We start from the raw sequence: 72,089 nt of genomic DNA, 5'->3' as shown, positions 1-72,089 counted from the left end.
GACCATTCAGTACGCTTCAGAACTATATAATTTGGAGCTTAAAAATAAGATGCAGATACATTAACAAATTACCATATTACATACCATATTATGAGAGCTCGATGGATATTTTTTCAAATAGTTTAAACAGGCAATCTGTTTAATTCATTAATTTATGAAGTTCCTGTTTAATTGGCACATGCAGTTAATTTTTCCAACAATATATATTATTTATTTATTAAATCATCATAACCATTAACCATTACATTGATATAATATAATATATAATATATTATATGATGTTATAATAAAATAGGATGATGTAGTCAAAAAATGCATAGTATCATAAGTACCTACAACAATTGTATATTTATATTATTATTTATTAATAACCAAAAGGGTTTTATATTCATTTTAATTGTATCTTAAATAGGTATAAATAAATTCTTATTGATAGGTATTGCATTAAATAAAAACAATCCAGTTTAGTTATTTTGATGGTTCAAAAAATAGTAGAAAATTGTAATATATTTTAAAATATTAAACATGTATAATAGCTAACTATGTATTATTAGCTTGGGACTTTAAATTTTTAAAGCCTTAATGGCTAATACTTAGGTACATATTATTATTATTATAACGTCTTATCATGTTAATATTCGTATAATAACAATTAATACATTATATTTTAATTTTCCACTATTCCTAAATACCTAATTAACAGGACAACAACGCGCGTTTTTTAACGAAACGTATAGTTCCGGAAAGTATATGCCCGATAATAACTGATCGAAAATACTGATTGCAACACAGACATGTCATATTATTATTGTGTACTGCAACTTGAATAAAAATATGAAAAAAAATAATATTATAGGTGATAAACTATTCTTAATTGAAGGGGTCAATGGACAAAGGTGTTAACTAACATTTTTCCAAAAATGCATTTTATTGCACGAATAAAGGTGTTATAATGTTATAAACATTTTATAACAATTTGATAAGGTTTTATTTAGTGGTTACCATGACGAAATAATACTTCGTCATGGATGCTAGTGATAACTGAACAACGATCAAAAATTCAAAAATTCAAATCAACGACGAACTTTTTATATTCACTATTATTTCTAAATAAATGAATGCGTATTACTAGTTACTATGTTGCTATCAATTTTAAAAGTTTTTTTTTTTTGCGTGATTTCTAACTTTGCTTTTGATTAGATATACGTGAGTATTGTCTCATTCTCATGGTAATATAATAAGTAATTATAAATAAAAAAATGTCATTTTTGTGATCAGCACATGGAAATGCTAGAAGATGTTGGCTGTTTTCCAAGAAAAAATCAACAGTTTCTTGAAATACTTCATAGCTATCACAACATTTTTCAATTAATTTGTATGTCATATTGTGTAGTTTTGTTTGATGAACAATTAAATATTTTAAAACTAATAGAAAAGTTTAATTTAAGAAAATTCTTTGAAAAGTGACTTCTTCCATTCGACATAATGGGCATCTTGTTGGTGCTGGAAGGGATGTAATGCAATTGTTGCAAACCCATGCATGACCACAAGGAATAACAATATGCTGTTGAATATTTGCTGCTCTTGCATTCAAACATACTATGCACGTTGACACTTGTGGAGCTATTGGCAGTTGTGGTTCCTGAATTGGCTGTACAACAGCAGCAGCTTCCACTTCTGGCTCAGAATTTGGATCTACCTCATTGATCCAATTTATATGTCGAGATATATATCTTGATGTGGTATACGAAGTCAATTGCATGAACTGCCACATACTTATGATCCCAGCATCGTATTGGCTTGTGGCATTTTTAAGTCTTTTGGATTGTAATAAATATTTTGCCTTCAGACTCCTAGTAGGTTGAAGATTATTTTCAAGCTGCCTCATTATAACATGGTAATTATTAAATAAATTACTCAAATTACCTATAAGAAAAATGTTATAAGTAAATTTCAGAAACATAAATTATCAGAAGATGCATACTTATTTGTTTGGTAATACATTAGATAATATAAATTATATTATAAAATATTTATCACAATCCATACATATATATAATTAGTATTTTCAGTTTACAAACGTTAAAAATAACTTTTAAAACAAGTAGTATTTAATTAATCATATTGATTAACATACTTAAAAATATCCATAGATTGGGATGAGTCACTGAAAATTTTAATCTTAATTTATTGTGGAAACTTTCAATATTATTGTTTGTACGCCTAGGAAGTCCATGAACTGAAATTATCTGAGTTCCCACACGGCGCAACCAATACCTATAGTTAACACAGGTATAAATATATAATAAATAAGTATTATTTATGGTATTCAAATATTCAACTGTACAATACAAACATTACAAACCAAGTATTTACTTAATAAGCTACTATAAGTAATTAGGTTTAGGGTATAGTGTACAGATATTCACCTTTAAATGAATCTAAATATAAGTTATAAAAGTCACTGTGATAGTAAAATACAAAATATACATAACAGTTTCAAGTTACTACTAAAAATTTCTTTTGAATTATTAAAAAAAAAAAAAAAAATACAGTTGATATACTTTGTTTAAATATCGAATTTCGTTAAAATTTGAACTTCAAATGTGTATAAAAAAAATGTATTTTCCTATACATATTTATTAGATTTTTGAATTTCAATCAGAACTACTTATTACTGTACTTTTTAACCAAAAACTAAATTTATACTACCTAAACAAAAAAAAAAAATGCTAATAAAAAAAAAATTTTAATATCTACAAATAGCAAAAAAAACCTTTTAAATATTTATAAAAAAATACTATGCATTTTTACTTTTAACGACCTAATTCCCAAAGTACCAATTAGATCCAATTTTCTTCTAGAAAACACCTTTAAATACTGAGTTAAAGTAGAACATCAAAATATTTTACTGCTCCAAAAAATTATGACAAAGAAAAAAAACATAAAACCATTGTACATTAATAGTTTTACAACAATCCAATATGTATTGATTTTTAAATATTAACAACTAATTACCTCTCATAATAGTCAAATAAATTATGCATCGCTACTCCATGGTTGATTGCATACATTTTAATTAATTGAAATGCTCTTTCTATATCCTGATATGGAAGCAGTGGAAGGCCAAATAAAAGGTTTAAGCTTTGCAGTGCAAATTGATTAGTATTTACAAGCCTATAGTATCCTTTACTTTTCATATTTTTAAAAACTGCCTAAAAAGATTTAAATATAAATAACTTAAGTATACTAATCATTAAGCAAAATTATAATAAAAATAAAAATTTGTATTTTTTAGGTAGGTACTTGATTATGGTGGAACCAACAACCAGATGTTCGAGCTTCAGGGAAATATGATTGTAGAACATCTCTAAGTGTAGATTCATAATCACTTATGATAATCCTTGGAGAAATGTTTGCTAAAAGATTATCTTTAACATATCGAAATACACTGTCATATGAATTCCTAGACTTTGATTCCATTAGTGCGAATATAATTGGTATTGACTATAGATAAATAAATAAATGAATGAACATCAATATAATAAAAACAATTGTAAGTTAAATTTTTGTTTTAGGTATAATATACTTACATAATTTTGTATCATAGCATGTACGCTCAATAATTGATAGCCCATGTTTACTGGAACCACTTTAAAAGTAGCGTCTACATGAAGCTCCTCAATTCCAGTACCACAAAAACTTTGTGACAAAACTGGACATGCAAATATCAGGCTAGTTTTACCATCAAGGTCACGAATACAGCTCCTAAATATCGTAATGTCACAACAATTGAATCTTTGAAGATGCCCATTATCAAATAAGGATGCTAGTTCCTGAAGGTTCCCAGGCAATCTAGGCATTACTGACCTACGGGCCAAACGCATTAAAGATTCAGCTGTAGGCTATGGATATAAGCTAGCTGCTATTGGATGCCTAAATCAATAAATAAGTATAAGCAATTATAATTAATTTTTCAATAATAAAACTTCTAAAATTTACCTTAAGCACTCTTCGTCGTAAATTTCTTTTAATAAAATATTTTCAGCAGCAGCTCTTCTTTTTAGTACTGCTTTTAAAGCATCTATTAACTGAGGGGTATCATCTTCACGCTCATGATTAGAGTGAGACCTCATCACTATAATTGTTCCGTCGGCCATCTTTTTCATGGTTCCAGGACTAAAGTGCATGGTACTTTTGCTACATTTGTAATAACTATTGAATAACAATATACAATATTTATGAACTACAAGAATTCATATAAGCTATATTTTCTAATAATTAAAAATTTAAAGCAAAAAAAAAATTTGTAAAATATAATATAGTATTAGGTACCTATTATGTATTTCAAAATAATAAAAAGGATCGAGAGTTAAAAAATAAAAGTATTAACAGTCAATCCACACACATTTAAGCACACCAAAGGATAATTTAATTTAAAATATCAATTTTATAATATCATATTATACACAATATATTTTGTTATATTTAAAATTATTTAATTATATAATAATTAGATTTTAGATTCTAAGCGGAACAATGAATGTATTGATTTTACAATGGAGTGATATTTATTTAATTTTTTTGTGTTTGTTTGGATAATCTGTAGTAGAAAAATAGATTCGATTAGGGGCGGCGCTTACGTTATTCATGAAAAAGTGCGGCATTTTTAAAGGAAATTTATATTAAATTCAGAATCACGCTAGCCGTCGTCGTCGCATCGGCCGGTTCCCCCACTCAATTTCGTGTATGCAGCTCGAGGCCTAGGTGGGAGCAAATGACGACGAGTGTCTGCGGTCGGCGGGTCATAACCATCTATATTGTATAAATCACAACAAAAACCCTTCGTAAACTTCGTGCAAAAATGACTAAGTAAAAAAAAAATATTAGATCATTAAGCACTATAAAGATGTGATATCAATTAATGCTAAGTATATTGAATTTAAGTAAACGTATTTTGTTTCAATAATTTATTTACTTGGCGAGGAATTATTTCTGAAAAAAAAATTTTGATTAATATAAATATTAATAATAATATTATTAAAATAATCATAAATATCTAACGCAGCAATGCTATTATAAGGTGATAAACTCTACAAATTTGAAATTAAAAATCACCTTACAATAAAAATTACCACAATCTCGTTGCTCTAAAAACATTTTATAATTAGTTGCATTGCTTTCAGTTCTAGTAACATATAATAATAAAAATGTAATATTAAAAATAATTTACCGCCCAAAGCACTAGCTTAAAGTGTTTACTGGGAAATACGGCACTGGCCATTTAATTATTTTGTTCATCACACTTTGTTAATTCCTCGCCAAGTAAATAAATTATTGAAACAAAATACGTTTACTTAAATTCAATATACTTAGCATTAATTCATTATATCACATCTTTATAGTGCTTAATGATCTAATATTTTTTTTCTTAGCCATTTTTACAAGAAGTTTACGAAGGGTTTTTTTTTTGATTTATACAATATAGATTCACTCTAGTGTAAAACTTTCAAAGTTGGAAAACGAAGCATTATTTCAACTACCTACTTATCGTGTACACGGAAACAAATTTTATAAAAAAAACACATCCGCTCAGAATCTAATATAAAATAATATATAATGTATACATAAAATTATTTATAAAAAAATGTAATAGTTATAATGTGTATTAGCTTAATGAACTATGGTTAAAAAAAAATCGGTATATATTATATATATAGTATATTTTTATTATAATATGATGTGTGATTAGGTACTTACGTGATTCCATTTTTTTTTACCATTATTGTCATATCGGTATCCATCATGGTTCATTGTAAAAGTGTGTATATATTTGAGCAGATATAATAAATATAATATTATAAATTTTGAATATTATAATTTATAATATTCAAAATTTTAAACTACCAACATTAATCCTCCTTGAAGTCTTGATGAAGAATGACAAATTTCAAAACTCAAAAATAAGAAATATAATAAATAACTATATACCCGTATTGATATATATAAATTAATTATATATATAAGAGGTATAAGTAAATATTATAACTGATTTAAAATTGTTATAAAAACAAAACAAAAGAGTCTAGACATTATGCTTACTTACCTTTATAGACCTACAATTGTACGGGTTACGTGGAATTAAATATTATATTATTATTTCCAAGGATCCGCTATTTCAAATTAATAAATGATACCCATTCTAGGTAACTGTTACATTAAATGTGTCTAGACTAATTAATAATAATAAATAAAATAAAATAATATAACTTAACACAAATTATTAGTTTTAATTTTTACCTTGTCTAAAGGTACCTAATACGTTTTGCCTTGCGCTATCACGATCTTGTCTTCTTGGTTTATTTCGACAACACTACGTTGCGATCGACAAATTTATAATTTATGCTACATATTTGCATTGTTCTAAATTATAGTTTTTAATAAAAATAAACGACCATGGTACCTACAGTATAAAAGTTTTTTTTTTACCAATGTAACTGGTATCGTCAAGTATTAAATAGAACCTAAAAATAATTATCTGTTTTAATTTGTTTAATTTTTAAACACATTTACTTTACTATATGTACTTCTTGTTATTTTTTTAGTTGACATAATATATGTATTTTAACTAAATAAAATAAATTTAAGAATGAAGATCATAAAACATTTATATAATAATATATAACAAAAAGTTACGTTACTTTGGGATCTTAGGGTGTTATTAGACCTGAAACAAGACAATTTTTTTTCTTATAGGCAATAAGTACTTGCATCTCATTTTTAGTTCAAATTCATCTCAAATTTAATTCTAAGTGCTCTTTTAACAAAATCGCGTTTTGGGAAAACAATATTTTTTGAAATTTTTCGCCGTTAACTTACAAGCGAAGGCTGTAAACTAGAATATTGTTCCAACGTTAACACGTCCTGAGCAGGTCTGTGTACCTACATACAATGGTATATCATGATTCATGCATGATTTATGTATGATTATATGTACATTCATAAAAAAACAGGAGTTTGTAGGGTACACGCCATGTGCCATTACATTTTGCAGAAAACATTGCATTATACAATTTCATTGTGTGTATAAAATATAATATTATAGGTAAAAGTTATAATAGTCACCAAAAATAATGTTTTTGAGTTATAATGAAATAAAAAATATCATTAATATTCATTTAAACATCTAATTTTCTCCAAGTTTCAACTTAAAATAACTATAAAAAAATCTGTGCTTATATATTTTTTTAGATTTTTTAGTTACAATATTACCCACTTATGAGATATCTCGTTTTAAATTTCCAAGCATTAAAAATTAAACATCTTATACATTTTGAACCGAAAAATGATTTGCAAATGTTCGTGATATTGAGATTGACTAATTTTGTAGAAATCTGAACTTAAAATCTTCATTGTTTATCTTCATAACAACTATTATGAAGAACCTTGTATTAATTGTTCAAGATTTTAGATTTCATTGATCAATAATAAGAAAAAAAAGTTTTCAACATTTAAATTGCCTATTATGAACATTTTATCATGTAGGTAGTAGGTATAGACAGCCTCTCCCGGCCCGTTATCAGTTTGGTACCGAAAATGGTTGAAAAATACCGAGTTTTTTTTTTAAATCAAATATTTTGTAGTTTTGTACATTGCCAGGGCGATTTTTTTCAACCTTAAAAAGTTAAAAGTTGAAAAGTTATCTAAGATCAACAATGAATGAAGTAATGTATTTTAGGAAATATTTTTATAAAAGTTATAAGTTATAACATAACTATATCAAATTCTCTGAGCGGAGCTATGAAGCTAGTGGTTTTACAATGATGTTTATTTATTTTATTTTTTTTATCCTGTATACAAAATTTCTACTAGAAGGAGTGCTTTGATTTCAATATGTAGTATCTTATCTTTTAGCAAATTGGATCAAGGCGGTACTTTAGGGACGTCATTTTTTGATTTTCTCAATAGTTATTTAATGACACGGAAAAACCACCGACAAATTACAAAAAACCGCTAAAATTGGGATTTTAATTTCTAACGCTTTGTTTATCACCATAAAAACGAATAAAAAAATAAATATATTTCAATATAAAATATCCAGACTGACAAATCATCTCCGCTCAGAATCGTTTTTCTTATACAATGATAATATTATATCATTGAATTCAAGTTGTATGTGTTCTTTATTAATATTTACCTATTTGATTAGCATTACTTATAAAAGTGTCTAAACCATATACAATTTTACAATACTAGTTATATTATTATATAGTATTTTTGAAAATATAAGTTGCTTTAGTTCGATCAAAATTAAACCGATTTTAAAATTGTGTTTTATCCATATTTAAATCTACATAACAGATTTTAAACGTTTTAAAAATATATTTTTTTTAGACATTGGGAAAAGGAGGCTATTATTCATACGATACACATACAAAAAAAACTGTACTAGAATATCTATATATTATCGAATTAGAGTAACTGACTTTCCAATTATTAAATATACCGTAGATGTATAATAATTGTATACCTAACTATTTTTATTTTTATTTTGTATCTATTTAAACATAAAAAGTACCAATATATTTTTTACCAAAACCATTGTCAAACCATTTATTTATTTATTTATTTATTTATCTCATAATTATAACACCATGTTCATAAGTTTGGACTTTGGATTCTAGTATTGTTATAGTTATGAATTAATTTTATTCGCACTTACACGAAAAGTAAAACTACATATTATGTAAAAAACATTTTTTAATTTTTTTTTTTTTTGTGTAAAGGGGCCTATTGAAAATTACTGTCGTGGGAGTCCAATATTAGCCAGCCGACACTGGGTACAGACGATTATAAATTATAATATTTTATTTTAATTATTTGGTGACAATTTTAAGTACCTATCTATGTTCAGTTGGTTTTCTTGTTGTGTTAATGCACATATTATATCATATAAAAATGTTGTTAAAATTAAAAGTTTCTACGGTGGAGCGGTTATTCATTTTTGAGTACGACAGAAAAATGATTTTGTCGATAACTGGTTTTGTGTAGAAACTACCTTTTTTTCTTAATTTTTTTTCGTTTTCATGGCGCTTTGAAACTACTGGGAATTTTTTACTTTTGAGTTTTGAGCCAACAAAGTAATGACTAGATTCACTTTCCTATTAGAAAAAATGCTGAAGTATACAATCACATAATTTTTGCTGTCCTAATAGGTGATGGTAGACACAAAATAAAAATAAAATATAAAAGCACAAATCGTTGTAAAATCAATACATTGGGCCGCGGTGTGTGTGACGGTAAATGGACATTTCCCTCCCCCCCCCCCCCGACTGTTTTCGGTTTAGTAGGACATCCCCCCCTATATTTTTGATGCGGACATTTTTCTCCAATTTTTTTTAATTAATTATTGACTAATAATATTGAATTTAACAATATAATATTATTTATTATTTAATATGAAATTTTTTTTTTAAATAAAATATAAAATATATAAAATAGTTTTTATTTTCATAAATGTAATAGATTATAAATGTATATGTTTGATTAACTGAACTACTTACTTGAAACAATAAAAATTTAAAAAATAATAAGTAATTTATTAATTAATAATTTATTATATTTATGAAAATATTTGAAATTAGGCATAAATATATTTATACTAAATAATAATATTATATTTTTAAATAGTAAACTTTTAAAAAAAGGGGGGAATGTCCTACTACACCGAAACAGTACCGGGGGGGGGGGGGGGGGGGGGGAGAATGTCCGCGATTCGTGTGTGACATGGTGTGAGTTTAATTATTATGTACGTCGAAAGCAATCGGAGTATACGACAATACTTAATTACGTAATTACAAATATGTTTACAAAACAAGTTTTAAACAACTTGTTTTAAACATGTTTAAAACATAAATTCAAAACATTTATTTTGAATATTTCGTTAATTGTTTAAAACGAATAAAACGTAATATGTTTAAAACAGTGTAACTCCAAGTAATATTGAGTTTTTTTTGTTTTGAACCGTTTAAAAATATATACTGTTTGAACTGCTTGAAACTCAAACAATTTTTTTTGTTTAAAAACCATTTTGAACAGAAAAAAACAGTTCAAAACAAACAATTTTTTTAACATAAAAATACACCAACTGATTATTAATTGTAATCTGGTGTTATGCAAGGGGTTTAATATAGGCAATTTACAACACTTTCCGGACAAATACGTTCCGGGCAAATACGGTCCGGATGAATACGGTTTTTACCTTTTAAGAGTCCGGGCAAATACGTTCCGGTCATATACGTTCCGGAAGAATACGGTTTATACTTTTTGGATTCCGTCGAAATACGGTCCGGATAAATACGTTCCGGAATTATACGGTCCGGACATATACTTTCCGGAACTATACGTTCCGTTAAAATACGGTTTATATTTTTTGGATTCCGTCGAAATACGGTCCGGATAAATACATTCCGGAATTATACGGTCCGGACATATACTTTCCGGATTATTATAGCCCCCCGTTATAATTATTTATCCTTTATTTTACTATTATAATATTATAGGTAATATACACAAATGTTATAATGTTCAATGCATATTGATTCGTCTTCTTTGTATTTTACAAATGGAAACTATGGCTTTACATATTACTCAAACATAGTACATAGATACAGCTCTAGTGCGTTCATAGCGTATCTCTTAAACAACTGAAGTATTAAACAAGGGTGCACGTATAAAATTACGCTTACTGATAATATGTTTCTAAAAAACCACCCTTCCATCGTCTGCTGAAGTTCTACTGATCTGTATCGTGCAGTCACCGAATGTGTAAACATTGCTGTGGTGCACAAAAGATATAAAAGCCATGACTCATTAAGCTAGTTTCCACCATGGACAAGGTTAATCCTAGTTGAAAAGAAGGCTGAACAACTAATGTAAATATCTTGATAAATCAAAAGTTTGAATCTAAAAAAGTTTTTTTTATGTAAATATAATATCTATATTTATTTTTTAACAGGTACGTATAAAAATTTATACTCGCATTTATAAACTATAACTTCAATTGATTTACTTTCTCTAGTTAGATTAATTTATGCAACTTAAAGTATATTTATAATGGCCTTTTTTTCGGGAATCAAGCTATTTTTGACATAATGTCCCAATTATTATTCATAGCCAAATTCAAACTCAGGGCACGCATTACCTAAATCTTTTATTGTTGTACACTCTTTACGTGAACCACGAAAACTCCTTAATCCTTAAGCCACAAAATGTATCTGTTATTTTAGTAATTTCACTTCATTTTCGTAAGATTTTATATTTATATTTATTTTTCAGTGAAAAAAAATAACTAATATTATGTATTAACAAACGATATTGTGTAACTCAGTTTCGCAATTTACAAATATGTTCGGTTTTACAATATTAACTTAATATGTTTTGAACATACTGATTGTCCTTCATTAATAACACATATAGACATCTTGGACTGAATCTGCAATGTTCAATCCACGGGTCATCAAGCCTTTCCCAATTATAAAGAATAAGACCACAACAAAAGCATTCCACGATATCATCCACTCCTGAATATTTTAAGCCACATTCGGACAACGTATACTCATTTTGAGAAGTATTTGACGGGAATAATTTGAATGTTTTAAATCTTGATGAAAACGAAGAAAATGTTGGATGAACCATAGTCGGATTACTTCGTATACAATAAACTAATGATTCAAAATCATCTGGGCATTTTTGAAAATTCATTTTTGAAGAAATTAAATAACTTATACAATGCAATAAAACTTTGAGAAAATAAAGAAAAATGAGACACGACTTGAGTGACCGGCGGATCATTAGTAACTGAATATGAAAAAAAAAAAAAACAGATTAAGTTATATTGTATTATTATAATATACTACAATCAGTTATTACAAAATCTAATTATTTCAAAATGCAAACGCACTTATATACGAAATTTAAGTTAATGAAAAAAAAAAAAAAAACAGAAAAAAAAAACGAAAAATGTAGACTCGTGTCCTAGTTGACTATGACACTGGATGTAGCATTAACATACTTACTTATCCTAAATTCAAATTTATCAAACTCTAAATCCAACGCCTTAGTCCACTAGGCCATGAGTCTACAAGTTAATTAATTTATATTTGTACATATAAGTTGAAATAATGAAAAATAAAAAACGAAAAAAAAGTAAATATATTTGGAGAAAAAATAATAATAAAAGAACACATAATAATAATTATTGATGTGTAATTGAGTAAAATATCTTTTTTTAGTAAAAATTTTCCCGGGGTCGTCACTAACATCGCAAGGTGAAGAGTTGTGGATGAACGTTTTTATATTCCCCTGTAACTAATAAAAGCTTGTATAGAAAGACCCCACAAAACTGATTGCTCAAGGGCAAAAGTCGTGGATAAACGATTTTAAATCTCCCTGTAACTGTAAAAACTTGGATATAACATACTTATACTACCTGTTTTAATTAGTGGTTCAAGATGTATTTAATTTAAAGCACACAGTTTTAAATCATGGACTTTATTAAATTATATAAGGTAAAACAATACTTTATTATAAAACATGTTTCTTACAAAATAACAAAGACTGTATCATAATTTAATAGCTAACGAAAACTCTCTTAATAACATATCCAAAAAATACTAAACAAAAAGATACAAGCAAAACATTGGTCGTTTAAAAATACCTTTTGGGTGTTTTAATTACCATACCTCTTTTAGTTCTTTTTATACCATCATTACAAATTTCATTTTCCTTTTCAGTACCATTTTCAATATTTTCATTTTCAGTCTCATTATCATATTCATTATCTCCAAATTTTCCAAAATCTTCATACTCATTTAGTGTTCTCTTTTTTAACCACTGTACATTTCTTCTCACCGTATTTCCACTCTTTATTTTTACCAGATAGCTTCTTGGCTCCTGTAATTTTTTAAATATTTTGCCCTCACTCCAGGTTTTATTAAATTTATCTTGTACATAGACTAACTGTCCCTCAACAAATGTTTCAACTCCTTTCCTTCCTGCCTTGTCATAAAAATACTTTTGTTTTTCTTTATTTTGTATTATTTTGTCACTACACAACACTACTTTGGGTTTGAATTTACTTTTATCAACTAACAAAGTGTTCCTTAGTTATCTGCTTTGTAGAAGTTGAGCAGGGCTATATTTTAACCTAGAGATGGGAGTATTTCTGTATGCTAATAAATAATAATCAACATCCATACCTGTATGGTAACTTTTTTTTAACATATCTTTGGCAAAACTCCTCGTTCAGCTAGACCATTACTCTGAGCATAATGTGGGCTTGATGTTATTATTTGAAAATTCCATATATTTGAAAATTCTTTGAACTTAAAACTACCAAATGGCATATATTCAGCAATTAGTTGTCCAGGGGTACCCAATCTACCAAACAATTGCTTAAGGACTTCTATGACTGCGTCACTTGTTTTATTATATAATTTTAATATTTCAATCCACCTTGAATAATAATCAACAACGACTAAATAGCTTTTTCCCCTAAACTCTGCTATATCAATTGCAATTTTATAAAATGGAATGTCTGGAATTGTATAATATAGCATTGGTTCCTTAACTTTAGATCTACTAAATTTCAAACACACAGCACAAGAAAGTATATATTTTTCAATTTGTGTATCTATACCAGGAAAATAAAATAATTGTCTAGCTCTTGCCTTAGTTTTTGTGATCCCTAGGTGAGTTTCATGTAATTTATGAATTATGTATTTTCTTAATGTTTTTGGAATTAAAAGCCTAGATTGATAATATAATAATCTTTCACTACTTATTATTTCATTTTTAAACTTCCAATAATGTTTGATCTCTCCATCCTCATTAATTGTCTTAGGCCAACCAGATTTACAATAAACAAGTACCCTTTCCAGTACCTCATCATCTTGGGTTTTCTGTATAAACTCTTGTTCTTTTGAATTGTTATATGTTAACTCAATATCACACACTGTATGAATGACATCAGTTAGGCTTTCCTCACCAGTATTATTCCTTTTAGTAAAATGTCTGCTTAGAAGGTCAGCAACATACATATAACGACCTGGTAAATATTGTAACTCTATTTCGTATATTAGAAGCTTAAGTCTAAGTCTTTTTAAACGGTTATTCGGAATTTTATGAATATTTTTTTTCATAATAGATACAAGAGGCTGGTGATTAGTATATATTTTAATTTTTTGACCAAAAATTAATGAATGGAACTTTGCACAGGCAAATGATATTGCCAACATTTCCTTTTCTATCTGAGCATACGCAACCTCTGTTTCACTCAAGCTTCTGGATGCGAAATGAATAGGACTTTTCATCTGTGAAATACAACAACCAATTGCTTTTTCAGATGCATCGCATTGAATTTCCAAATCAGATTTAGTATCAAAATTTTTTAATGTAGGTATTTTACAAAGAAATTCTTTGAGTTTAATAAAAGTCAATTGACATTGTTTATTCCAATTCCACGGAGCATTCTTTTTTAATAATTCCCTAAAGGGGGTGACAACTTCTGACAAGTTTGGTAAAAATTATCTTAGGTAATTTATCATACCAAGAAATGACTAAAGATCTTTTTTATTTTTAGGTTCATTCAATTCCTGAATTACCCTAATTCTATCAGGATCAGGAGTAACACCAAACTCATTGAATATGAAACCTAAAAATTTGACCTTACTAACACAGTATTGAAATTTTTTAATATTGAATTTAACGTTAAACTTGCGGGCATTTTTTGTTACCTTTTCTAATATTAAATCATGCTCAGACTTACTATCAGAACAATACAATATATCATCAAAGTAAATCTGAACACCTGCGATTTCCCCAAAGTATTTCACCATTAATTTTTGGAATATTTCAGGAGGCACAGATAAACCAAATGGTAATCGTTTAAACTGATATGAGCCAAAATGACTACTAAAAGTACAAATATTACTTGAGACCTCATCCAACTCACAATGATAAAAACCCTCTTTCAAATCTAACAGACCATAGAATTTTTTATTAGCAAGCGCAGGCCTTATTTCTTCAAGCGTAGGTATTTGGTACATTTCTCTTATTACGTTAGCGTTAATGTCCTTTGGATCTAAACATATTCTTAAAGTGCCATTAGGTTTTTCAACCACTACTAGGTTACTCTGCCATTCACTCGGTTCACTGCAAGTTTCTATCAGCTCTAGTTTAACCATTAAATTTAGTTGCTCCCTTAATTTATCAAATATTTTGATTGGCACTCTCTTAGGTGGGTTACACACCGGATTTGGGTTATTCTTTAATTTAATTTTAATCCAGTCTGGAAATTTTCCAATACCTTCAAATATGTCCTTATTCTTTTGTATGAACTTTTCCTATTCACTTTGTTTATTTAAAATATTTAATTCATTAACCTCAGATAATTTATAATTTAATGTCACACATGACTCAAAACTCAAGAGTGGTAACCCGTCATACTCAACTACTTCAAATATTCTTTTTATTTTCTTACCCTTATGCTCTAATTCAAATAAGGTATTTCCTTTTGATTTTGTGGTATAACCACCAAATGATTTAATTATTACATTGCTTTTATTTAGATTTAAACCATTAAATTGTTTAAATGATTCATAAGACATTACATTTAGCTCAGCACCAGTATCCAACTTAATTTTTTGTTCAACACCATTAATTTTAATATTATCAATCCAAGATTTTTTAATTTCTCTATATGCGAGCTCTGTATTCATAACCTTTACCTCCAATGCCTCTATTGAAAATTCCATTTCTACATTATCAACTTGATTTTCTGTTTTACTTTTTCCTAATCTACATTTGCTTTTAAAATGATTTAATAAACCATAATTATTACAATTTTTTTTATAAGCAGGGCATTCCCTAACTTTATGCGATCTACCACATCGATTACAATCTATTACAATTTATATAACTTACACCCTTTACGTTTGACTTATTAAAATTATTTTTACTTGATACCTTATCTGAGCTGCTAGACTGATTTGAATGAGTTTTGTTTTGCCATCTTTTGCCATTGCCATTCTGTGTTGTCCTCTACTCGAAATGTCTTCCTTTTGTATTTTGTTGTTTCTTCTGACCATCTTCGACGTTGTAGACTAATTTGACTTCATTCTGTACTAGTTTTCTGTTGATTTCCATTTGTTCTTTTGCCTTACAATGGTGTACTACCTTTTCTAGAGACAGGTCATCGCGGAGTAATTGTGCTTGCAAGTCTCGATCAGCAATACCAAGAATGAGTTGCGATTTTAATAGTTTATCCTCGCCTTCTCCAAGCTCACAAGACTGTGCCTGATCTCTTAGATCTGAATAAAACTTATCAAAATATTCGCCTTCTAATTGCTTTCTGGTAAAGAATCTATATAACTCCATTGTTTGATTTCTTCTAGGGGTACAGTATTCCTCCAAAACCTTCATTACTTCAATGACAGTCTTTTCTTTAGGCTTCAAGGTGTTATAAATGTTTAATGCTTCAGGGCCCAATAAGTTTAATATAATAGCTACCTGTGTCGCCGATTTTTTCGAATGTGCTTCAGTTGCGTCAAAGTAAATCTGAACATTTTGCCGGAACGTGCGGAAGTTTTCGGCTAGATTGCCGGACATTACTAGTGGATTTGGCTTATTAAATTCCATTTTGAATTATTATTTATTTTAATTAGCCACACTCATCAACACCGACCGCATGCAAATGTTTCAGACTTCATCCATTTGAATCCAACAACTACAAGATTAAGGACTGCGCCATGTTTTAATTAGTGGTTCAAGATGTATTTAATTTAAAGCACACAGTTTAAATCATGGACTTTATTTGATTATATAAGGTCAAACAATACTTTATTATAAAACATGTTTCTTACAAAATAACAAAGACTGTATCATAATTTATAACGACTGTGTCGGCATTACGACAACTACAACTGAATACATGAACGGGAAAAACATGAGTGTGAGGTTAGGTACAATTGTACCACCTTGAACAAAATAATAATAATAATAATACATTATATCACACTACCTACTGAATTGTTTGTAATGTGCTAACTGAATGTTCATATTTATTCATAGCAGGTTCACACCTAATTAATAATTATTCTATTAGTAAGTAGGTACTACATTTGAGTTTTTACCTATTGACGCAACTACCTATAGACCTAAATTATAAATTTTTGTAACAGAACTTCAACATTATTATTCATTTGTATTTTGTACATTAACAACTCTTATGTTATTACACTAACGAAGTAAATAATCGACTTATTATTATAATATAATAATTTATAAGTTAAAATAAAATACCTAAATTTTATATGGATTAGTAAGATTAATTATACATTATGCGTAAAATACTTTGTACTATTTTCCTTTTTTTATTGTGCTGTACTCATTTAACACTGATTCTGTTTTCATGTTAATGTCAAGTTGCAGTCATCCTTCTCAATATCTAAAATAAACAATTAATTTAACCGTTGCTATGACAGTGTGACACACATTCAACCAATTTTTAATGTGTTGCATACTTAAAAAACATAATTATGTCAATTATTTTTACTTTTTTAGATTAGAGATGGTACTTACCAGAGCTGAAAGAGAAAATACAACGTGGATAAAAGTGACTTATCAATGTTTTTTGAGGAGGACCGGTCACTGAAATGATGGCTATGTTCAAGAACAAATTGGACCTTATCCTTGAGTAAGTTGTAACTTGTAAATTCTAAATACTGTACATATTTTAGTTAGTTTAAATTACATTTTCTGGTTGTTCACTTATAAAAATTTTGTACTTATCATTGTTGGAAGTCTGTTATTGTTCATTGTTTTATTATTAAATAATGTAATTTTTTTTTTTTTTTTATTGATATCAAAAAAATAACGCTGACACCAAAGGCCATTAGTTACAAATAAGGATTGTTACATTAATTAAATACTAAATAATAGACATTTTTTTTTTACATAAGATTGAACAATTTGGTTTGTTTCATAAACTTTATTAAATCAGGTTTTTTTCTTGATTGGGTCCGAGTGAAGAGTCTAGGTTGTAGGATATCTTATGTGTAGCCCGTTCTTGGTTGAACATTAAACAGTCTGCTGTTATGATCTAGCAATTGGGTTAACTGCTTAGTTAATAAAGTTGCAGGTAGCAAGACCGATTGTAGAGGATTTCTTCAGGTAGAGTTGATAAATAATTTAGACACGTTGAAAGTTAGTTGTTTCTTGAAAATGCTCTAAGTACAATTTGACAAGTTTGTTGCGTTGTCATTCATGAAGGTGCTCGCCTGTCCTGTGGTGCTACACGTCTGATCTACAGGCCGTTTCGGGTCTGGTTTTATAGGGCCTCCTGCTCTCCTACTTCCCCCCTAGTCTATCGACTTATCTGCGGATTTCACAGGACGTTGTTCAATTAATCATTGATACATTTCCACGTCTGGTTATTCTGAGAATCGTATACTGTTATCGTGTTTGCAATATATGTTATACGCCATCCGTTACATTCTAGATACTATGCACTACATACATATATATATATATACATATACATATGCATATTCCATAACAATATTTAATTGTTATATTCATGCATTTATAATTTAAGGTGAGATTGTAATACCTATTCCAATGAGATAACAAGATAACATTTAATTTATCGTCATTAGCGCTTAGAACAAGTTTGTTCATTGTGTAGTAAACCGACGACAGTTTACTATTATTTTTATTATTCAACTATTTGTCACTTCACTATAAATTAAACCTCGTACCACGCCTGGTTGTTGTTGCAAGTCTCCAGATTCTGAGAATCACAAATAATCCGGTACCTATCCAACTCAAGGATTTGGCAACAACATTCACACCTGCGGCGGTACTCGTTACTCCTTCGCCGGTGCTCTTCCGATCCACCTCCTAAGTCGATACCGTGTACCTAATCGTTAAGGGAGACTTGGTATATATACGAGTCTCCATCCATAGCAGAATTAGAATTAGTCTCATAGCCTACATGTAGTACTTACCTGGTCGTAGAGTCCGCGCACTCTACACCGCCGCCAGACTAAGTACATTTCCAGTAATCTTACGTAGATTTAATTAGTTCTCGGGCAGTAACTTAACGTGCTGTCCACAAATTTTTATAACATTTATTGTAACAAATTACTTTATCTTATTAAATAAACTATTATAACTAATTGTTGAAACCTGTGACTTGAACCTCTGTCAATACAAATCCTACCACATACAGCAACGTCGTCACAACTCAAAAATATAAGCGTTAGTGAGGGATCACTACAATTGTTTTCGATTGAACAACATGTTTGTTTGATTAGATAAAATTCATGACCCTGTGAGTTAATTTATCCTTAACAGATAAATGGTTTATAAAAGAGTGTAGTATATCCTTATAATTTTCGAATTGCATATGTTTTTTTAATAATATATTTCTTTACACCTTTTGCTTTTTTATCCTCAGTACCGTCTACAGTTTTGTACGCATATAATTTCGGTCTTAATGAAACGAATTCTTTAAGTATTATTCCTTTCAATTCATCCTTGAAAAAGCCTGGCTGACTTTTATGTAATTCGCTAAAACAATAATGGTCTTTAGGATAGTTAGATGTATCAAAATATGGCAATAAATCATTTTTTAAATCATTGAAAAATTTGTAGTTTGAATAGCGTATATCAAGGAATCATTATCCGAATATAAAGAACTAATTTTAGTACCAAACCTTTTCTGCATGACATTATAATGAAAATCATACATAAATGTTTTCGAAACGTCTAAAATTGCAAATCCTACATAAATTGCCTTATCGAATTTAATAGTTTCCTTATGTTGGTGAATAGCCATGAGATTCTTAGAGTATATAGTTCTGTCTTTAAAACTAGTTTTTGTCATTTATTTATTTGCTTTTTTTTCTGATGAAACCAGTTTTATAAAAGTTCTTGCTTGGACATTCTACATACATTTACCAAAAACGCTATTAATAAACAACTTCCAGAAATTTTTTTCAAACTCATTTTTGTGCAGAATTCAATGTATGATGCCATCCCTTTTTTTTGTGAAAAGCGGATAGCTCGATGAATTTTTACTAATTTAAGACCGTGAGAAATCGCATGTTTTAAATTTTTGTAATGTATATTTTAGTTATCTTTTCGTGTTCAGTGCGGAAGGTCGTGTTTAATCGTGTGCCAGTCGCTTATCTATATACTAAAGGTCGTGTTTTATTGTGTACCATCCATATAGCTCTATTGGAAATTACCTAACAGTTTTATTTTAATATGTTATTATGCTCTACATGTAACGAGGAAATCTTCGACAAAGACGATATACAGTGCTCAAAGTGTGAGGTATTTATACATTTTTCCTGTGCGGGATTAAGAGAAGCGAGCTTTGGAAGCTACACTGACAATAGGAAAAAATCATGGTGCTGTATTAAATGTAGAGAAGGCTCATCGAAAATAGTAGCTATTAATAAAAATATAAAGAGTATACCAGCAATGTAAGATTGTAATATTGTTTCTAAAGAGCAACTATTGGATCTCACAAATTCAATCAACTTTATGAGTAAACAGTTTGATGATTTTACAATTCAAATCCGGGATCTGGTGAACTCCGTAAAGGAAATTAAGGAGGAAAACAGACATCTAAAAGAACAAAATATAAAATTAAAAAGTGAAGTTTCGATAATAAATAAACGTATTAATGTAATTGAACAAGAACAATTCAGCAAACATATTGAGTTAATTGGTTTACCTGAACAAAATAATGAAAATTGTATCAAAACTGTTGAAAATATCTCGGTTGCAGTAGGCGGCAAGGTTAATGTGGAAAAGGCATATCGTGTACGCTCGAAAATGACAGGAAAACCAGGAAAAATTGTCGCAATTCTAAAATCAATAGAGGAAAAACTAAACTTTATGCATTTAGTGAAAACTAAACGATTATCAACTACAGACATAAATGAAAATTGGAAGAAAGAGAGTATTTATATCAATAACTATTTAACTCAAACTTATAGAAATCTATCTTTTAAAACAAAATTACTTGCTAAAGAAAAAAATTACAAATTTGTGTGGTTTAAGAATAACAAACTTTTTGTTAGGAAAAATAATGACCCTAATGTTATACCCATAGAAGACGAAAATAGTTTATCAAAGTTAGTTTAATTGTTAGACACTTTTTATCTATTACGTAATAATTAATAATTAGTATGTTTTATCATGGATATTTTTCAAACGTTGTCAACCTCAATTTTTCTAATTATACAACCAATTATTTTTGTTCTTTCTCAGACTTTATATACAGCCATAAAATTATTAATGGTTTCTTTCTAAATGTTCTGTGTTGCAACATAAGAAGTGTAAATTCTAATTTAGATGAACTATTACTTTTCTTGGAAAATGATAAAAGAAATATGCTTTTAGATATAATAATTCTAACCGAAACTTGGCATGACGTTAACTGTTGTAATATATCTATCCGTGATTATAATACTTACTTTACTAAAATTAAGAGAAATCAAAATGACGGAATAATTGTTTTGTATAAAAAAAATTTATGTATACAATTTTTTGAATTTGATTGTAATGAAGCTAATATTGTTAAGTTAAAAATTAATATCTCTAATAATCCAATTACTTTATTTTGTATATATAGATCACCATCGGATGATATCCAGACATTTTTGACTATGTTAAATAATATCCTATCAAATGAATATACATGCAATGACATAATGGCATTATTAGGGGATATAAATATTAATATAGTTGGCATAAACTCGATTGATAATGACTATTTAAATATGTTGTCTTTATATGATTTTAAATTTTTTATCAATGTGTATACTAGAACTCCAAATCATTTCAGACATTCTTGTATAGATCATATTTTTGTTAAATTTAATAGTATGATAAATAATTTTGAAGCTGGGGTAATACAGACTAGAATAACTGATCATTTCTTAACAGTATTAGCCATACCAATAAATGTCAATTCAAAATCTAAACACAATAATAATAATAATAAAAAAATTGAAATTATTAATCACGAAAAGTTGAATATTATATTGAAATCTGAACAATGAGGAGATGTGTATAGTAATAATGACATTAATAGAAGCTCTGAAATATTTTATGATAAAATTAACAATGCTATCAGCTTGGCAACCACAATCAAGAATGTAGGCTCCAGATATAAACGTATCAAAGAATGGATGACAGCCGGTTTATTATGCTCAGCACGTAAAAAACAATATCTCTCTATGAAAATTAAAAAACACCCTAACAACACATCCTTAATGTTATATTATACTAAGTATAAAAATACGTTTACTAAAATATTGAGACTCACAAAATTAAATTTTTATCAAAATAAAATTAACAGTGTTTCATCCAACCCAAAATTAACTTGGAAATTAATAAATGAAATAACAAATAAAAATGTCGATAGGGCTAAAGAAATTAATTCAATTCAAATAAATGCATAATTATTTTGGCAGGCCCATTTTTCCATAAATTGAATCCATGTTTTGTCCAATGACAGTTAGATTGTTTTGTTTTAAATAAAACACAATAATGGCAAAATGCTTTATCAATTTTTATAGAGTAAGACAACCATTTTCGTTTCGTTACACTTCCATCACCTTTCCAATACCAAGATTCGTGAAAAGACCGATTGATCTTGTCCTTTGGAAAGTGTTTGTCCGGTAGATACTTTGGCATAGGCTGTGAAGGTCCTTTTTTGAAAAAAAACTCTACAAGATCTGGAGTGAGTTTTTCTATTTTAGTGAATACAACAGGATCGCCATTCACTTCAAACATAAAAATAAGTCAATTTTAAAATTAATTTTTTGTAATAGTAATATGAAGTATTCTTACTTTCTAAGTCATTGAGCACAGCTTCATCTTGTTTTTCAATTTTATCTAAATCAACAGCTACATCATCCACTTCAAAAAAAAAAGGTTAACATAATTAAAGTATAATAATTATTTTAAATACTCTTACCATTTAAGATATTGATAACAGTTTCATCTTCTTTTCTAATTTGCTCCAAGTCAACAGTTATATCATCCACTTCAAACAAAAAAAGGTTAATTTTAAATGTATAGTACATTTATCATTATAATAATTATTTTAAATACTCTTACCATCTAAGACATTGAGAACAATTTCATCTTGTCTTTCAATTTGTTCAGAGTCCACAGTTACATCATCCACTTCAAATGTAAAAAAAGTTAATTTTATATTTATAATACATAAATTATTATGATAATTATTATAAATATTATCACTTTCTAAGTCATTGAACGGATTGAAAAAAGTTTCGTCTTGTTTTTTATCACAACTACCTAGAGAAGATTTGAAATTGTTCAACAGGTATGGCATTTTCACCAATATCTATTCATTTTATTTGTATTTAAATATTAATGTATTTCATAAAAAAAATATGCCTTTGTTTAATAATAGATAACTAGCCAAACATTAATATAATAATATAATAATAAGTTTGGAATAATAGTTTAGATAAAATAAAAACAATTATTATGAACTTATCGACCATATTATATTTTACTTTCACATATCAACAATTAACATGTTAACAATTTATTTCAGTTGAAAAGTAAAAATTGAAAATTATTTATTTAATTCATTTTTACCTATTAGATACTTAAGCATTCAAATAATAGTGATTACTGAATACACTGATGCACAACTAATTATTATCAATATTTTTTATTTTTTTTTATTTATTTTAATAGAATATTTACAATCTATGCTACAATAGGCATAATAAGCAAATTTGAACACATACATACAATTTTTTTTTTTTTATTTTACAACATGAACACATGAGGAGGGAGGCCATCCAGTGATAGAACCCAACGTTATTTTAATTATTTATCAATTATTGACTTAATATGAATAAATTAAACTTAGATGGTATGAGCCATCAATCATTTAATAAGTCACGACGCCGTAAATAATAACAAACTATTAATTAAAGCAAAGAAATTAAATACTAATACCTATCTACCTTTAATTTTTTAATTACTAATAATAGTAATAAAAAAAAAAATAGTAATATACCTACTTAGTACTTAATTATTTAAGCTTAAGAAAAATAAACTAATATTACATCTCACTATCTGTAAACTGTAAAATTTTGACCGTAAATAATTAAATAGTTACTTACGAGGACGCTGTTTTATTGTTTGACTAGTTTCAATTATATTCGTTGATCGCCTTTTGAAAAAAGATGAAATATCTGAGTTATTAATTTTAGATTTTCGGATTTTACACGATGTGGTATGCCGTTTCCAATTTGTATCATTCAGCATTCCTTTTTTTTTGCCACAAATGCATTCGTCTTTATTAAGAGTAGACATATTCCGATATTCGTATTTGGTGCAACGCACAGGCACAATAAATAATAGCAATAAAGAAAACAATAAAAGTACCTACAACTCAGTGTCTCGGTCATGAATTGAAAGTGGAATGACATCATGGTTAAAATATTAAATTCTATAATCTATTGATACGATGACAATAGTATTTTTATAATTTTATATCAATATAATAATAATATCTTTACTGGCTTTCACAGGAAAAAAGTCGGCTAAAAATAGCCACTACACAGTACGAAAAACCACTAACTGGTAATGTAAAAATGATAGATAACACAATTTAAACTGTTAACTGTTTATACTTTATAGCACGGTTATCTATAACTCTCGAGTCTCGAGTAAATAACCGTTGTCTATAGTAATTTCTATACCTAACTCATTAATACATAGGAATACAGCGACAGTCGTTACACTTTTGATTCCAAGTACTAATTTACTATCGAACACTCAGTATCTACCCGTCAAATTTGTTCTGTTATGTATTTGCCCACCTGCATAAGAGGACCCACCACCCACCCATTTAAAAGAGGTGGCGGCCGCCACCCTTACTATATAGGTTCGGCGCCACTGCCTACGGTACTTCAAAAAGTGGACGAATTCGACAAAAATGCCATTAGGCAAAAAATTCACAATTTTTGGAGAAACCGTGAGGTGCCAACAGTTCCAAAAATGTTAATTGCCATCAATGAAGACAACTCATTACCAAATCTAAAACGTACGTCTTTCCAATTAATATTAAAAGATTTACAATTTGAGTATGTCAAGAAAAATCGCAACAGTGCTCTTCTCGAAAGAGAAGATTTAATATCTTGGCGCCGAAATTATTTGTTAAAAATAAAGCATTACCGAGCACAGAACAGGCCAATATATTACTTAGACGAGACGTGGGTCAATGCAGGCGAGACGCATTGCAGAACGTGGGTTGATACAACAGTCGCATCAACACGAGATGCCCACCTGAGAGGTCTCACCACAGGACAAAAGGCACCCCCGGCAAAGGTAAGCGTCTCATTGTATTACACATCGGGTCGTCAGACGGTTTTGTTCCGGGGGGCCTTTTGTGTTTTGAATCCAAGACCAATTCTGCGGATTATCATGACGAAATTAATGGCGATACGTTTTACGAATAGTTTGTTAAGACCCTGCCATTACTTAAACCGAACGCCATCATCGTCATGGATAATGCTTCATACCATTCCGTAAAAAAACAGAAAATACCAGTGAGGTCTTGGAGAAAACAAGCTATAATTGATTGGCTTGAGAATAAAGGTGTGGTCGTTACTCATCCAATTGTTAAAAATGATTTAATGAAAAAAGTGTACAAAATAAAAAAATATCACGACACATACGTAATCGATGAGTACGCAAAAGATAACGGCAAACTTGTATTGCGATTACCTCCATATCACTGCGAGCTAAATCCCATCGCGTGGTCGTCCGTGAAAAGTTATGTCCGGACGCATAACACCACCTTCAAATTAAAGGACGTAATGGAATTGTTAAAAAAAGCCGTGGAACACGTAAGTCCGGATATGTGGAAAAATTTTATTGAACATGTTAAAAAGGTGGAAGACAAGTTTTGGGACTTGGAACATATTACCGACGAAATAACGGACGAGAAAGAATATGACGATGAACGTCATGTTCTCACGATAGGAACAGGAGATACAAGTTCTTCTGATTGTGACTCTGATTGATTTTTTTTTTGATTTTAACTATTTTGATTTTTTTTGTATTTTAACCATTATAAATTTTTTGTATATCAACTATTTTTAATTTTTTTTTTTTGAATAATCTGAACGATTTTGATTTTTTTGTACTTGATTTTTTTTTTTTTCGTATTTTAACCATTTTAAATTTTTTGTATATCAACTATTTTGATTTTTTTGTGTTTGAATATTTTTAAGTAAATTAATATTATAAAGTGTATTATGTTATATAACAATGTATTATGCTGTTGGTATACATAAATAAATGTATAAATAAAATATGATATTACATACATATTATTTGCATTGTTATTGAATACATAATAGGTGCCCCAATAGCCAGCTATTATTTTTTTCGCGATGTGTTACTTGAGCCAGTGTATACAAACGGCAGCCGTGATATTTGCCGCTGGTCACGCGTAGCGAGTAGGAGAATTTACGGCGGCGCCTAGGTAGTAGAGTGGGAGAAATGTGGGTACGAAACCGCGAAGCTCCGTCATTTGGATGCGCCAACGAGAAGCGTTATCTCGCCGGCGCGAGTATAGTAGAAATAATGCTCCAATCTTCAACTTTGAAGAAGATTCCTGGTATTAAATTATATCTAGTTTGTGCTTTGAAAAATTCAAAAGTACAAAATTCAAATTCTACTTAATACTTAATAGGTCCTCAAAAAAAAAAAAAAAATCACATATCTATATTTTAATAATATCATAATAATAATTAATTGGTCATCATGGTCCATGATAACCATTTTTTTTAAAAAATAATTTCAATATTATTGAAATAATTTTTTTATGTTTGGTTTTCGTGCTTAATCTTAAGGAAACCTGTTTAATTGAACACCACGATTCATCATTGAATTCAAATTTATAATTACATCCATTACAGTGACATAGGTTCTCAATAAAAAGGTAAAATAGACACATACTGTACATTGTACAGCAGAGCAGATAGTTACCCATATAATTGTCCACTTTTTTAAATAAAAATCATCTATATTTATTTATATTCATTTTATAGGTAATGAATAGTGACTTGTTTAATAATTGTACATTTATGCACTTAATAGTTTCAAATGAGGGAATATTATTACTAGGGCCCGGAAGTTTATGCACTAAAAACTACCGAAATATGCATGCACTTATGCGCTTAAAAATCGTGATATATGCGCTTAAATATGCCCTTATTTTTTTAAATTTATAAATATAAGGAAAAAAAACATTATTATACTACTACGATTTTTATTCAAATTTCTTTGACAGGTAATTAAAAATATTATTAATTAATAATTAATATACATTTTTAAATATTGCAATTCACAATCAACGACTTTGATAAATTTTCAAATTTAAATGACCGCCGGTTATCTGCCAACATATTTTTGTATACCGAAAAGCTCCGCTCCACGTCAACCGCAGAAATTGGTGCGTATTTGAAATATAGTAGATCATCACAAGAAATATCTTCAGGTAAATTATCCATTGTGATTTCTTCTCCCAGCATAACTTTTGAAATTTTGGTTAGTATTTCGAAGCCCAGATTCTTCGCAATAACTTCTTCAAATTTTTTATAAATTGTAATGCCTTTGGAACATTTTATTGTATTTAATTTATTTTCTACATTCTCCACTGTTTTTATTGCGTCAGTTAAAAGAGTTCCCTGAGTTTCTAAACATGTAATAGCCGTAGTTAGAAATCCATAATTTGTATAAATAAAAGCTAAATTAGATTCTAAATTTGTTTCTGACATAATTTTTTAACTTTTCCAATGGCTAGCGCATCATCAGCATCTAATAAATGTACGACTTTTTTAATTGCTTTAAAATTCTCACAATAGTACATTGCGGCTTTTAACCAGGTTCCCCAACGCGTAATGATAGGAGAAGGAGGCAATGGTGTTTCTGGGGCTTCTCTTCGGAACAATTTAACGCGAGCTGGCGCCTTTAAGAACACTTTTTTCATATTCAAAATAAGTTCGTCAACTTTTGGAAATTCTGCACGAATTTTCTCGCATACACGATGCAAACCATGGGCGAGGCAGGTTATATGTACCATTTTAGAATAGAATGCTTGAATAGATTTTGCAGCTTTCACCATATATGGTGCTGCATCGGTCACAAATAAAATAACATCGTCATGGTTAATTCCATTTGGCCACAAAGATAAAAGGGTTCTATCAAATAATTTACTTATTGTCGTGTGGTTGGCTTTTTCTAATACATCCGAAGCAATTAAAAAAATTTTACCTGGTCCGTCGGTTAGTAAGGTTCCAATTATCACATTCGCCACATAACGTCCTTCTGTATCTGTTGTCTCATCTATAGACACCCAGATTTTTTTATTAAGTATTTGATTTCTTATTTCATTCATCGTATCTTCGTAGCAATCATTGACATATGTTTTTCTCAGTGTAGATACAGATGGTATATCTTTATTTATGTACTTTTCAAGGAATAAACGTAGATGAGGATTTCCTAATTTTTATAATGGAATATTTGATTTTAAGAATGCTTCACATAAATCCTTAAAAAAGTCAGATTTTCGTGTTGGAGTAGTAATTAGCTGTTGTGTGGCATTTTTATTTTGACGATTAGAGGCTCTTATATGTTTCTAAGTACTTAAGTGCTGAGTGACACTGAAACGTTTTTCGCACTTTACCTTGACTTCGCATATCTTACAAAATAATACACTCCCGTCGAACGCGAAAATATGTTCACCGAATTCAGTAACGTAATTTTTACCTCTAACGGTAACTGATGTTTTTACTTTCGGCATTTTAACACAAGTTAATCTAAAAAGGTGGACACTCGATATTCACTCGTGGAACTACGGAAGACGTCAAACAATACCAACGAGAAATAACGAACTGACTGCATTCTATAATCGTGTTATTGTAACAATCCCAATAACAAAAAATATCAGCACTTTTCTAAAAATAAATATATTTAATTGAAAATATATTGTGGAATACCCGTTATCGGGCCGCCGCCGTGCGCCACGCCGCCAATACAACTATAAATAATTTGGTATTGTTTTATTTTTTTATCAATAGGACATTCAGAAGTAATTTATTTTGTGAACTACATAACATTTGACTCTAATATGCAGTTAATATCAAAAAAGTTGTAAAATATGCGAATAAATAAAAAAACCTCAAAATATGCAATTATATGCAAAATAAAATTTTGTATTTGGATTTGTTTAAGTATAATTCAAATTTGTAGCTGATCTAGAAATTTTTTAGTCCATTCAGTAAAAACATGCAAATGCATGAACTTCCGGGCCCTAATTATTACCTATAGTATAAGATTAGGTGGGTGGTGTACTACTATAGGCAATATGTATGTACATTGTACTTATACAATAATATATAATGAAGACTTAATTTAACAATTAAAATGTATTTAATTATATTATATAGGTTTATTTATATAGTATTACATTTATCATTTATATTTTATGCATAAATTATTAAAAACTATAACAGTGTTATATTTTATAATTTTTTCAGTAGCTGTTAAACTGATAAACACTAAATATTAAAATAATATAATATAGTACATAGTACTATATTATAGTAACAGTATAAGCATTTTTCTAATAACAGTATTATACAGTAACAGTATCAATCATGATCAATATTCAATAACAGTAACTGTTATTTTCACTGTTATTTTTTGAGTAACAATAACAGTTTGTAACAGTTACAAAAATTGATAACAAGTTGCCAACACTATCGCATACGTACGAGATGTATAATTTCCCCCCCCCCCCCACCACCACCACCACTATACCTTACAAAGGGCAGCCACGAACTAGTGATGGGCGTTATTGAATAATAACTATCGAATTATTTGATAGTCTTGCCAAATGAGTTATCTGAATAATCGATTACGATTATTCAATTTATTATTCGAATGAATAATTATTTATTATTCGAATGAATAATTTTTTATTATTCGAATGAAATTATTATATATAAATTATTTATATTTCTACGATATTAATGTTAACCGGAGTTTAATCGGCCGATTTTGCCAGGTTAAATAATAAATATCTATTATCAGCTTATCCGTTATCAGCTGATTAAGCTTAATCGTAATTTAACCGTAGACAGTTGTAGTACGGTACAACTACTGGGCACTGGCCCTAAGTAACTTGTTTTATATCAGTGTTATCACTTTTTTTAAATTTTTATGACAAAACTTTTAAGTGGCAAAATTAAAACAGCACTTTTAAGAGCTAACTGGCTAACTGTAGCCGACCAATTTTGTTTATTTTGTACTGAACTACTGAAATAATGTCGTGGCTCAAGAAAAATAGTTCTGTTGTTTGGAATTATTTTATAAAGGATGTAAATAATTCTAATGAGGCCCAGTGCTCACTTTGTAAAAAAACTTACCAAAGGTCGAGCGGTACGTCAAATTTGATGGAGCATTTAAAGAGAAAGCATATGACCAGGTTAGAGCGCGATAATATTATACAAGCCAGAGAAAAGGAACAAGATGGAATTCAAGATAGTATTAATGTACCAGGAGTAGTATATATTTGTATGTTCACAGCCAGCTTTTCCACGGTAAAAATTTATTTTCAAGGGGGAATGTCCCGCTTGGAGCACTCAGATTTACCGTGTAACACAAAACAGAGATTTTCTACCAAATTTTGTCTTCGTGTAGCAAATTTTTTAAAAAATCTTAAAACTAAAATAATTATTTCAAGTAAAGAACACAAATTAAAAGTAAAAGTAAAAGGCACATATTCTACAATACGATCATGAATTAATAAACAGTAAGCAGTTACACCTGCAAGCGATTCTGAAGCTTCAATTTCCAATTGAACATCCACTGCCGAGGCAGTAGCTGAATCGTTCTGTTTCGAAGTATCGATGACTATAATTGGAGCGTTTGTCAGACAAGTAGAAGGACTCAATATCGGGTTACGAATACTTTTTTCATAGTACGATTCTTGAAACGATGTATACATATTATATAATAAAGTGAAATTATTTTTAGTAAAATCTAAATTCAAATTATTGTATGGATAAGCTATCGAGTTCAGAAATACATTAACGTTTGTTAAATTACAATGGTCAAATATACTACAATCTTTCGATAACATATTTTTGCGTCCTTTTTGCAATCCAATTATGATAAATCGTGGTTTTTCTAATTTTGAAGCAGTTTTCAAATTCCATACAACTTTTTTAGCGGTTCCGAGTTCAGGATATTCAAAAGTTTCAAAAGATCTAAAAGGAATAAACAAACTTTTTTCTTTTTCTATAAGTTTCAATAATTTTACTACAATCTTTCGATAACATATTTTTGCGTCCTTTTTGCAATCCAATTATGATAAATCGTGGTTTTTCTAATTTTGAAGCAGTTTTCAAATTCCATACAACTTTTTTAGCGGTTCCGAGTTCAGAATATTCAAAAGTTTCAAAAGATCTAAAAGGAATAAACAAACTTTTTTCTTTTTCTATAAGTTTCAATAATTTTACTACAATCTTTCGATAACATATTTTTGCGTCCTTTTTGCAATCCAATTATGATAAATCGTGGTTTTTCTAATTTTGAAGCAGTTTTCAAATTCCATACAACTTTTTTAGCGGTTCCGAGTTCAGGATATTCAAAAGTTTCAAAAGATCTAAAAGGAATAAACAAACTTTTTTCTTTTTCTATAAGTTTCAATAATTTTAACCTTTCTTCATCGTCAACAGTTATATGTGGAACCATCCAGGCTATTTTATTTAAAACGACTTTACCTTCAGAAGCAGTTACACCAGTTTTTAAACTTAAAGCATTTAAATCGCTATGACTTCGAGTTAATATTAATTCCAATCTAGAATTCACTAATATTCTTTTATAATCTTCAAACAAACCTAACCAATATTTCAATGGAATGCAAGCACTAAATTCACCTTTATCATTTTCCGATTGCGTTGCATTTTTAAAATTCCATCCAGAATTTTCATAACAATTGTAGTTGTCTGGTGTACCAGATAAGTAACCTTTCAACGAGCTAGTGATTCCAAGAACACGTGTACTATCTACTTCTATCCCATTGATTTCCAATCGTATTTGCTCGAAGAGGTAAGAGTAACCGTTATTAGATAGTTTCACTTTGGTGGCATCAGTAATTTTTCCTTCCAAAAAAATAAAGCTTTCATGTAGATATGGATAAACATCTGTTTGCTGGATTGATAAACGTATTTCGTCATTATTATTAAATGATGCTGTATACGGTGTGTATGAATGATATTCAATTTTTGTAATCTTAGAATCCGTTTCGTACTGTGAAGTTATATCCAAAATATCACTTTCAGGCATTTTGCTTTAATTGATAGCCCAGAGCTTGCAAAATTTTTTTATTTTTCACTGTCAATTTTTTTATTTTATTTGATGTTACTGGTAGCACTTTAGTCTTATGACTAGTTGTACTGATCCGATGAAGTGGGCTTATATTGAATTTTAATCCCATCTCAAGACCCGCAACGTTTAATGTGTAACACAATTGTCAATGTCTCACCAAAATTATCAATCAGATTATGATCTTGATCAACTAACTGAACGGTTATCGTATCAATATTTGTTTTATTCAATTTGTAATATATTAAATTTGATGGTGACAGTACTATTTCGATCCTGTCGTTTCACTAGGGAAAAACTCATAAATCGAATGACTTTGAAGATGGTTGTTGAATGATCCTTGAGCTATATTGCACATTACTTTTATAGATATAATTGTGTTTAAATTCACAGCTTTTTCTGATCTATGAGTTTCATATTCTGGCTTATATTCTCGTTTTTCAAAACCCAATACAGGTGCTATGCTATGTAAAATTTCAAAGTGTAGTATTCCATTACATTTTATATATGATCTAAAATCGTTAGGATCAACCGAAATGTCAAATGTTAAATTAGTTTTGAATTTTTCATTATAAATATTTATTTGTTCCAGAACTCGATGCTTAATATCTTTAATTTCATAACATCCCTCTTCCAGTTTAATATAACACCACATACGATCATTATTATTATTATTATAGTCAACTACTTGTATAGCAAATTTATTATTATCTTTGTTAATATTCGGGAATAAATTAAATGTCTGTAAACATAACAAAGCTATTTCTGAGTCTTCGTAAAGGTTTATAGACGGAAAATAATTTGTAGATAATATGGTTGTGTTCCCGGTTAAACTTAAAGTAACTGACTCGTACATCCTGATATCTGAGATACAAATTTAATAATGAGACTCGTAACGTTTAATATGCAGAACAACTGACAATGTCTCATTAAAGTTGTCGATCGGATTATTGTTTTGATCAACTAGCTGCACAGTTATTGAATTAATCTCTGTTTTGTTTAATCTGTAATATATCAAATTTGGTGGTGACTGAACTACTTTCGATCCAGTTCTCCCACTAAGGAAAAACTCATATATTGAATGACTTAGAAGTTGGTTGTTGAATGATCCATGTGCTATATTACACATTACTTTTATAGAGTTAATTGTGTTTAAATTAGCAGCTTTTCCCGATCGATGTGCTTCATACATTGGTTTATAGGTTCTCTTTTCAAACCCAAAAACAGATGCTATACTGTTTGGAATATCCCACATTAGTATTCCATTGCATTTAATGTATGTTCTAAAATCAACAGGATCAATAGATACGTTGAATGTTAGCTGTGTTCTAAATTCATTATTAAAGTGAAATAACTTTTTTTTAATTTTGTTGTTAATATCTTCAATTTCATAACACCCTTCTTCCAAAATAAAGATAAACGTTTTTAGAATAAATCTATTACTTGTTGAAGGAATTACCTCTATCTCCAGCCGGTTACTAGTAGAATTTATGTTTGGAAATAAATTACGTGTTTGTAAACATAACAAAGCTATTTCTGAATCCTCGTAAACATTTAGGGACGGAAAATAATTCGTTGATAATATAGTTGTATTTCCAGTCAAACTTAATGTAACAGATTCATACATTGTAAAAATTCAAGACATAAATGACCGCAGTTAAATGTATTGAAATCTTGATAGTTAGAATAGTTGTATACTATTTTAAACTTATGAAAATAATGTTGTAATTCAGTTGGTGGTGGTAAATCACCAAAGCTATCGAAATAAACAACTTTGTCCTTATTTTTATAAAACGCTACCCAATGACTTCCGTCGCCTGAAGATATATCCAAGTTTAATACACCACATTCAATCGTATGCGGTTTTTTAGGTAAGTTATCACGTGAAAAGACTCCACGGAAATGATTGATTTTCAACTTCCCGACATATTTTATAATATCTTGAGACGAAAGCGGTCTGTTAGGTAGCGTGATCATCAGTTTTTTTTTCTTAACCTATTTTTGTTTGATTTCAAACCACTGCCTTTTTTTCTTTTTGAATTTTGAACAGCATTATACACACTAGCACCTCCAGACATCAAACTACCAAGTGCCGACAATCCTGCAAATATAGGTATTAAGGGAATTACACCTCCTGACTGTCTCGGTGCTAAAATCAGCCTTTTACCGCCATTCTTTTCCTTTGAGATTCTTTTTTTTTTCGCTGCTAGTATACCATTTATTTTTATAGCACGTTTCCGTTTACAGCCTATACCTATTTTTATTTTAGCTTTCATTGTGTTTGTTACTGCGTACGCAACTAATTTCTCTTTTCTAGGTGTATCTTTTGATAAAAATCTCTCCCAAGCACGATTTTCTAGCACTTTATCAGCTTTATGTCTATCGTCTAAATTTTTACTCGCTGCATACACAATATCGTGATCAAGACAAGCAGCATCCAATGGGTTTATTCCTTTATCACCACGATCTAGTCTCTTTTTTAATTTTGTACCAGGACCGCAATACTGATAGCCTGAAACATGGGCTTCGAACGGGAGACTATTTATAAGAGAGTTTACTAATCCTTTTCCAGTCTTGTCTGACTTACACTTGCGAGTTGAACACGCCATCTATAACTGGCTATAAATTTAAAAAATCTAGAGTATTTATATGAAAATAATATGAATTTGATTGAGCAGAAAGATAAATTAGATGTTATAAATGTAGAAGTTCAGGTAGTAAAAAAACCATCAAGACATGGTTCGTTATTACCCGATACTATACGTGCTATACTAGTTGGCCCCAGTGGTTCAGGAAAAACAAATATAATGTATAATCTGATCACACATGCAAACGGGTTAAGATTTGAAAATATTTATTTATACTCAAAAACCTCTAATCAGGAAAAATATGTTTTATTGAAAAAAATAATAGATGATATAAAGGGTGCCAATTTTTTCATATTTACAAGCGCTGATAAGGTTATAAAACCAAACTTAACCAAGAAAAATTCCATCATCATTTTTGACGATGTGATATGTGGTCCACAGTCCGTAATTAGAGAATACTTTAGTATGGGTAGACATTCGGGTGCTAGCTCTGTATTTTATTTAGCACAGACATATTCTAAAATAACCAAACAGCTAGTAAGAGATAACGCAAACTTCTTAATAATACTGAAACAAGATGATACAAATTTACGACATATATTCAACGATCATTCATCTACAGATATGGATTTCTCAGAATTTCGCAAAATTTCTCATTTATGTTGGAATCATAGTGATTATGGGTTTATGGTCATCGATAAAACTCGGGAAATGAATGAAGGAAGGTATAGATGTGGTTTTCATACGTTCATTAAAATAAGATAATTTTATATGCTTATACTCATATATAAATATACCGTCACATAGTGTTATCGGTAGTCACACGATACAGGTATATTACATTTATTATTTACAATGAACAAAGAAAAAGTCTTGTTGGAAAATTTAATAACATCAAAAAAAAATATTCAACGAAAAATAATGGAAATGAAACGCGGTGTTATAGATTCTGAAAACTATTTCCGTGAGGCATTTAAGCCAATAATTGAACCATTGAGTACACATACAAAACAAAATGAAATATGGAACACACAGTCAACTGAGCTAGAAAATAAATCAGAAACCTCATGTACTAGTGAAGATGATGATGATAACGAATTAAATTCGCCATTTGAAAATTTTTTAAATAACCGTCCTAAATCAACACGTTATGATAAATCCTATGGTTTGCATTATGATAAAGATAGTGATTCGTATAAAATAGGAAAACACTCTGCAACTTTTAGTCACGGTAAATTATTGCTGCTTAATAAATATTATAAATTTACACCAGGACTATGGTCTTTATTATGTGAGAAGGAACCAAAAAAAACAACTATAGAAGATATAGAATCTTATTACAATATTTTTAAAACTTCTGGAGTCCATTTAAAAGCAGATGGAAAACCTAGAACCTCGAGGTACCATAAATGGATGACTGTTGTAAAACCGTTGTATGATCGAATGAAAATGGAGGAAAAACAGTTTAACGAAGAAATAGCTAAAATTAATGAGAATACAACTCCTCGAATTAGCTTAAAATCATTTAACAATACTTTACCTTCTACTCATTTTGGGTTATTTAACGCTAAACGTAGAAAAATAACACAAGAAATTGAACCATTTGATTGTAATCAATCAGCAAGCAGTTTTTCACCTGCAGATCACATGTCTACAGATATGATTAATTTTACTTCATCACCTGATCCTAAGACAGGCAGAGGTTTTTATAAAGATGTATTACCTCAAACACAATTAGTTTATTGTGACGATCCGAATGAGCTAGTAACTAGATTAAATCTTCTGACATCATCACAAAGTGTTGGTAATACTGGTGTCAATAATGAAATTATATCTATTTTAGAAGAACTGCGTGAGAGAAATATTATAGTATAATGACAACCTTAGAGAGTATAGCTAATGAGCTACATCGACCAGCGAGAAAAATATTTCCTAGACGTAGTGTGGTAACACGGTTTATTGACGACCTCTGGCAAGCTGATTTAATGGATATGCAATCTCATTCTAAAAAAATTATGGTTTTAAATTCATATTAATTGTTATAGACACATATAGCAAATATGTATTTGTGGAACCGCTGAAAAATAAATCAGGTAAAGAATGTACAAAAGGAATGTTTAATATATTGAAAAAAGCTAAAACAAAATTTTTACAGACAGATAATGGTACAGAATTTTACAATGTCCAATTCCAAGATTTAATGAAAAAGTATAAAATTAAACATTACAGTTCATACAGTGTTATCAAATGTTCAATCGCGGAACGTGTGATTCGAACTCTTAAAAATAATATATATAGACATTTTACTGCAACAGGCACATGGAATTAGTACAATACAATATCTGTTGGACACAGATAACGTACATTACGTAATTATGCATATATTAATATAAACCACAATCATCGGCGAACCTACCGTCTGATATCACTCCGCCGACGGGTCCCGTTCAAAGCGCACCGTGTCATAACGCCTTTTTTACTATTGTAACGGCGTTATATACACAATTTAGATATTAATCGTGTAAACTATACAGATAAGAATATCTTTTACCAGCTACAACCAAGAACCATTTTGGCAATCAGATCGGAACACGGACCTCCATATCCAACGACATCCGATGGTTTCGTGAGTCGGCTGACAGCCACATAACAATTATTGTTTATTATTATTATTCCCATTATATTATTGTAACTTATTATTTATACATATTATTATTATTACTACTATTCGTCATACTTCCCCTATTGGTCGCGACCGCCCCACTATATATGTATTATTATTATATATTTTGCCCACAATACATACCACAAAATCAGTTTAAAGTATTTTCTTGTGTTTTGGTACCCTATAATATCCGATATTAATTATATAAGCAACGAAACGTCGATTAACTCCAGCGATCTGTGATCAACGGCTAGTCACGTTACATTTTGGTCCTTCGAACCGGATCGTGGGCTGCCCTAAAAGAATACTTTGAACTTGTGTGAATAATTACTTCTTATTGATATAATACTATAACTTTGTGAACTCACGAGTTGTGTTATTTAAATCACGCTGTATAAATTGTATCATATCTCCTATCCATTGGGTTAAGTATTTTGGTTTGTGTCGACGCCGTTATCTGGTTGTCGCTCGCTCGTCGTCGTCGTCGTCGTCGGTATCCAAAGGTTGAAATGCACGAATTCCAGGTCGTTAAATATTTATCATTATGAGAAAATAATATTGACCGTTTGTGGGGCTCATATCTAGTTTTCGATTAACTGCATTGTCGTGAGCATAAAACAGGTAGTGATCGTCACATTTGTTTTGTCCCAATTAGCGATAACATAAATCATCACACGTAATTAAGCTAATTGCGTGACCCACCATCGTTTTTAAAATTATTATCGACACACGATACTAGATAAAAGTGTTTGCTACCGGAATTCAATAGATACGTACTACTAGATACAGATACTTATTTACATTACCCATGTCGTCAGAGGGTAACGAAGGTTCCCAACGGGATGAGCGTGCTCTGAGACGTGCCATCGCAAAGCGCAACGAACTGGTTGAACACATGAAAACATTGTACGACATAGCTTTAACGTTACAAACAGATAAAAGTGTTATTCCTATATTTCTCGCTCGCAATAAAGATGTTGAAAATTATGTCATGGATCTCAATTTGGAGACGGACATTATTTTAGATCAATTAATTGTACTAAACAGAGATAGTGAATATGCAATACAACATATACCCATAAAAAGGACGTTTATGGAACAATACTATTTTATAACTGCAATTACATCCACATTAGGTTTGGATGCCCGCTCTAACGCACACCATGAAACGACAAGTTCCCAATGTCAGTTACCAAAAATACAGTTACCTATATTCGATGGTGAACTATTGCAATGGCGAACGTTTCGTGACACATTTGCGTCATTAGTTCATGACAATCCTACTCTGTCGCAAATCGAAAAGTTTCACTATTTAATATCATCTGTTACGGGGTCCGCAGCTTCTTGTGTCCGTGCCCTTCCGCTTACAGCGGACAATTATATTATTGTTTGGAATAACTTACATACTCGCTATGATAATAAACGTGTATTGATTACTGCTCATTTGGACTCAATATTTCGATTTGCCCCATTACAAAAAGAGTCATTATCAGGCCTACAAAACTTTTTAAGTACATTTCAAGAAAATATCGCGTCGATTAGGGCTCTTGACATCAATGATTTTGAAGGCTTCTTATTGTTTTATGTGGCTTCGCGAGCATTAGACTCAACAACCAAACGATTGTTTGAGTCCGCGCATCACAATGTAACCACGCCTAGCATTGACTTGCTGCTAACATTTATACAAACACGTTGCAATATTTTACATAACTCTTCATCGGTAATTTGTCATCAATCCAATAAACAACCACAAAAATACGTCCGTAATAAGACTTCATTGATGTCATTAAACGATAGGAAATTATGCATTAAATGTAAAAATACACATTTCCTACATCAATGTCCTGATTTTATTCAATGTACTGTTCACCAGCGTTTTAAGTTTGCACAAGCGAATCGATTGTGTATGAACTGTTTAAACCCACAACACAAGACTTCTGAGTGTATTTCTACACATACGTGTCGACAATGTTCTGGCAAGCATCACACTATGTTACATTTGGACAAAATCAATAAAAGAAAAGAGTTACCTCCTAACCCGTCTGCAGACTGTCCGTCCAGTTCAGTGAGTATCCCTGAACCAGTTGTTACACCAAATGAAGCACCATTTAGTGGAACAACATGTACATCAAGTAATGTTATATTGGGGACAATCGTTATACGCATTCGTGATTACATGGGCCATTGGACAAACGTCCGAACTCTGTTAGACACTGGCTCTCAAGTATCAGTAATAACAAATGCCTGCGTGACGCGGTTAGGTTTAGAACGTCGTCAATGTCAAACAGAGATAACCGGACTATCACAGACTATTGTAACAGCTACCAAAGGAAGTACATGGTGTACCTTTGTACCTGTTAATAAAGAAAGTCCTCATATATCATGCGAACCGTTAATTTTGTCACGCATAACAGGTCCTATGCCGACGATGACACTAGATTCTAAAATTCGCCGAACGTATAGTCATATCGAGTTTGCTGACCCACACTTTGATACACCTGGACCAATTGAGTTTCTATTGGGAGCAGATATCTATCCGAACATTTTTGGTAATTGTTCACGTATGTTACATACTCCAGGTTTGCCGTCCGCATATGAGACACTTTTCGGTTGGATAATATTAGGTCAGTCAAATGTCAACGTTTCTACGTCACCGGTATTACTATTACTCATGGCTGAACCATCTATCGAAAATATGTTATGTAAGTTTTGGGAACTTGAAGAACCCACAAAATCCACGTTGCCATTCACCGATGACCAGAGATGTGAAGACCATTTCAAACAAACTACGAAAAGAGACTCTACGGGACGTTATTCGGTTTCATTTCCGTTTCGTATCAACCCATCTCACCTCGGAGACTCGCACGAAATGGCACTTTCGAGATTTTATAATTTAGAACGCAAGCTATTAAAAGATCGTGAACTTTATGATCAATATCGTGCGTTTATGCAAGAATATAAAGACCTCGGTCATATGACCATAGCTCGTCAACCCGGTAAATACTACATTCCACATCACGCTGTGGTTAAACGCATCGGTTCAGCAGTAAAACTTAGAGTCGTTTTTGATGCGTCAGCCAAGTCGTCAACGGGAAAATCACTTAACGACTTACTTCATGTTGGCCCGAAATTACAAACCGATATTTCCGATTTACTACATCGATGTCGTACACTTAAATATATGTTCACTGCGGACATATGTAAAATGTACAGACAAATTAAAATAAATACTGATGATTGTACATATCAACATATATTATGGCGTAAAAGTCCGGTTGATCAACTTGAAGAATACGAACTGCTCACGGTGACATACGGGGTCTCCGTGTCACCTTATCAAGCCATTCGAGTCCTACATCAGTTAGAGATAGATAGTGGTAGTATATATCCTAATATAACTAATATTTTGTCTACACAAACGTATGTGGATGATATAATCTCAGGTCACAATACCACATCGGGTTTACTTGTTCAGTACGAAGAGCTCATAAACTTATTACAACACGGTGGATTTGAACTAAAAAAGTGGTCATCCAATTATCCAGCGTTATTACGTAAGATTCCTGAGGACGATAGAGCAATCAACATTTCATTTGACCCTAAAGACGATGGATCTGTGAAAATACTAGGACTTCATTGGGATCCGATCCATGACCTTTTTAGTTATCACGTATCGAATATTTTTGATAACTGGACTAAGAGAACAGTCTTGTCAACTATAGCACAGTTATATGACCCACTTGGTGCATTAGCTCCGGTCATATTTTGGGCAAAATATTTTATGCAGCGGTTGTGGCAATCTGGCATAAACTGGGACGATCCGTTACCTCCCCTGTTATTAAACGATTGGAAACAGTTTTCTGGGGAACTTCATTTATTATCAGGCATTAAAATACGTCGACATATTCACACATATACGCACCAGTCCGTGCAGTTGATTGGTTTTTCCGATGCGTCGGAAAAGGGTTACTCATCAGTAGTCTATATTCGGTGTGTTGACAGTACGGGAAATATTTTAGTTTATTTACTTACAGCTAAATCCAAAGTGGCACCCCTCAAGCTAGGCAAACTGGATAATAATCTTACTATTCCCCGTCTTGAGTTGTGTGGCGCCTTGTTGTTGGCCCAAACATTACATCGTATGTCAATAACACTGAAGGATATTATACCCGTTATAGAAATACACGCCTGGACGGATTCGAAGGTCGTTTTGTCATGGTTGACGTCACCGCAGTCGAATTTTAAGATTTTTGTAACAAATCGATTATCTAAAATTGCCGACTTATTGCCAAATTGTCAATGGCGCCATGTGTCATCAGATCTGAATCCCGCTGACTGTGTATCCCGAGGGATATTTCCATCTCTAATTCAAAATAATTTGCTGTACTGGAATGGACCTCCGTTTCTATTATTACCTGATCACTTATGGCCATCGTCAAAAATAACGTTGATTCCACCATCACAGTTGCCGGAATATAAACCAAGCCAATGTGTATGTAATATTATAGTACCTGACGCGCCATTAGAGTGGATAAACAACTTTTCGTCGTTCACCCGGTTGATACGCGTCACAGCGTGGATAATACGATTCTGTCAACGAACAAGACAAAAACGTAAGCTACTGGAACCTCTATCACTGGAACCTTTGTCGCGTGAGGAGTTAGACAATGCCATAATTCCACTCGTCATAACAACGCAAAAAAATAGTTTCTCAAATTTATTACAAACGCTGCAAGTCCCAGATGCCAAAGTTTCACCTCGATCGCTAGCTCAACTGTCACCGTTTGTTGACGTATGTGGTATACTTCGAGTTGGAGGTCGTATACGTCAATCGAACGCACCTGTAACTACACACCATCCTATTCTATTGCCAAAAGAATCTGCATTAACGACATTAATTATCCGTCATTTCCATTTGACGTATTTCCACGCTGGCGCACAACTTACAGCATCACTTCTTCGACGGCGGTATTGGATATTATCATGTCGGTTAGCGATCCGAAGTGTTATCTTTAAGTGTGTCATATGTGCTAGACATAGAGCCACAGCCCCTCAACCATTGATGGCTGATCTGCCAGCGTATCGCGTTCGTCCAGCTCGGCCGTTTTCACACGTGGGGATTGATTTTGCTGGACCATTTCTTATAAAGGAAGGACGTCGAAAAACCACCCGGTCCATAAAATGCTACTTATGTATATTTGTGTGTATGGTAGTAAAGGCTTCTCATATCGAAGTTGTCTCGGATCTATCAACAGATGCATTTCTAGCGTCACTACATCGGTTCGTATCTCGACGAGGCATACCGTCCAATATTTATACCGATTGTGGAAGCAACTTTAAGGGTGCCGACCGACAGTTACAACTGTTATTTTCGGATCCATCATCTCAATCATCGTTTATTGGCGCTATTCCATGTAAGTGGCATTTCAACCCACCTGCCGCACCGCACTTTGGAGGACTCTGGGAAGCTGCTGTCAAGTCAACCAAATACCATCTACGACGAGTTATCGGTACGCAATTACTTACGTATGAGGAATTGTCTACGTTGTCGGCTCGCGTAGAGGGTATCCTAAACTCACGACCGTTGACAGCATTATCGACGGATCCCAATGATCTGTGTTCGTTATCACCCGGAGATTTTCTCATTGGTCAGCCATTGGTCGCTATACCTGAGTCCGATACGACTTCAACGCCATTGAATCGACTTAACCGTTGGGAGTTGATACGTCACATGTATCAATCGTTTTGGAAACGCTGGTCCAATGAATATTTGACGTCTATACAAAGTCGTAATAAATGGACGCATCAGCAACGAAATGTCAAGGTTGGAGATCTCGTCCTTGTCCAAACGCCCAATCAACCTCCCACACATTGGAAGCTCGGACGTATTGAAGAAGTGCATCCCGGAAGTGATGACATAGTGCGCGTTGTAACTGTCCGTACGGCCGACAGTGTTGTAAAACGACCAGTGGTAAAATTAGCCAAACTGCCATTGGATACTAACCCATCCATATAAGTTCCTATTCAATATATCCAATTATTTATCATTGTAATTATAATTATTTATTATTTACTATTTATATGTAATCTTGTTTTATTATACTGGTGTATTATTATTTTCTATTTATTATAATATCTATGTATGTCCCGATATGAATCTACCTTATACCTATAATTTGTTATGTTATATCTTTTATTATTATAAAAATAAGTTTTCTTATATAAACTTGGCTCCGAAACCATTACCATAAGGAAGGAAGAGCCGTGTATACCTGCTCCAGTGTCTCGTTATCACCTTCAATGATTGAAAGTCATACTCGTCTTTCAATGGTGCGAGTATGTTGGACACAGATAACGTACATTACGTAATTATGCATATATTAATATAAACCACAATCATCGGCGAACCTACCGTCTGATATCACTCCGCCGACGGGTCCCGTTCAAAGCGCACCGTGTCATAACGCCTTTTTTACTATTGTAACGGCGTTATATACACAATTTAGATATTAATCGTGTAAACTATACAGATAAGAATATCTTTTACCAGCTACAACCAAGAACCATTTTGGCAATCAGATCGGAACACGGACCTCCATATCCAACGACATCCGATGGTTTCGTGAGTCGGCTGACAGCCACATAACAATTATTGTTTATTATTATTATTCCCATTATATTATTGTAACTTATTATTTATACATATTATTATTATTACTACTATTCGTCATACTTCCCCTATTGGTCGCGACCGCCCCACTATATATGTATTATTATTATATATTTTGCCCACAATACATACCACAAAATCAGTTTAAAGTATTTTCTTGTGTTTTGGTACCCTATAATATCCGATATTAATTATATAAGCAACGAAACGTCGATTAACTCCAGCGATCTGTGATCAACGGCTAGTCATGTTACAATATCAAAAATTATACATAACTATAATAACACAAAACACAGAACAATCAAATGTACACCTAGTGAAGCTCGAATGGATACAAACAGAATTAAATTTAACACATATATAAATTATGAAACATTGTATAAACCAAAATTTAAAGTTAACGATAAAGTACGAATATCTAAGTATAAACATACATTTACTAAAGGATATACACCAAATTGGACAACGGAAATATTTACAGTTTCAAAAGTTTTACAGACAAATCCAGTAACTTATCGACTAAAGGATGAATCAGGCAGTATAATTTTAGGTGGTTTTTATGAACAGGAAATTAAATTAACTGATTTTCCAAACACCTTTCTCATTGAACGTATTGTAAAAAAAGTTGGGAATAAAATGTTTGTTAAATGGTTAGGTTTTGATTCAAGTCAAAATTCATGGATAACATCATCAGATATTTTAAAATAATGTTTTTTTTATGTATAATATTTATTTATTTATTTATTTATTTTTTAATAAAATAAAATATCAGTTTTTTTTACTAAGTCGAATTAATTATTTCACATGATCTCCTGATCCTCATTAGTCTGTTTTGAAAACTATATAAATATATATATATATATATATATCTACAATCGATAAAAACAAAAAACGTCATCTAGTGGTAAATAAATCAATGAAAATAATAATACTGCTGTATTTTGTTCGCTAGATAACGCTTTTAAACTGAGTCATTAAGTTTATAGTGACCATAAGCTAAAGTATTTATCCCGTCATCCATTATATAACGTTTATCATCGTTTGCACTTAGAACAAGTTTGCTCATTGTTTTCGAATGAACAACATGTTTATTTGATTGGATAAAATTCATTTTTCTATGAGTTTGTTCATCCTTGAGAGTTTTATGGTTTATAAAAGCGTTTAGTATATTCATATAATTGTTAAATTGCATGTGATTTTTAATATATATATTTCTTTACGCCTTTTGCTTTTTTTTTCTCAGCGCCATCTATAGTTTTATAAGCATATAATTTCGGTCTTAATGAAACGAATTCTTTAATTATAATTCCTTCCATTTCATCTTTAAAGAACCCTGGTTGATTTTTATGAATTTCACTAAAGCAACAATGGTCTTTAGGATAATTAGATGTGTCAAAATGTGGTAATAAACTATTTTTTTAAATCGTCAAAAAAATTTGTTGTTTGGATAGCATATATCAGGGAATCAGTATCCGAATATAAAGAACTAATTTTAGTACCATACCTTTTCTTCATTACATTATAATGGAAGTCATACATAAATGTTTTCGAAACGTCTAAAATTGCAAATCCTACATAAATTGCCTTGTCGAATTTAATTGTTTCCTTATGCTGATGAATGGCCATGAGATTCTTAGAATATATAGTTCTGTCTTTAAAACTAGTTTTCGCCATTAATTTCCTTGCTTTTTGTTCTGAAGAAACCAGTTTTATAGAAGTTCTTGCTCGAACATTCTCCATACATTTACCAAAAACGCTATTCATTAGCAACTTCCAGAAATCCTTCTCAAACTCGTTTTTAGCTTGTACTCTCATAGATGTACATAATTTTATGTATGATGCCATCCATTTACTTTGAGAAAAACGGATAGCTCGATGAATTTTTACTACTTTAAGACCGTGAGAAATTGCTTGTTTTAAATTTTTGTAATGTACAATATAGTTTTTTTTCGGTGATAAAGTAGTTAACAATTTCTCAACTTTCGAATTTGGTGGACATTCGTTAAACGGTAAAAATGGGAAATCATTATGATATTTATGTAGATGTTTAGGATACTCAATATCAACTTCTAATATATATCCGACTTCTGAATCATCAGCAATTTTAGTTACAACTATGTTGAGATCGTCAACCCATTCAAAATCTTTAAAAGGTAATTCTGTTAACATAGACTTCCCATACAAATTCACACAATCGAGATATGTAATCCATGTGATCGGTTCATTTGCATTATAGTCCAATCCTTCGATATTTGGTATGTTTGCCTTAACATATCTTTTGGTTGATTGGCATATCCCGCCTCTAATTGATTTTTCGAAGAAATGCAACATGTTATACTCCTTTAACCTTGATAATTTGACCTTGGTATACTTCAGCATACAGTCAAAAGCAAACCCGGGAGCAGTCATATAATGAGCAGGATCTAGTTCGAGCGTAGATGAACATAAGTCTCTAAAATTTTCGAACACATCGGCTAGTATGCTAACATCAGTTTTTAAATAAAGATCGCTATATTCACCTAAAGTCTTTATATCAAATGTATGCCATACATTTTTAGCATGTATATAATCTTCATCACTAATTTTCTCGTCTGTTAAAGAGTTATAAAATTCTAGCTTTGATGGCAGAAATGTATCATCTAATTTACTCCAATTATCGACATATTCATAAGGGAAGACTCCTTTTCGTGTAACTAAATCTAGTGCTTCCGCAGAAAATATTTTAAGAGTTTCTCTAAATCTCGACTTATCTTCAGATAAATTTTCCGCAAGTTTACTTAATGACTCGCTCATAAAACGGAATGTATCAACAAATTTTATACTAAATTTAGGTGCGATTTCCTTGCTGAAGGATATATATTTTTCTGATGAATTAGGAACAACGTGAATATTTTGATCATCGCAACCGAGCTCTCGAATTATGAAATGGCTATCGTACGATAAATTATGAAAGAAAATTGGAATGAATGATGGATTAGTTATTTGAAAATTACATTCGAGACAAAGACATTGTCTATATTTACCAGTAAAATGACAGTGATCTCGAACTTTAATTAAATTATTTTTTTTAAAATGTTTTGAACATTTTTCACATCTTTTAATTCTTTGAAAATGTTTTTCTTCTTTTTCAGTTAATTTACCCATTGGTGTAGCAGTTTCGTAAATTGTTTTGATATTATTTCCGATATCAATCATATTTTCCATAAATTTTTTTGCTGCATTTTCTCCTCTATAAATAACCACCTTTCTAGGAATCTTCAACTGTTTTACTAACTCTTTTGGTATAATATCATAGTCGACTTTTACATAAAACCCATAACTCATAATTTCATGTAAATGTGTAATATATGTTTTTTTTTTTTTACAACTCTGAATGAATTCATCATGTTTTTTAGGAGTTAAAATACATTTTAAGTCTGCATAAATAACAATTGGTATCCTTTGAGTTTTTTTATAACTTTCAAAATAAATAAAATCATCATCTCCCTCTTCAAACATTATAGGTTTCCCTAATTGGTTCTTTCTACAATTATGTTGATGTTCAATCAATCCTTTCATACCCCAAAGTTTGCTTTTACACGGTTTGTTCCCAAAAGTAGTAAAACATCTTTTACAGATAATTAGCTTAGTACAATTTTTAGTTTTCTGACTTCTAACGAATCTTGAAAAATTTTTATATAACAGTAATGTGATGTTTCATCACTATTGAATAGAAAAAGATCGAAATGTTTTTTTCTTTCAGTATTACAAATATACAAAGGAAAAATATGTTTTTTATCATTTAAACTATAAATATTAATTGATACATCGTTTGTACGTTCAAATTTTTTCATCTGACTGATTGGTGTTGAAAAATCAATACATTCAAAATCTAAACCACTTTTTGTTTCTAACATTTTAAAATATTTCTTATTCAAATAAGTTTTATTCGATCGATTATCAAACTTAGATAGTATTGAATATTTAAAACATTTAGCATCGTTATTTTTTACATTTATAATTGCTCTTTTATCTTTTATATATTCAGGTAGATCTAGATACGTTCCTCCTCTGAGAGGATTCACTGTATTAATTCTCAATTGTAATACATCTATAGTTTTAAGGGACCACCCACATCCTTTCGCTAAAAACTGGTCTTGTTCAGATAATAATTTATTGAACATTCCATTTAGTAATTTATTGAAATCGGATGAATTACATGCAAGTGTATTAGAAGTTTTGAAAGCTATGTCCCGAACTTCTTGAGTTAGTATTCTTTCGTATACGCTATCCACATGTAAATTAAATTTTATAGATGATTATAAACATGATTCTTTTAACTTTAAAATTAATTTATCTCTAACATAGTTAAAAAAAAGCGTGTAGTCTATAAAATTTAAAGTATTCTTAATCAAAAATGTTTTTGAACATTTCTTAAATCTCTCGATTTCAAATAAACCTTCATCTGAAGATGACATCCGCTCGTGTTTTGTAACCGTTTTTCTTTTCATTATAAAACTGAAAAAATAGATTAAATAAAAAAAAACACAGATATATGCATTATGCAATCATAATATTGTAAAATGTATTATAACATCAACTTCTTTTTTTTTAAATCTTATGCAAGCAATTCAGAATATTGTTTTCAAAATATAATAAAAGTATTAATTCTAAATTATTACAAAGAAAAAAAGAATTGGTTAATGTAATAAGAAATTACTCAGATTCTAATTCTCTTAACCGATTGTTTAGTTCTGTTAACCGACACTGAAGATCTGCTTTACATTCACTTGAATAGTTTTCGAATCTATTATGTTCATTTATCAATTTATTTTTAAAAAATGAATTTTTCTTCATACTATCATTAATTTTTACAAATACTTTTCGAAATGTTTTCCGTTTCTCGATATAATAGCGTTTATTGTCACGCACCTGCTGTTTTGCTGCTAGAATTCTGCTTTTAATTACGTTTATTTCTGGGTTCATGATTCTGAAAATTACATAGAATTTCAAAAACTAACTAATTGATACGTTTTTTAAATCTAAACCACTTTCCCTAACATTTTTATTAAATTAGCTTTATTTGAAAACATTTATCATACCAGCAGATCTTATATACGCAATAATAATTATATGATTAAATAATAAATAATAACAAAAAAAAAAATAATATTTTAATTATTTATTGAAAAACAGAATATTATTCGACATTATCTAATTTACTATATAAATCACTAGCTGAATTACCCGTCGTTGCCGGGTTTAAGTATAAAAAATGTCTACAGCCCAACTTTAACCGGACGGCCGCAGACCAAGACAGAAGATTAATTTTAATAGTTATATAATAAATAATAATAATAATTTTAATAGGTATATAATAAATAATAATAATAATTTATTAAAATTTAATAGGTATATAATAAAAAATAATAATGTATGACAACAATCTTATTACAAAATTTCTCTATAAACTACAGTTGATGTTTTTCCTGTTGGTGCCAAAATAACTAAATTTGTGGGCATACTGACTATGGAGCATGCCACATAAAATTGCCCATGTGAAAAACAATCTTCTCTTACATCGATCCCTGCAATTTTCAAGGTTTGTCCTTGTGATTTATTTATTGTCATAGCAAAACATACTTTGACAGGAAACTGCATTCTCTTAAATTGGAATGGATAATCTGATGGTATAATTGGTATGCGAGGAATAAAAACTGATTCACCTTTTGCAAATCCAGTCATAATTTGAGCTTCTATCAGATTTTTTTGAAGATCAGTAATACGTAGACGAGTCCCATTGCACAATTTTGGTGGGCTAAGATTTCTTAGAAGCATTATAGGAGTACCAATTTTTAATGTTAATAAATGTGGTGGGAATCCAGGAGGGTTGAGTGAATTGAAAAATTCTACGGGATAATTAACTGCATCATCTATTTCCAGCACCGAATACACCGATCTGTATTCCATTTTTTTGCTTGAAAAGAGCCCAATAATATTTTGTTTATTTCTCCTGCTGTATCATTTTTTGATGTCAAAATGGCCCTCTCACATAACCAGTCTATTGATATTTCTTTGAGGTTTTCGATGCCAGGATATATTTTGTATGTAAGTTCTTGTAAAGTATTAACAACAGTACCTAATCCTGTCGGCAAAGTAATTTTTTCTTCACATTCTGGATATTTTCCTTCTCCTATTTTTAAGAGTAGCTCAGAAAACTGTTCAGCAGTCTTGTATCCTTTTAAATGTACTCGCATATTTTTGGTCAAAGAAAATTTTTCTATTTTAGGCCACAAATATGAAGACTTGATGCATGCTGCGATTTCATTAGCTCGAGTTCCTCTGGGTACGGTTGGTAGAGTTTGTCGAAAGTCTCCAGCTAGCAGTACTGTGACTCCTCCCATTAATAAATTTGAATTTCTTAGATCCTTCAGACAGTTGTTTAAAGCTTCAAAGCCTTTCTTATGAGACATTGGACTTTCATCCCAAACTATGAGCTTGCATTTTTTCAGAACATTTGCCATATTAGATTGTTTATTAATATTGCACGTTGGAATCTCGATGGTGTTCAGATTGAGTGGCAACTTGAAAGCAGAATGAGCAGTTTTTCCTCCATGTAAAAGCGTAGCAGCAATTCCTGATGATGCAGCTGCAATTGCAATCCCATATGAGCTTCTTACTTTAGCCAAAAGTATATTGATTAAGTGAGTTTTACCAGTTCCGCCAGGAGCGTCTAAAAATATACATTTTCCTAAATTTAATTTGATACTATTTAAAGTTTGTTTGTAAACAAACCTCTGTTCCTCAGTCAAAGAGGGTTCATTCTGCAAAACAATTTCCTGTAAAGCATTTAAATCATAGCTTGTTTCTTTTAAATATTCTCTATTTTCTAAAAGTCCACCAGATCTTGTAGGAGTTGGCAAACCATATTCTTTTAAGTTATTTCCACCTAGATTCAAAACAAAGTCTTCAATTAATACCAAACACTTATTATAAAGTTCACTGTCTGTTATATTATTTTCTAGATGTTGTCTATAATATTGTCGTCGAATATCGTCTGAAAAATCGTCCTTATACTTAGTCCAAAGACTTGAAGCATCTGAGGGGTGGCAAAATATTAATATTACACTGAAAAGTTCTCGCATTTTATTAGGTGAACGACATAATGCTGCTTCTTCTAAAGCAAAATCCCACTGATTGTCATCTTCTAATAATCCAAGTGCTTTTCATGTGGCCTGGAATGTCGGATACTCGATATTGTTCACAATCTTCAAAAATGAATACGATGTTGGACCTTTTACGTAATGAAGAAGAAGACGAAGATGGTAACATTCAACATTGTTTGGGTGGATTGTATAAACTCTACCCAAAGCTGTATCTTTCTTAACTCCTGGCCAACCTTCGACATTCTGGCATTGTTTACGTCTAACAAAATTCTTATTTTTCCACACATAATACGAAGCAACTTGTGGATAAAGCAATGTTCTTGCAAAATTATCGGTTTGACATATCTGGAAAAAAGCCTGAAGAGTTGTTGTTGGTGGATTTTCTATTCTTTCGGCAACATTATTTGCTGTGAAGTAGACACGTTGTCCATTTTCTAGGTGAACATCAAGATGAATAATAGCTGGATACCTATCGTGTATATAAAAACCTAAAATTTTCCAAGCTGCTTCGAAACTACTGATATACCTGCCACTTTCATATATTTTTATTTCATCTGTATGGTCAGATTTTCCTAAACCAAACGCTGCGTGATCACTACCTTTTGTGACATATTTGCATACATATTTTATAGACTTGATTGAACTGGTTATTTCTACATTTATATGAGCACTAAAAGTACGCAATAACATAGGGTTATATGGAACAACCCACCTGTTATCTAAGTCAATTGACTTAATACTCACTTTGAAACCACCATCGTTTGTTGATCGCCTTCTATATTTTGGATAGCCATCTTCACCTCTTTGAGTTTCTTGAATGAGCGTAACTGGATAACGTTTGCTGCAAACACCTCCTTTCATGCACGGAGAATTTTTGTTCAAAAGTTCACATGGTCCATGTATCATGTTAGCCTTTACTATCTCGTACAGTAAAGGATCTACATCTGGATTCGGAATCTCAGCACACACGAATTTATCTATCATATCTGATGTAATTTGATTCTCCAACCATAGTAATATGTGTACGTGAGGTAGGCCTCGTTTCTGCCATTCAACTGAATATATATGGCACCTCACTTTCCCAAACAAATCTCCTTTTGTCAACAGATCTATTAACTCCTTAACTTTTCGATTAAATACTCTTGCAATGATGTCTGGGCGATTATTTATAAAACAACGAATGTACGTATATACGTATATATAATAATAACTAATTATATTATTCAAAGCTAAATAAAAAAACTTTAAAAATTAGACAATATAGCATATTTTATATCATAAAAAATAAAATTTTAGTTGCTAGTGAAGCTACGTCACACGATAATAGAAAAAAACGTGATAGTTTATATGTTAGTTAATAGTAGATAGGGCGATTGTAACTATCGTAGAGTTCGTACGGTAACATTACGTTGTCACGAAAACAACTACGTGTTTACTATCAACGTGCGACAGCAGCTTTCGAATAATCTTAACGTAAAAGCAATAAAAAAAAACATTATAGAAAAAATAATTTAAATTTATATATGTGTATAATATACGTTTTAGGATATATTTTATACAGTCATTAAACATTATTGAATATTTTAGTATAATAAAAAAAATTTTTTATATTAAAAACATTTTACGTAAGATAATATTACACGTGTAATACAACAATCACGTTATCTATAACAAATATTTATAATCAGCTATAGTATTTTAACATTGATAAAAACAAGGTATGGTGCAACACTACTAGATAACGGTATCTATAGTTATTATCATGAAAGAGATTGACTATTAAAGATTTTTGAGGTCAGGTAATAATTATCAAAATTATTGATGAATGATAAGCCCGATGTTCTATCTTATCTATGTAAATCTATGATAGTATGGTACATCAGTAAGTTATCTTCTATACTGTGGACGTGGTGTAATTATAAAGTATTATTGTTACTTGATCATAACTTAACAAAAAAAAAGAAAACAGCTTATATTATAGTAGTGACTAAAAGTGAGAGTTGAGAAACCGTCTTTCAACTACTTCTATTTTAATGTTTTTATTTTAAATAATCTATGAAAAAAAAATCTTTAAGTCTAAACACTCAATACCCATAGTAATATTATAAAACTGTATTATAATTACAACAATAAATTGTTATTATTCTATTTTATTTTTTAAAAAAAAGAAGTATGATGTTAAATTTAATAAATAACAATAAAAAAAAAATAGTACTTACATAGCTTGTAGAAATTGAGGTACTTTTTCTAAGTATGATGGCTGGTCTATTTGTTAGAGTTGTTTTGACAATCTTTTGACTGGCTGTTGAAGATGTTTGGTAAACTGCTGGCTGGATGTACATGAAGATGGCCCCCCGACTTTGTCCAAACATTTTCAAAATTATTGTAAATAATTGTAAATTAATTGTAAATAATTGTAAATTACATTTGCGAATTTGTAAATCAGCAGATAACTTATAAATCAAAAAACAAAAGTCGGGGGGCCAAGTTCACGTAGCCCCCCGACTTTGGCCGATCGCCTCCGGACAAACTGCAAGCAATTGTAAATTAATTGTAAATAATTGTAAATTACATTTGCGAATTTGTAAATCAGCAGATAACTTATAAATCAAAAAACAAAAGTCGGGGGGCCAAGTTCACGTAGCCCCCCGACTTTGGCCGATCGCCTCCGGACAAATTGCAGGCAATTGTAAATTAATTGTAAATAATTGTAAATTACATTTGCGAATTTGTAAATCAGCAGACAACTTATAAATCAAAAAACAAAAGTCGGGGGGCCAAGTTCACGTAGCCCCCCAACTTTGGCCGATCGCCTCCGGACAAATTGCAAGCAATTGTAAATTAATTGTAAATAATTGTAAATTACATTTGCGAATTTGTAAATCAGCAGACAACTTATAAATCAAAAAACAAAAGTCGGGGTGCCAAGTTCACGTAGCCCCCCGACTTTGGCCGATCGAGTCCAGCAATCCGACCAACTACATACGTTGGCTGATTTTGAGTTATTAGACCCTTCAGAAGTATTGTGATATTTTTTTAAGTATTAGGTAGTGTTGAAGTTATTATAATTTCCTGTTTAATTATACCCTTTTATTTTTAATAGTTTTTAGAGAATTTCTAAAATCTTCTTCCTTTCAAAACTTGTTTGGGTGTTAATGAATTGTATTACAAATGTTACATAATATTATTATATGATATTTGTTGAGGCTTCGAATGGAGTACAAGTGAGTTTTACCTAACGTTTATCATAAATTAAGAATAATTGTGGTATTTGTTGCTACATTACCGGCTGAGATCACCTTCAGTTGAAATCTATGCTGAAATGATCTATTTTAATATACAATTAGCTGGCTTAAAAACATAGTTTATTTCTTTTCATTATAACAAATTATTTAAAAATATAAAATTATGATTGGTTAAAAAGTAGTAACTCGTATCTTTAATTAAAAAATAAAATATAACTGTATTCAATAAAATAAAATATAGCTCAATAAAAATATTACTTTTTGGTATAAACTAATAAATGTGGATTCACTTTTATCTGTTCTGGTTTCTTACATCTGGCGATTTTTTTAACCAAATCGTTGTGGGTTTCCCATATTGTGTTTGTTTCCAAACGGCGTACATGGCTTATATAATGTCCATTTGTATAATTGATGGATCCATTTAAAAAAAAGCTGAGTAAAAAGTATAATGTAGTATAATTTCATTTTATTACATAAATTAATTAATAAATGATACATACCTCTCATTATTGACACTCAATTCTAGCGGGAAGTGAGCCATATTAAAATGTTTGGTTCCTACGACTTGATCCATTTCAATAAATATATGATGACTTAATTTTTTGTTTGCCGAAACTATCCCGTTGCATGATGGTTGACGACAGTTATAATTTCTCTCTTCTGTATATGTTTTTAGCAGACCTTCCAAATTTGATATTTTTTGAAGTTTTTGTGTATCCAATATGATTGTACTACAATTTTTGATGTTATTGGCATTTTCACAATTTGTATTAGAACATTTGATATGTTCTTTCGCTGATGGAAATTCTTGTAATAATTTATAAATTATGAATGTTACGTTGCACTCAGAGTTTATAACTTTCAATCCAGATACTCCGTCTTCTTCGTCAAATATTTTCCTTATTAATTTAACTCGTTCTTTATATATAGTTTTTGGGGAATTTCCACAAGCCACTGATTTGCAAAAATTCAAAAACTCATCAGAACTTTCATCAATATAATGTTTATATTCATCATTATCAATATATGCTCTTGAAATAATTACGGCTACAGAATCAAACGCACAAGTGTTATTTACAAGATATCTTTTTTTTTCCATGTAAACTATAGATGATAAATTACCATTCAATAGTAATGAGTTGAAATTTGATCTTGTTTTTCTTTTATTAAACGACAGTTCGATATCTCTATTTGCTTGCATATATTTTGTTATTCTCTGTCTTTTAGGCTTATCATTAAAATATATTTCCTGTGATTCACCACCACGTCCACGCCAATTTTCATATTCTTCACCAGACTGAGAAGTTGAAAGGGTTATTGAGTTGTCGTCAGATATTTCATCTTCTATACAACTATATTTGCTATCAGATTTTTCGCCTTCACATACATCTGGTTTTTTGTCAGAGACTACATTTGGTAGCGTGTCGTTTATTTCTTTGTCAAACTCTTCATCAAATGAGTCGTTAATATCAAATATTGTCTTTGAACAACTTGGTATATATACATCTTTGTCATGCTGAATACAAATATCATTTTGAACATCAATGATATCAAGTGGTTTTGTTTTCTCAACTGATAATGTATTTTTTGTATCCTGGCCTTTAACTGATATTTCTTGTTTATTTATTTTTGCTGAGTTTCGAATTTGGGCACTCTTGAATAGTCGAGCATTACTATTTATGCTATTTAAATGATTTATAACAAATCTGTCTACTGTCATTGGTTTACGTTCAAAACGAAGAATATTGCATTTCAGTTCTTTAAAGTCCCCTTCGACGGATGCAGAAGTAGCAATATCATATGGGGAATCAAACAATGATTGCATGACAGATGTCCAAAGAGGAAAGTGCTTACATAAACGTATAATATCAGTGGTTAGTTCTGGAAGTAAATGAGCAGACAAACGGTTACCTTTTTGTTCAGAATTATCTTTACTTGTTTTTAATACATCTTCTAGAAATGCTGTAATCTGGGTTGGACGTTCATCGAAACCAGAAGCCAAATTTTCTTCAGAGTCTTCGTTAAATTCTTCATCGTCTAACATATCAAAATTTACTCCGTCTTTAATTGGTATAATATCCTTTATACGATTTACTAAATAGACTCTACTTTTTTCTGAAGGATTAGGTTTTGTACAACATTTATCTAACCATCCATCAGTTTCACTTAATACAACAGTTAGTAAGTTTGTTAAAATTTCACGAAAATCATCAATGTGTTTTGATACTAAAAGGAGTCTGAGACAACTGACATAGAATACTTTAAGATGTTTATTTTTCCCATTCAAACATTTAAGTCTACAAAATATTTTTACCATGTGGGCAACGTCTATTCTTATGTAGCATGATGGTAAATTACTATGTGATTTATTTAAGCATAAAAAACATTTGTCAACATATTCACTTAAGGATGCATTACAAAAAGCACGAGACATAGCACCCAGTATTGGTAATGAATAATCACACACTGCTTCTTGAGGACATCGAATTACCACTTTTTTCCAACGCCATAACCAATTGAATATATTGTCTGTATCGTGACTTTCAGACACCATTTGTACTACTGGAATTTGCCCAAAACCCGTATTTATTACTCCTTCATAAAGAAAGATATTATTTGATGATATGTTCATACTTGTTCTTTTAATTTTTTGTACTAAACCACCTGTAGCATCTATGGCTAATCTGCAATAACTTTTTACTTCATCTTTGTAAATAATAATTTGATGACTGGACCAATAGTAAACAAAAAATGGATCCATACCAATATTATATATTGATCCAGCATAAGTTGAATTATGTTTGAACTCAACGAGAGATTTAATAGGACACTTTTCAACAATTCCTAATGATATATCTTTAAATTGCTGCTTAGCTTTGCTCAAAGTATTAAGAGTATAAAGATTTGGCGGAGAAGTACATCCAAATTCCAAATCTTTGGCATTTTTTCTCCTCCAATTAGATCCAAAATCTGACGACAATTGTTCCCCAACAATTTTTCGTTTGAAACCTTTTAATGGACGCTTAGTGTCATGTTTTGTTTCGGTGCCCCTAGTGTCGTTAGTACGGAGACTAAGGATAAGTGCTTCACCACCTTTAGGTTCTGTGTCTGACCACCCTTCCATTTCAGAACCACAATCTTTACATTTAGCACAGAACCAAATATAATGTTTACTATTCCGAGGATCACGACTAACTTTTCCTCTTTTATATATGAAATTGCATGGAAGTTTATGCTCTTTTAAAAATATATCGTTGATCATATCTGTCCAAATTCCTGGTGGGAGTATGTCATACGATCTGTACGCAGATTTTTTATCCTTATAAGACACAGTTTTAGGTTTAATTTGAGTGAACACATTAAAAGGAATAGTTATTTGAAATAACTTTTTGAGGAATTCACCTTCATTAAATTGCAATGAACATTCTGTATCTGATGATGAACTTTGGTCTACTTCTATAGCATTATTTATATGATCTTCCAATCCAAGCAATTTAATTAATCTAGATTTCCATCCATGTCTATCCTCATAAAACATAATATATAATGAATTTGAAGGAAGTTTGTAATTTAAATCTTCAGATAAAACTTTCCACACATTACTTGAAACTGGGCTAATTAAACCTTGTTCATTTATAATTTCATGCTTTCTTTTTTTTAATGTCTCAAAAACTAGGTTCTCGTCAACACGAGGTTTTCGTCCCCTTTTAACTGTAGCCTAAAATATACAATTTATTTTATAGTTTTCACCGAATCAAAACTTTTTTTTTTTTTTTTTATTTAATAAGAAAATATACAACTATACAATTAAGCACAACAAGTAATAATGATGAAGAGGATTACATAACATGAAAAACCTAACCTAACCTACTTGAAATTAAAACTTTATAATATTTATAATGGATTAATGAATTAATAGTATTAGCAGTGTCTAGTATTGATTTACACTTTGTACAGTTTTTACGTATTATAACTATTTGTTACGTTAATTAATAGTTATATTTTACGCCATTACATGTAAAATGAATGGCATCATTTTACGATCATTGTTGGTTTACTGGTTTGATCCTTTTAAAGAACAATTTGCTAAGGATTGGCTTTTATAAAATTTAAATTTTTTTAAGAATTAATTAGATCTATATTTGATAAAATATGTTTAAAAAAAATCTGTTTAATGAAAGATTCGTATTTTATAAAAATAAATTTAATAAAAATTCTATTTGATAAAAAATTCAATGATAATTATATATGTAATGAAGAAATGGATAATTCATAATAAAAATTTAAAAAATACTAAATAATAATCTGAATTTGCTAAAAACCTTTATTTGTAAAAAAATCAATATTTGATAAAAAATCTAAATTTGAAAAAAAAATTTATAAAACAAAATCCCTGATAAAAAATTCATATTTTTAAAAAAAACTTAAATGAAATAAAAAATAATAATGTGAGGTATTTTTCGTTTGATAAAAATCTATGGTTTAAAAAATATATATTTGATAAAATATGGTTAAAAAAATCTAAATTTATACAAAATCTTTATTTGATACACAATCAATATTTGGTAAAAAAAACATAAAAATATAGTTTTTTTTAGCAAATTTGGATTATAAATTAACATTTTTTTTATTCAATAGATTTTTTACAAAATATTATCTATTTTTAATTTAAAATATAGATTTTTTGAATAATGAATTTTTTATCAAACATATTTTTTATCAATTTGCTTTAACAGATTTTTTATTGATTTCTTATCAATTTAAATTTTTTTAATATAAACTAAAGTAAAACACAAAAAACATATACAATATTATATATTTTTATATTATATTATGTCGCGTGAGTTAGAAACCCGTCGACGTTACATATGCCTCATAAATGATAGTACCTATAGGTAATTTTGAAATACATGTTATGCGGTGGGCCCACTTTGAGAAGTTGACCATAGATATTATATAATATATACATCCCTATACCTAATATTACATCCATTACAAAGTAACTCACTACATAGATGGATATTGTAAGAACCAAAAACTTATCTTTACTAATCATTCAGATAAAAATATAATCAAATCAAATGTCTTGATAGAAATTAAGTATTATAACTTTATGGCATACAAAAATTGAATCAACAAATATGAATTTAGTGTGGACTATGAAAAGAATTACCTATGGCTGTATCATTTAATAAATTTATTTTAATAATAGGTACACACTATTGTAATTGAAAATATTTTTAAACTTACCATTATAAACAAGATGTATTAAGTTTCAAGTAAAATATAACAATACACAACTTATTATAAAATATATAAACCAGGGTAAAATGCAAGAGCATGCGACTGGACATCTGGACTGCATATGAGAACACAATCACTATAATTTTAATTTAATAATATTGTTATCAATCAGTAAATTTTAGCCTATATTATTATTGTTGTCTACAGAAATCGTCAATGGCATATCTAGACGACGCCTTTACACAAAAATAGGAAATCCCGAAAAAATACAACACACAAGTAACGACACGTCCACCATGCAATAATAATAACAATCGGTACAGTCGAAACAATATAATTTGATTTAATGCTGAGGCCACACGATGCGTTATTACTGAAAGCATTGGGTTTTTATACAGACGGTTTAGTTTTAAATATAACATGCTACATAATGCAATCTCACAATGATCTCCCAAAAAAATTAAAGTTTTGTTTCAACAGGAGATATAATGGTGAATTAGCATATTATATTAAGTATTAAATAAAACAGAAATTGAATTCAAATTTAACACCATTCATTACAGTGACCCACTTGTAACCTACTGTACAGCAGAGTGACATCCACTTACCCACCTTTTGTTTTTTGATTTCTAAGTTTTCTGCTGATTTACAAATTCGCAAATGTAATTTACAATTATTTACAATTAATTTACAATTGCTTGCAATTTGTCCGGAGGCGATCGGCCAAAGTTGGAGGGCTACGTGAACTTGGCTCCCCGACTTTTGATTTTTGATTTATAAGTTGTCTGCTGATTTACAAATTCGCAAATGTAATTTACAATTATTTACAATTAATTTACAATTGCCTGCAATTTGTCCGGAGGCGATCGGCCAAAGTCGGGGGGCTACGTGAACTTGGCCCCCCGACTTTTGTTTTTTGATTTATAAGTTATCTGCTGATTTACAAATTTGCAAATGTAATTTACAATTATTTACAATTAATTTACAATTATTTACAATAATTTTGAAAATGTTTGGACAAAGACGGGGGGCCATATTCATGTACGTGCTGGCTGGCTGTTGTTTTGGCGAAGAAGACTGGTCTGCTGCTGGCTGCTCTTGGAACTGCTGTTGCTTGAACTGATGACGATAAGCTAAGAAATTCTGGGTTTTATACCCGAAAATAACCCTCTCTTCTCTCATTAGAATTTTTTTGTGATGGATTTAAACATTTCAACTTATTTTACATCCTGTTTTAATATTATAATGGCATTGACATTAAGTAAATGTGAAAACATTTGACTGAGCAGGTTATATTAGCAGCAATTTAGATTCATATAATATAATTGGTTTTTGAGAATGAATGTATACATTCTAAGCATTGACATTTAGTAAATGTGAAAACATTTGGCTGGACAGGTTATGTTAGCAACAATTAAAATTCATATAATGTAATTGGTTTTTGAGAATGAATGTATACATTCTAATTTATTTTAAATCCTGTTTGTAATAATTTAAATTCATGTAATGTAATTTGCTGTTGTATATGAACATGTTTCAGCACCCATCTAAGGTAAGGTTATTGTAGAAATTTATTAAAGGAGGGTATTGACCATGGTAAAAGGTGAATGTCATAAACATTTGGCTGGGATAGGTTATGTTAGCGTCAATTTAAAGTCATGTAATGTGATTTTGCTGTTGTACCTGTATGTTCATGTTTTAGCAGGTTTCTATAATGTAAGGCTATGACCATTTGTATACTTAATTATTGAAGTAGTGGTAAAAATCTGTGTATAAAAGACAGAGGGAATTCTCTAATATTCACCAGTCTTCAAGATTTCATCCCAGGACAAGAAGCTCAGTTCAACAGAAATACTACCAAAATAAAATGTCGTACCGTACAATTACTTCAACTGATTCAGAGGTTAGTAACTACTTAGTAAATATCTTATAACCATAGCAAATTGGAGGCCGGTCGTAACACCACTCAACGCTATGGTTATAATTCTTAAAATAATATTAAATGACTGATTATAACATAGTATATTGGAAGTGCGTCGTAACATTACTCAACGCTTTGGGTATAATTCTTGGTACATAGAAAAAATATATAATGGAAAAAAAACAGTAAAAAATAATATACTATGTTTTATGTTTCACAGAATGAACATTTTAGCGAATCAATTGATATAAGACCGTCTTTTTCAAAAACAAAACCTGGATCAAAACGTTCTGCAGAAAAAACAATTGTTAAAAAACCTATGAAAAAGAAGCAGAATAAAATGGTAATAAAAATAATATTTTTTCCTAATGATAGCATAAATAATTTATTTTTTTTTATAGAATGCATCATACAGAGATAATATCAGCGAACGCTTGAGATCAGAAGATTTTGATGTTGAAGTATTTAATTCGCTAACATTCAGACAAGGAGATGGCGTTGTGACAATAAAGACACCTTTTGAAGAAAAAGGAAAGGATCTTTGGGTGCTAAGTCATTATAAGGTTACTAACATCGAGAATGTACCATTAAAGGACAGGTAAATACATTGGTTTAAATTTAAAAACTATTGCTGAATCTGTTTTTTTTTTTACTGATTTTATTTACTTCTTTTGTTTTTAAATAAAATAATTTGTTGTAATAGATGGAAGTTCAGTGAAGCTACTGTTAGATTGTACACGACCGACGAATCAAAAGATCAAACACTTCATACTGGTCTTAATGAGACAATGCAAATTATATTTGATAAATTACTAACCGATCCAAAGCGTCAAACTATTAAAAGCAAGTCGGTTGTTTGATTATTATACGGAAAAATGAGTTTCATTTAATAAAACAACATATTATTATACATGTATGTTTTTATTTGTTCAATACTCAAAGGTCTTGGAAAACATAAACCTATAAACTATATAGTATGTCTGAGAAAAAAATTTCTAATTGAAACATTGCTATCAATTCTGTACTATCAAAATTTAATCTACTTATTTACTGAAAACATAAAATTTGAAACTAAAACGCATTAAAACTATTATTTATGATTAAATGTAACATGTAATTTAAGAAAAAAAAGCAAGTTTATTATTGAATAAAAAAGTTTTTATTTTTTAAATAAATAATTATTAAACATATTTATATATTTTATATTATTAGATCTTGTAAAATCATATCGGACATTGTGTTAAAATGAAATTGTAATATTTCATATAAAAATGATGTGTCATCGTTCTGTAAATGATTATAATAATTAAAATCATAGTTTTGAATATATTGGTTGGTAAATTCGTTCCTTTGGCAAGTGGATGGCAGACCACGGACATCATTTTTAATTAGGTCATATGCAGTGTTGAAAGTAATTTGATAATTTGCTAAACGTTTTTGCTTGTCTACCACATACAAATCAATCAAATTCTGTAATTGACGAAGCCGGTACAAATCTACGTGTGTCAAGGTAATATATTCCTCGTTTAGATGTAGGGTAATTGAACTCTGTTTAACATTAATTGAATATGAAAAGGAATCGGTAATCTTTACACGCCTCACCCTGGTATTTAGGTTATTAATAATTGAATTGTAATTAGATTCAGACATCAGTGTGAACCATTCTTATAAACTTAATGTAATAATTTTCTTTGAAAGTTTACATTCTAATAATAAAATAATTGAAATCTGCTTATTAATTAGTAATCCAACTGTAATACTTTTCTTGTTAAAAGCTCGGATGTCGAATGTAGACTTACAGACAATTATTGGTGGACTCATAATGAAGTTTTTTTTGCTAAATTTTTTAAAAAAGTACACAGTAAAAAGTAGGATATAACTGTTAGGAGTTATACATTGGACTGTTAGTTTTTTCCTTTGCAGTCATATTTTATACTAAAAACTCGGATAAAAAAAAAAAAATGCAAAAAATGTGAACGTACAGATAGCCAATTAGTGCATACTAGAGAGGGAATTTACATATACTTACTAACCTGATACCTGAAAAACATTTTAAATTATTATATACACACTAACCCGCTAGGCTATACGTCCACGAGATATTAAATCGAATAATAAAACATTTAAGATAAAACATTCAATTTTTTTTTTATTTTTTTTTTTTATTCAATACAGCAAATATTATAAACAGTATATTATATAAAAAAAACATGATTTAACAAATGGTGTCGTACGAACCGGTTTCACAATTACAAATAACTTCGGTTTTACAATATTTACTTAAGACTTTTTGAACAAACTGATAACCTTTCATTAATAATACATATAAACATTTTGGTGAGAATCGGGTATGTTCTATAAAACAATTATCATCGATTTCAAAACTATGTAGAATTACTCCACACCAATGACATTGAACTGCGTCATCGAGATTGATATAGTAAAATCCACATTCTGAGAGCTTGAACTTATTCTGGCCGGTATTTGAAGGAAAACTTTTAAAAGATCGTAACCTAGATACAAATGCAGAGAATTCTGGATACGCTGGCGTTGAATTGAATCGTATTTGATCGACCAATGACTGGACATCGTTTGCGCATTTTTGAAAATTCATTTTTGAAGAAATTAAATAACTTATACAATTTAATAAAACTTTGAGAAAATAAAGAAAAATGAGACACGACTTGAGTGAACGATGGATCATTAGTAACTGAATATGAAAAAATAATCAGCAATCAGCTTAAAATAATAAATAAAGTTTTTATCATTATTAAAAAAATCAGTGTAACCAACATGAGTAAAAATGAAATACAGTACATTTTTTCGAGGTAAAATTTACTAACAATCGGTGTGAAATGTGTTACACGGTAAATCTGAGTGCTTCAAGTGAGACATTCTCCCTTGAAAAAAAATTTTTACCGTGGAAAAGCTGGCTGTGAACATACAAATATATACTACTACCAGGTAACTAAATACTTTTGTGTATTTAAATTTTTTTAAAACATGTTATAATTTTAAATATACTAGCATAAGAAATTTATTTCTAAATTAATTTGTATATTTTATAGGAACATCTACGGCATCCCAACCACATGATACTTCATCCACTGTACCTGTTGTTAGTCATTTTACAAACAACATTAATACTAATGAGACTACAGTGGCAACAACTGAATCTGAGCCACCTATAAAGAGACAAAAATAACTTTTATTGTCAAATAGGTAAAACTCAATTAGAGTTACTGAATTGTATTAAGAATAATAGTATAAATGTATAATAAGTATAACACTTAAATTGTAGTACAACTTAAATGAGTTTATTTTTTAGTTTACAGCTTGGACATTTTCCAACTGGTTTGGATACATCAACCTCTGGAAGGTTTCAAAAACAAAAGTTATGTTGTTTAGTTTAATACAGCTTTGGGTTAAGTATACAAATAGAGTAAAAATATATTACAAAAAAATGTGCCATATTTTTAATATTATTAATTTGAAAAAATTACTAGTAAAATATGGTCAAATCAAATAAGTTTTAGTTTTCAAGAAAATTGTAAATTCAACTGGTTTGAATGATAGTTATAAGTTATAACTCTTTGAGCTATAAGATACAAGCGATATTATAGAAGCTTTTCATTTATATAACTACAAAATTTTGATTTATAAATTATATTACTTAATCAAAACATGTTCTGCTATATAAATTTGGAGTATTTGGTTTTTAGTTTTTATTCATAATATTATGTTTTTTTTAAATTTTTACATTTGAACTATTCATTACCTATTGTTGGGAACGTACGTATTACGTACATTAAATATTATATATCGGCTTTACGAATGTTCGCGAACCGTCGCGCGGTAGCGTGCCGGGTCGCGAACATTCTATACTCCGGCCCACGAGAGTCCATATGTCAGAACGCGTCCGTCGCTGCGCATCGGTTCCCCTTCCATACGCCGAATCATACCGATCGGAAACCGGCCGGCAACGATCGCCGACAGCCGTCGTTGACATTCGTATCTACGGAGTGACTGCAGCAAACGCGTGTTTACGTGATACCATAAAATTTAATTGTTCACATTGCATAACGTATTATTTTGCGTTTTTTTTCCAATTTTTTTTAAATTCAATATGGAGATTGTTACACCCCCAAAACGAAATCGAAGTGGAAAGGTAAGCATTTTAATATATATTTATAATATTTATATTTTATTTGCCAATATTCACTAATGGGTGGCTGCTTAATCACACTTTTCACGTTATTTATTATTTTTTTTTTAATTAGGTACTCTCGTCATATTAACATTAAACATCAAAATATTTTATTTAAATTTAAATTGTATTAGTGTCACCCAGTGAATATTTAAATGTCTAACGTATTTTTTGAATTATTCAAATTATTATTATTATTTATGGTAATCGGAAAAAAAGCCCCGATATTCAAATTCTGTAAAAAAAAAGCCCTGTACCTACTAAATACATTACTATTTTATAATTAATAGATCGTCGTTGACACGAAAAAACTTCCTATGTGATGAAATATTGACAATTTGTACAATAAATACATATTATAATATATTATATTAAGTTTTTTACTTCAATTTTTTTCAGAATAAAAATGTATATTTTATTACGTTTTTTAAATGTATTTTCATTAATCATTGATGATTTGTGATTTTTTAAAACGTTTTTCGTCTCTCCTGAAAAATTAGGTTTAAGCACAAGGGAGATTTTTTCGTGTCAACGACGAGATATTACATGTTAAGGAATGTTATTGAACTATTTGTTATTAGATGTACATACATTAAAATTTGTTTTTTTTTTATAATTACTTAGGTTGTGCATACCAAACAGAAACAAATTATTATAAATGTATACAAGGATATCCTCATCACAGAACCCGATATTACTTATGAAAATTTAGTGAAAAGGGTGTCTATAGCATGTGGCATTGGAGTACTAACAGTCAAAAACACAATCAGCGAATACAAGCGTACGGGCAAAGTATCCTCACCAATGAATAAAAAGAAAAGACCTACTGTAATAGATAAAGTTGACGATTTTGACAAAGATGCAATTCGTCAAAAAATCCATGCATTTTGGTTCAGACGAGAAATTCCGACATTAACAAAAATAATACAAGTAGTAAACGATGATCCTGATCTTCCAAATCTAACACGTACGTCATTCCAAAGATTGTTAAAGAGCATGCAATTTGAGTACACAAAAAGGGACAGAAACAGTGCTCTTACCGAAAGAGAGGATCTTGTTACTTGGCGGCGCAGTTATATTTCTGACATTCGACGTTATCGAGAGGAAGGCCGAACAATTTATTTTTTGGATGAGACGTGGGTCAATGCTGGAGATTGTTCGTCAAGAGTATGGGTCGACCAAACAATACAATCACACCGAGATGCTTTCCTCAGAGGCTTAACTACAGGGTCACATAATCCAACAGGAAAAGGCAAACGGCTCATTGTGGTTCACATCGGGTCAGCTGAGGGTTTCGTCGCAGGTGGTCTTTTGTGTTTTGAATCAAAAAAAAACACATCTGACTACCACGACGAAATGAACGGAGATACATTTTTCGAATGGTTCTGTGGCGTTTTACCTTTACCTCTATTTTTAAACCATGAGATACAAGAGTTGATTTTATTAACATTGAAAGCGTTTCTCCATCTGTAGTTTCTGTTTTATAAAAACCGAGAAAAACTTCTGCTGGAGACAAATCTTTTGTTGCATATCTTATAATAATTGCAACTTGTTCATGTCGAGACAAATCTTGAGTTTCGTCAACTATTATACTGAAAATGCCTGCAGCTATTACATTATCAATTATATTTTTAATAACAATATTAGCTAAATACTCAAGAAATGTATTTGTGCAATCGCCACTGATATAACGAAACGTCTTTTCTTTTTCAATAAAATATCGTTGGATAATATCATTATCGTTAGCACGAAGTGTTAATAGTTCTAGACAATTTCCTTTGTTTGAAGAGTCTTCGTCTTCTCTATGGCCTCTGACAGCGATGCCTTGACGAGCACAAAAAAGTAAACTGTCTAAAATACATTTTAAATAGGCTCGATTATCAGCTACTATTTGCTGATGGTGTGTATTAACTTTACTAATTATACTCCCAGATTTCTTAGCACTTTTATAACCAGCTAATTTGGCACTAGCTTCTTTGTGTCCAAATGACTTTTCATGCTGAGGAAAAGACTTATAACTAGCTTTTGACCATTGCTTGAATCCAACACTAACAAAAGTTGGATCTGATGTGTTAGATGGAAAAGCACGGCAGTAAAAACAGAATGCTGAGTTACTGTTAGGACTATATTCTACCCAAGGAAAAAAAGAATACCACTCTGGATGAAATTTTCTTCCTGAATGCTGTGGAAATATAATGTTATTTGGTTGATATGGTCCAAACCCACTTGAAAATAAAATTAAAGCATTTGTACTCTTTTCACCAAGATCTCGAATAAGATTGTCACTTTCCTAAATAAATATATATTATAATTAAAATTAAAATTAATTTTCACAAAATAATACCATACACAAATTATTCACTTTACCAAAGAGTATAAAAATGAGTGAATATTGACTATTTTGTGTAACAACATTTAAAATTCTACATTTCAAATTTCAATTTCTAGTAATTTTAAATTTCTATTGAAATTATAATTGTTTTAATACTTGTTTCATGTTTTGTGATTACATGTAGATATTAGTCAAAAATCAAAACTTATATCATTGGTTAATGGTTTAAAGATTAAAATTGTATGCAATATTTTATATTTACCAATAGTGTATTTGTAGTTTGATCTGATTTTGATGTAACTACATCACTAGATACATCATTCTGAATTTGATTTATGTCCTTGGTATTTGGTACAATATCCTAAAATCATCAATGAAATTAATACACACATTTTAATTACATTTACTATTATTTATTTAGCGTAGACAACTAGTTACAGAATTTTCACTTTAAATTAAGGTAGAAGTATTTAACAAAATATCCTTAAATATTTTATGATATTAAATTAATTTCAATTTTCAATAAATTGTATATATTATGAAAACTAAATATATGATATGAAATTACTATAGTTACCATTTTTGATATTTTTCCTATGGAATGGAGGTTTTCTTCAGATAAGCTAACATTTTCCTCAGCATTTGTTTTAGTATTTTTCTAATAAGCAGGTACAACAATTAGTACCAAAATAATAAAAAAAATATATACCAAAAGAAATTTAATTTGCTCAATAATATAATATTACCTTAATAATTAATAATAAAAATTAAATAACAGATCAAATATAAAGTTTATATCTGATCTGTAATAATTTAACAAATGATATTGTTGTATTTGTCAAAATTGAAGTTTTAATATAATATAAATCAGTGATATATTTTAAGGGCTACTTTTAACTTAATGCATACTAAATATGTGTACTAAACAATTAGATGAATTTAAAGTAAAAAATATGTACTTACTTTCGACTTCGATATTTTTACAAGAAATTGGTCCATTGCTGTTGGAACGCGTAATTTTAAAGCGACAGCGGATAACAAATAAATACAACTTACAAGTGTAAAAATTAAATTCATGTATAAAACAAACAAAATATAATAATTTTAAACCATGAAATACGTTTTCACCAACTGCTGCCACTGACTACTGAGACTCGAGTCGACCGATCACAATAATTATACATATTGGTATAATAATAGAAAATGATTGATAACAAAACTATAAATAAATGTGGAAAGGATATAATAATATATTAATAGTTCCAGTGCTTCAAAACAAAGTTGAACATTGGTTCTCAAAATATAGATTAGTTAATTTATTATTAAATTGATATTTCAATTTTTTGAAAACTGATATCGTGAGTTTTTGGAGTCGCAAAAGGATACTCTTGCGACCCTATGATATTTTCAGGGGTCGCAAGTGCAACCCCGTGCAACCCCCAGTTTACGCCACTGGGTGATGCGTTATGTAAGGACGAAAACTGAACTGGGCGAAGAGGCCGAGACGGGCGGCCGCCGAGTCACGGTAATCGCCGTCTGCCGGGAATCATTGTGACCAATCGTTTACATGATGATCGACGCTGGGAGGTAGTTATGTGGCGGCGGTTCGCCACAGTATGTTATAGTAGAGTTCACGATGACATAATTAAATTATGAACAATTATAAAAATGTCTTAGATGATTGTAATATTTCTGTGTAGTGTTATGCCAAAACAGTACCACTTGATTGTGATATGAGCCAAATATTATCAAAATATAAATAATATCCAGTAGGTTTAGTGATCCATGAGTTAGGTTATACATTAAACGAAAATTGTATGTGTTGAAATTATTAAACTGAAATCAAAATGTTTATACACAATGACATTGTATTATTTATTATAATTTTTACGACTACCAAATAAGTTAAACTTACCAATAAATTGTATTACAGTATTCACGTACGCGTACTCGATAAGTAGGTATCCAATTCACATGTAACGCTTAACAATTTAGGTACTTCGTACTTATACGTTATGTTTGGTTGAATTATTAAATAAAAATACAACATGGCGTGGTATACAAGACATTAATATTTACAAAAACTAATACTATATTAATAATTGTAAGTCTATTGTTACAATTTAAACATTTAAAATTGTAAAACATAAAATTATTAAATAATAAATAATAAATAATTTATTAACGAGTCACGAGTCACGAACAGACGAGTGTCTGTTTACACTTATTAGTGTTTAGTAAGTATTGCATATTTCATACTCGCATGGTAATATCGTATAACCTAACTTACAACAATGTCCAACAGACCCCTGCAGAACACGTGACATTTCGATTCAAACCGTATGCAGTGTGAAAACATTTTTCTAATGGGTCGTTGGGCAACCATACTATCTTAAATCGTGTTGTTTACTCAACGTCATGTGGATGATAACGATAACCAGGTATCAGGTATACTACCATATCATGTAACCATGGAACTAAGATTACAAAGAACAATATAAAATAAATAGCAATATTCATGGTTTACTTAATTTAGTAAATGATTATAAACAATATGGGCCCCTAGATAATTGCAGTGCTTTTCCATTTGAGAACTAAATGAAAGTTCTCAAAAATATGTTAAGACAGCCTAATAAGCCTTTGGAGCAAGTTGTTAAAAGATTCAGTGAATGCGATAACTTTAATTTGTGTTTCAATACAACTAATCAAAGTGACAACAGTTTATTAAAAGGACCACATAATAATGGCCCTTTATTAGTTGGTTGTGTCGATCCACAATTTAATACATTAGTTTTAGAAAATTATAAAATAAAAGTTAAAATAGATGCAGATTCATATTTTGCTTCTAAAACAAATGATATTATAAAATTGATTAATATTGCTCACTCAAATGACACTGAGTCAATAGTTTTAATTGGAAGAAAATTTGAATTAAAAGAATTATTCTATGAAGAACCAATTCAGTCATCTTATTTTGGAATATACACTGTTAAAAATTTATCAAAGAATATGAGTACCTACTTGGACCATCAATGATATCCAAAGAAAAGTAATGTTATTATCATTGAATAACATTAGCATTGCTATTCCATTGTTACATTCTTCTTAATGTATAATTTGAAGTTATATCTTATAAGAAGAAAAAAAACAATTACTTATTGAAATATATAAAAAAAAAAACAATGTAAATATATTCTATCTTGAAAGTTATATTAGGTATTTATAAAATAATCCATCAACAACTTGACAATCGGACTAACAATTTAAAATTCATAGGTAACACTGACGCCTATTTTTTAAATACGAGGTTATTTATCTATGCATATTCACAATTTATCAATATTATACTGCCATTTTAAGCAGATACAAAGCATATGCAGTAAAAAAAAAATTGACTTATACTATTACTTAAAAATGATTTTAGTGGATTAGGTACTTACAAATTTCACATAACAAGTGTTAACAATTTTTTTTTTCAGTAGACATTACGGCATTATCATGTGGACTGTTGTTCATTTTGTTAAGGAAAATTCAGTTGAA

General features: G+C 30.0%; 8 protein-coding genes across 9 annotated transcripts; 3 read left to right on the top strand and 5 right to left on the bottom strand.

Moving 5' to 3' along the window:
• Nucleotides 1-402: 402 nt before the first annotated feature.
• Nucleotides 403-4,823, bottom strand: LOC132935304 (uncharacterized). Of its 2 annotated transcripts, none has more exons than XM_061001800.1 (7): nt 4,336-4,823; nt 4,003-4,215; nt 3,594-3,936; nt 3,307-3,507; nt 3,019-3,215; nt 2,138-2,277; nt 403-1,926 (listed from the first exon to the last, which is right to left on the bottom strand). In XM_061001800.1, exons 3-7 carry the CDS (start codon nt 3,885-3,887, stop codon nt 1,439-1,441), a joined length of 1,320 nt encoding a protein of 439 aa, XP_060857783.1. In that variant the 5' UTR covers nt 3,888-3,936; nt 4,003-4,215; nt 4,336-4,823; the 3' UTR covers nt 403-1,438. The 2 variants fall into 2 exon arrangements, with proteins under 2 accessions (XP_060857783.1, XP_060857784.1); XM_061001801.1 differs by having other exon boundaries at nt 4,644-4,823.
• Nucleotides 4,824-22,515: 17,692 nt separating this feature from the next.
• LOC132933062 (uncharacterized) lies at nt 22,516-23,440 on the bottom strand. The gene is made up of 5 exons (XM_060999397.1): nt 23,347-23,440; nt 23,203-23,271; nt 23,060-23,128; nt 22,933-23,001; nt 22,516-22,865 (listed from the first exon to the last, which is right to left on the bottom strand). Exons 1-5 carry the CDS (start codon nt 23,438-23,440, stop codon nt 22,516-22,518), a joined length of 651 nt encoding a protein of 216 aa, XP_060855380.1.
• Nucleotides 23,441-25,128: 1,688 nt separating this feature from the next.
• On the top strand, nt 25,129-26,156 carry LOC132933061 (uncharacterized). Its single transcript, XM_060999396.1, has 3 exons — nt 25,129-25,458; nt 25,590-25,728; nt 25,777-26,156. The coding sequence occupies exons 1-3, from the start codon at nt 25,129-25,131 to the stop codon at nt 26,154-26,156; spliced, it is 849 nt and encodes a 282-aa protein (XP_060855379.1).
• Nucleotides 26,157-38,593: 12,437 nt separating this feature from the next.
• On the top strand, nt 38,594-43,801 carry LOC132933060 (uncharacterized). Its single transcript, XM_060999395.1, has one exon. The coding sequence runs from the start codon at nt 38,594-38,596 to the stop codon at nt 43,799-43,801; it is 5,208 nt and encodes a 1,735-aa protein (XP_060855378.1).
• Nucleotides 43,802-45,865: 2,064 nt separating this feature from the next.
• Nucleotides 45,866-47,248, bottom strand: LOC132933059 (uncharacterized). Its single transcript, XM_060999394.1, has one exon. It carries the CDS (start codon nt 47,246-47,248, stop codon nt 45,866-45,868), a length of 1,383 nt encoding a protein of 460 aa, XP_060855377.1.
• A 2,637-nt stretch (nt 47,249-49,885) lies between these two features.
• On the bottom strand, nt 49,886-50,272 carry LOC132933058 (uncharacterized). The gene has a single exon (XM_060999393.1). It carries the CDS (start codon nt 50,270-50,272, stop codon nt 49,886-49,888), a length of 387 nt encoding a protein of 128 aa, XP_060855376.1.
• Nucleotides 50,273-50,367: 95 nt separating this feature from the next.
• Nucleotides 50,368-51,579, bottom strand: LOC132933057 (uncharacterized). The gene has a single exon (XM_060999392.1). It carries the CDS (start codon nt 51,577-51,579, stop codon nt 50,368-50,370), a length of 1,212 nt encoding a protein of 403 aa, XP_060855375.1.
• Nucleotides 51,580-66,136: 14,557 nt separating this feature from the next.
• LOC132933056 (uncharacterized) lies at nt 66,137-67,690 on the top strand. Its single transcript, XM_060999391.1, has 2 exons — nt 66,137-66,178; nt 66,842-67,690. Exons 1-2 carry the CDS (start codon nt 66,137-66,139, stop codon nt 67,688-67,690), a joined length of 891 nt encoding a protein of 296 aa, XP_060855374.1.
• The last annotated feature ends 4,399 nt before the right edge of the window (nt 67,691-72,089 follow it).

This window comes from Metopolophium dirhodum, chromosome 1 (assembly GCF_019925205.1).
Source record: "Metopolophium dirhodum isolate CAU chromosome 1, ASM1992520v1, whole genome shotgun sequence".
Taxonomy (NCBI): Eukaryota; Metazoa; Arthropoda; class Insecta; order Hemiptera; family Aphididae; genus Metopolophium; species Metopolophium dirhodum.
This window is presented reverse-complemented; position numbering and strand designations above follow the sequence as displayed.

Bases quoted from the DNA above. Each gene is read 5' to 3' on its own strand.
- LOC132935304 (XM_061001800.1), bottom strand. From the start codon at position 3,887: ATGCGTTTGGCCCGTAGGTCAGTAATGCCTAGATTGCCTGGGAACCTT. The intron at 2,278-3,018 runs GTAATTAGTTGT...TGTTAACTATAG, and splicing joins TTATTTGACTATTATGAGAG to GTATTGGTTGCGCCGTGTGG. The intron at 1,927-2,137 runs GTATGTTAATCA...TTTTTCTTATAG, and splicing joins CAATCTATGGATATTTTTAA to GTAATTTGAGTAATTTATTT.
- LOC132933062 (XM_060999397.1), bottom strand. From the start codon at position 23,440: ATGCCATACCTGTTGAACAATTTCAAATCTTCTCTAGGTAGTTGTGAT. The intron at 23,129-23,202 runs GTAAGAGTATTT...TTTTGTTTGAAG, and splicing joins TGTTCTCAATGTCTTAGATG to TGGATGATATAACTGTTGAC. The intron at 22,866-22,932 runs GTAAGAATACTT...TTATGTTTGAAG, and splicing joins TGTGCTCAATGACTTAGAAA to TGAATGGCGATCCTGTTGTA.
- LOC132933061 (XM_060999396.1), top strand. From the start codon at position 25,129: ATGTTAATTGCCATCAATGAAGACAACTCATTACCAAATCTAAAACGT. The intron at 25,459-25,589 runs GTAAGCGTCTCA...TTTTACGAATAG, and splicing joins AAAAGGCACCCCCGGCAAAG to TTTGTTAAGACCCTGCCATT. The intron at 25,729-25,776 runs GTGTGGTCGTTA...TAATGAAAAAAG, and splicing joins TGATTGGCTTGAGAATAAAG to TGTACAAAATAAAAAAATAT.
- LOC132933060 (XM_060999395.1), top strand. From the start codon at position 38,594: ATGTCGTCAGAGGGTAACGAAGGTTCCCAACGGGATGAGCGTGCTCTG.
- LOC132933059 (XM_060999394.1), bottom strand. From the start codon at position 47,248: ATGAGCGAGTCATTAAGTAAACTTGCGGAAAATTTATCTGAAGATAAG.
- LOC132933058 (XM_060999393.1), bottom strand. From the start codon at position 50,272: ATGCTTCTAAGAAATCTTAGCCCACCAAAATTGTGCAATGGGACTCGT.
- LOC132933057 (XM_060999392.1), bottom strand. From the start codon at position 51,579: ATGCGAGAACTTTTCAGTGTAATATTAATATTTTGCCACCCCTCAGAT.
- LOC132933056 (XM_060999391.1), top strand. From the start codon at position 66,137: ATGGAGATTGTTACACCCCCAAAACGAAATCGAAGTGGAAAG. The intron at 66,179-66,841 runs GTAAGCATTTTA...ATAATTACTTAG, and splicing joins AACGAAATCGAAGTGGAAAG to GTTGTGCATACCAAACAGAA.